Below are 62,035 nucleotides of genomic sequence, written 5' to 3'. Positions count from 1 at the left end.
ATAAACTAATACAGGTAAAAGGCTGTGCATGAACATAGGATACGCTAAGGTCCTGGGGCTGTGAAGAACTTGGCATGTTCAAAGAGCTGAAAGATTGGAATAACTGAAGGTAGTGATGGAAAGAAAGAGTTATCTGGAAGAGGGATTGGAGGCCGGGACCAGACCATCCAGGCAAGCCTGTAAATGATGATAAGGACTTTGTATTTTCTTCCAAGTGCAAATGGAAATGTTGAAGGGGTCTAAACATTGGACTGGCATGGTTAAGATTTCCATTGGTAGAGATAATCCAGGCTGTCTCATGGAGAATGAATTTAATGGGTGCAGCAGTAGATGAAGGGCACCGGGCAGGAGGTGGATCCACATTCAGATGAGCCTTGGTGGTGGTCTGGCATTCAGTGGTGGGTGACAAGGAAGTTGAAGAGAGATGAGTAGATTCAAGACATATTTTGGAGGTAGTCTGCTTTAGAGACAGGCTTGTTCATAGGTTGGCTGTAGGACTTCAACGAAAGGAGAAATCAAAGATCACTCCTAGGTTTCTGTTGTAACTGAGATGGAGATAACTGAGTGTGGGAATGGGCCGGTTGTGGAAGGATCAAGCATTCTACTTAGGATGTATTCAATTTCCAAGTTCAGAGACGGTCCACATTGGTAGCTACAAATGCATATCTGGAGTTTAAAGGAGGGTTCTGGGCCAGGAATAAAATGGTCAACTGATATGGCTTGGCTGTGGTTCTATCCAAATCTCACCTTGAATTGTAATAATATGTCAAGGGTGGGACCTGGTGGAGATAACAGAATCATGGGGACAGTTTCCCCCATGTATTCTTGTGGTAGTGAATAAGTCTCACGAGAGCTGATGGTTTTATAAATGGGAGGTCCCCTGCACAAGCTCTCTTGCCTGTTGCCATGTAAGATGTGCCTTTGCTCTTCCTTTGCCTTCTGCCATGATTGTGAGGCCTCCCTAGCCATGTGGAACTGTGAGTCCATTAAACCTCTTTCCTTTATAAATTACCCAGTCTTGGGTAAGTCTTTATTAGCAGCATGATCTAATACATCCACATACATCTGTTCAAGAAACAAATAGTGTTACCCAGCGAAACAGTATAAAGGAGAAGAGGATTCAAGGATGAGTTCTGAGGAACTTCAACTACAAGAAGTCACATGATGAGGAGCCAGTAACTGAAAGTAAGAAGAAAATGTCAGTGAGTCTGAGGAAAGCCCAGAGAGATTTGTTGCAGAATCCCTGGTATGTGCAAGTAAAGATGTGGGGGAGCAGTGGAGCGTGCCTAGTGCTGACTGACATTAGGACAGCAGAGTGCCCATGTCATCAGGAAACAGGCAAGGGTGTCACCGATGATGCTCAGAAGAAAGGTTTTGGTGGAGAAGTCAGATGTCAGAGGTCAGACTGGACAGTGCAGAATACTGAAGGACTAATCAGTAATCAGGTATGTGCAAATGAAAATAACAGTGAGAAATTATCTTTTATATCAGTGGTCCCTAAGGGACTGGTTTCATGGAGGACATTTTTTTTTCCATGGACTGGGGATGTGGGTGTTCTTAGAAGATCATCAGGCATTAGATTCTCATAAGGAGTGCACACACAAATCCCTTGCACATGCACTTCACAATAGGGTTCATGCTCCTCTGAGCATCTAATACCCCCGCTGATCTGAAAGGAGGCAGAGCTCAGGCAGCAATGCTCGCTCGCCTGACACTCACCTTCTGCTGCGCAGCCGGGTTCCTAACAGGCAATGGACTGTTAATGGTCCATGGGCCATGGCCTCGGGGTTGGAAACTTTATATGCTAGAATAACAATACTTAAAACTATTTTTTTTAAGTAAAAATTTTGGACAGAGAAGAATGAAAACACCATTGGAAGTATAAATTTAAAAAAATTTTTGGACCATGGCCTAGGGGTTGGAAACCCCTGCTTTATATGCTAGAACAACAATACTTTTTAAATTTTTAAAAAGTAAAAATGTATGGCAGGGAAGAATGAAAACACCACTGGAAGTGTAAGTTAGAAAAGCCACATCCAAGGGCAGATAGTATCTATGGAAAATAAAGAATGCACTTACTCCATGGTCAAGCAATAAATTTATCTATTTTTTTTCTCAGCTATCACTTATCTATTCCAAAGGCCGCAAAAGACTTCTTGCATGTCTGCACAGAAGGCATACACTAGAATGTTCACTGCCACATTGCTTGTAAAAAAAAAAAAGTAGCAAAGTGTGGGAACAACCTAACTCTCCATCCATGAAGGAATGCTTAAACAAAGGATGGTAAAACCTTTCTGTTGGGTGCTCTGCAGCACCTGTAAAGGAACGAGACAGCCATCCATGCCAGAGTAGACAGATATTTGAACACATTGTTCAGTGAAAAAGTGAGTTGGTCTGGGCACAGTAGCTCACACCTGTAATCCCAGCACTTTGGGAGGCTGAGGCAGGTGGATCACTTGAGGTCAGGGGTTCAAGACCAGCCTGGCCAAAATGGTGAAAGCCTGTCTCTAGTAGAAATATAAAAATTAGGCAGGCACCTGTAATCCCAGCTACTTGGGAGGCTGAGGCAGGATAATCACTTGAACCTGGGAGGCGGACTTTGTAGTAAGCTGAGATTGCACCCCTGTGCTCCAGCCTGGATGACAGAGTGAGACTGTCTCAAAAAAACAGTAAGTTGGAGAAAAATATGTATTTTGTTATTTCAGTTAGAGAAACATGCACGCACACGGACATGTACATACAGATGCACAGGGGCACACATAAAACAACATTGATTGCTTCCAGTGGAGCCTATGAGTATGTAAATGCATAAGAAATAGCCAGAGTGACACCAACATAAAACAGTGGTTACCATTGGGGTGGAGAAAGAGGAACTAGGATCTGGGGGGAAAGAATTTGGATTTATCTGGTATGTTTTAACTTTATTTCAAGATGAATGTATCGACGTATTAATAACTGAAAAATTAACATTTTTAAAAGTGAAAAGTGTGAACAGCGTGTGAAGAAAGTAGTTTTAGCAGCGGTTATGTTTCTCAAACGCTGTGGTCCCCATTACGTTCTGTATGCTTGAAAATTTTCTGATACAATAACTAGGTGTGGCGCTGAGCAAATCAATGGATGAAAGAGTGGATACCCAGGGTGGCTACTTGGTGGCTGCAGTAGGAGGCCTAGACTGTTACTATTCCATTGTAAGAAATAACTGACTGTCTTTTCCATGGCTATAATCCCTAACTTTTTGTTGCTGCATCTTTTGGGAGAAAAAGACTCATTGGGATCCTGTTACATAGTAATGGAAATACACGGTTCTGCCCATGGTAGATAAAGAGCAGCCCACATGGGAGCTAAAGGCAAATAGATGAAGAAAAATAATATACTATAAAAATAATATCACATAGACTTGATTACATGGGAAAAACTAGTTTAGTTTACCAGCGTAAGATTCTAGAAGTTTTAGGAAGAAATGTCTTTCAATTACTTTTAATCGTATGTGTTTCTTTTAAGTTATACATACTAAACAGAGCTTTTCTCTCTTCTCATGCTCTAGGGAATAATTGCATATTATGTAAATAATTTTGAATAATTCTGCTGTTTCTTTCACAGGACTTAACCCCTATACATCAAGAAAAGAAATAACAGACTGAGCTCTAGGAGCTTGTTGCTCTGTGGGAATTCAGGAGTAATACTGTCTGATCTTCCCATTTTTCATGAAAACCTTGACTTTACAATTTTTTAAAAGACACTTTAAGGACTGGACAAAACACATGTACGGGCTATGTAGTCCAAATTGACTTCTAAACAGACTCCGACCTTCTCTAGCTTTATAGGTATGATTTACCAACTCTTTAAAAATAGATAGTGTCCTTGTTTTACAAACTCTCCGGAACCCAATAAAAGAGAAAAAGTTTGCAGCTTATTCCATTTGTAGCATTTCCTTGATACCAAACCCACTCAAAGACTGAAGAGATGGGAATCTTCCTCCTCTTATTCCATGTCCTTCCTGGCATTCCTATGTTGGTCCACATGGATGGGAAGCCTTTGTCCTTCTTTGTAAGATGGTGATGTTGAAGGGAACTTTTTCACTTCTCTCTACCTGCAGGAGAGGAGAAGTATCTCCTAGGTTTAGCAAGATGTGGACATTTGCTAAACCACCAATTGAGTAGGGACTAAGAGGGCAGATTCTACACTGAGGCTGCATGGAGCAGCTTGGAGTTTGCCTTCCACTTAGCCTTACTCACTTGGTTCTGCTGAAGAGTGACGGATTATTACAGTGGCTGGAGAAAATGAAATTAGAGTTGGTGGGCATGGTTTTAGCCCCAAAAGTCTAGACTGAGGCCCCGAAAGACTAAGAGGCACCTATCACTTCCCTAACCCAGCTGTAGCAATAATAAAGACACTGCTACGATTTTGATTTTGGCATCAACATAGTTTCTAAATGTTTGAACGTGGATGGGGATTGGAAGGAGGGACTGTTACCTACAAACCTTCAAAGTTTAATGTCAGTTCCATGAGGATGGCCATATTTTCCCCTTTTTGTTTACTACTATGTCCCCAGCACTTAGAACAGCATAGGTGCTCAAAACATATTTGTTGAATAATTCAAATTATTGATCCTGACACTTCCTTTGAGATAAACACAAGCTTTGTTGTTTGGGGTTCAAACTACATGGTGAGTTCAAAGAAGCTTTTACTAGTGGATTTGGCCTTGGTCAGTTAGATGTGGCTTTTATTATGGCCATACTGCTATTATAGGAGTAGATAAAACTGATTTTAGAGAACTAGAGCTGTAATCTGCAAAATTTAACCTGCTAAACTGTACAAGCAATAGAGAACATCAGTGTATGGTTTTTGATCTTTTGGTGGTTGCTGTTAGATATTGTCAACTGCACAGTCTTTGTTAGTCTCTGTCTCCTTTTTAATTGCATCCTTAGTTAAGGAGAAATCCATTAACAGAATTACATTATGGGTTTCCATGTAGTTTACTCACTTATTTCTGGTGTTACTTCCCAACCATATGGCCTAGAGTTGAATTTGAAGTATTCTTTTTATAATCAGAAATCTACTTGTAAGCTACTCAAACTAATAAGGTAGTTAACTGATCTGTTCTTTAACTGCATATTTATCTCCCCTTCTTTCTTATTGACAACCCAAGTGTTGTTTTCTTGCCCCTAATTCACATTAGATCATCAACAACGTTAAAATAAACTTATTGACCTAAGTGAGAGACAAAGATTCTCAGTTGCAAGGTTATAGAGTTTTTTTACATTTTCTCTTCTGAAGAATAAAGGAAACTGAAGTTGAGGAAAGGGCAGGGCAGATATGCATGCTGATGGAAATTGAAGAGAAAGGATGGGTGGAAGTGTGTAAGGATCTCTGAAACGGACTTGCATTCAGGTTTCTGAATGGAAGAGATTCAGGGGACAAACTGTCTTTGAGTGTCACAATGGTAAACTCTCTACCACCCTGTGAAAAACCCACCATTCAGTAGTCCTGGGCCTGAGGACCATGACTGTTGCTTAAGAAAGCAACAAAAGCATCAACATCTCTTTGAATATTAGAATATCTCACAGGCTGGAAAAAAAAAGGTCATAGGAACTAGAGCTTCAGAGACTGGAACAGGGGGAATAACACTGCTCATGCTCTTTCTCCATTTATCGATATTCTATTTCGTGTGTGTGTGTGTGTGTGTGTTGGCCTTATTTTTTCCATACTACAGATAGACAAGGAATTAGCCTACCTCCTTGCAAGGTTTAGGAAACCCACATTGTTTGGGTAGTGCCTTCTAATACAGATTGAACAGAAATCTGTTGTCCCGTGCCTTCTCCTGTGGTTCTTAGATTTAAGCAAAGAACATCCTATCCCTGGATCCAGGAGAGCAAATAAAATATCTGAGGACACCTCTTGAGTCTTTCTGTGGTTTCTCCTCCTCTTCTTCCTCCTTCACCACCACAATGTTCTCACTCCTCTGGCAGAGGGCACAGGTGGTGCGATGTAAGGTGGGCTGGCTGTCTATCTCTTGCTCATGTTCAGTACCCCTGGGATAGCTGGGAAGCTGATATTTATAAGCACAGTCCAGGATCACATTGTGTTTTTCACCACCATCTTCCTATAGATTCTTTCTATACATTTAGCTATTTACAGAACTCACATTCTTTGCAGCCCTTCTCAGAAAATCTATGTACTGTGTATCCAAGTACATTGTTGCAAGTCTCTCATGGCCATCCTCGAGGCCATCTTGTGCTTAGTCCTGATCTTGTCAGAGAAAACATTTGCAATGGTGAATTTCCCTGGGCTCCTTCTCTTGTGCCCCTATGCTGTTGTGCTTATGCATAAATACATATGGGGAAAGGCTTGGACAAAGTGCAAACCCTCAGACTATGCACCGAGCCCTCCAAGAGGGAGGCACAGGATACTGGCTAGAAGCTCCTGGGGATACTCTCAGTTATGTTTCATTTCTGCAGCCATCTCCTCCCGAGTGGATGCCCTTGTATCATCGCATTCCCCTGGGGCCATATTGGCCTATGGGGAAAAGGAGGAAGAATTGAGACAGGGAAGTTTCTAAGCAGCCTTTCTATGTTTTTCCTCTCCATTTTCTTTGAGAAGCTTTCCAGTTCCTTGGACCCTTCTTGAAGTTGAGGGCTGCCCCGGCCATGATAATGCAGATTCTCCCTGACACACTTTGGTATTAATGGGAAGATGCTAATACATTAAATGAAAATTAATTTGCTTCAACAATATATTCTGAGAAACTGCTAAGAGGGAGGGAAGATTTGGTATATAAAGGGAGTTCATAAATGAAAGAGACAAATTTCTGCCTCTATGTACCTAGAATTTGGTTGAGGAGAAGACAGCAAATGGGCCAAGACAAGGAGAAGAAGCTATAGCACAAAGCCTAAGAAAATAAATGTTCCATGAGAAGGCAAAAATGCTACAGACCTCACAGAGGTCTGCAGTTGCCTTTGGTTGGGGAGATGAGGAGAGTCCCCTAAACAGCTGGAAGGGATTTAGGATGTTAGTAAGACATAGGCAGCAATGGAAGTGTTTGAGATGTGTGCAAAGGCGTGAGCAGGGACGTAGAGGGAAGAAATTCAACGTGTTGGAGGAGTAGAGAAGAGAAGTTGGTTTTGATAGAATCTGTCTTAGCCTGGGTTTATACCAGAAAGCAGAGCCTGAGACAAGGGTTTGCATGCAAGAGGATGACAAGTGACCCTAGGAAACATGAGAAGGGGCTGGGGAAACTGAAGCAGGGAAATAAGGGAAGTCAATTCAGGATGTGTTCTTGAACTTAGCCCTGCCATGGGTGATTATGTGTCAATACTGCTGGGAACCTCTGAGGAACCATGAAGAATGAATGCATCTCAGAACTGTCCACCTGTGGAACGGATAAGAGAAGTTGCTCCTCACCCACTCCCATTTCCCATTGGTCAAGGGTTCCCAGGCAGCAGCTCCCTCTCACATCCAGGTTTATGCATGTGTGAATTCCAACTAGGTTCCAGCAAGTGTCCTTCCCTACGTTATCTTGGGAGGCCTGAAGCTGGAAGAGAGAAATGTTCAATGTTGCTGAGATAATACACTACCATGTTACACCGTTTCAAAGTTGGTTGCATGGTAATGACTGGAGTAAAATGTCTGCTAACAGCATGTAAGGTGGGGTTCAAGGAGTATCCCAAACAGAATGAGGGGGCACTGAAGAAATGAGAGATAATGCCAGAAGCATAGGTTTGGGGACAAATTATGCCTAGCTGAGAAATTTGAATTTATCAATCGGTGCCCATTGCAAGACCCAATATGCCTGCTTGTCATGTGCAAAGAAGGACAAGGTCTCATGAGAGAAGAGAGCCTGTTATGCTCATGTTCATGCTCAGGATATTATGGTTTATTTATTGCAGTCTACATGTACTTCGTTAGTGAATTTGCAGATTATATTACAAACTTAAAATAACCCTCACAAAATGGACAACTGGCTTAAAAGTATCCCTATGAAAGAGCTATAGATTGAATGTATACAAACAAAATTCCAGAAAACATGAATAATAACAAGAAAGTGTCATAGCTGATGCTTCTTCCAGCTACTTTATAAAGTAAAAACAAAAACAAAATCCAGTTCTAGAAGTTGTCTGAAAGAAATTAAAACCAATATAAATGATTTTTAAAAATATGGATTGGTTTACATTCTCCATGGTTAGCAACTTATCTTAACCAAAGTACAGTTGACCCTTGAACAACATGGGAGTAGCAGTACAGTCAAAAATTCACGTGTAATTGCTGGCTTCCTAAAATCTTAACTAATAACCTACTGTTGACCAGAAGAAGCCTTGCCAATAATATAACAGTCAATTAACATGCTTTGTATGTTATATGTATTATATGACGTATTCTTACAACAAAGTAGGCTAGAGGAAAGAAAATGTTAATAAGAAACTCGTAAGGAAGAGAAAACATATTATTGTTATTCATTAAGTGGAAGTGAATCATCATAACAGCCTTTATCCTCATCATCTTCACATCGACTGAGGAGAAGAAACAGGAGGGATTGTTTTTGCTCTCAGGGATGGAGAGGCAGAAGAGGTGGAGGAGTTAGAGTGGGAGGCGGGAGAAGCAGGGACATTTGGTGTAACTTTTATTGAAAAAAATCAGTGTTTCAGTGGACCTGTGCAGTTCAAAATCGTGTTGCTCAAGGGTTAAGTGTATACACTGGTAAATTATTAACTAATGACATTAAGAATTCATTACGATTATGAAGACATGCAAACTCTTAATTTCACATTCATCCCATTCTTTCACTTTATTTTTGGGGTACATAGTAGAATGTTCATAATAAACACGTAAAAAATTAATGCATCCTATTCTTTTATTGAAAAAGTTGTATGAACAAAAATGTCACGAATCCACATCTCTACATCATGGGTTGGAAAAAGGAATAGGAAAGAAGGGTTGCATGAAGCAGCATTTGGGTGATTGACTAAACTGGGCATGGCAGCTGAGTGGATGGTGGGGTAAGATCAAGAAAGAATGGAAAATGATTCTTAGGTTTCAATCCAGGATAGTGAAATTCAAGTGAGGGTCTTGGTACAGAAATGGATGTTTGGAGGAGGAGGTGGCTTTTGGAAGGTAATAATGAGGTAAGCTATGGATGGACTGAAGTGCTGGTGAACTCAGTCACATGATGGTCTGTTAAGATGACTCTGACAGCTTGATTCTCTATCCACAGCCTAGGCTGGATTTATTCCACAGAATCTAAGTAGAAGTTAGTGTTATTAGTTATGCCCCTCTCCTGGGTGAGAAAGATGGGCTGTCCTGATGTGGAGGAGGTGGCTATGAACCAGCCAGGGTAAGAGACTGACTGAAAGACAGAACTGGAGCCTTCTTTATTGTGGAAAAAGAGAAAGGGCTTCTGTGCTTTCTTCTCCATGTACAGGTCCATGATATTTTTCTCCTGGGGGTGGAAAACAGGCTTGTTAGAGAGGAGGGTGGGAGGAGGAAGCTAAAGTAACTCAGCCCTGAGTGTACAACAGGAGAGGGACTGCTGCCCCTAAAGGAGGGACAGAGGCTAGGGACAAAGGCAGATGAAGCAGGGCATTAGACTCTTAAACCAGGGAACTGGCTGGGTTCCCACAGCCTGGCTCCACTCCAGGATCCTCTGACACAAGGTACTCTGACTCTTTGAAGCATCATTGTCTTCCCTGGAAAGAGGGAGGCTTAAATCTCTCTCTTGGTGCTTTGGGTATGCATTTGTCTGCTGGTTCCTGCCAGTCCTGCTGCATTCTCAGCCTCCAAGTGGGCTTGTGCATTACAACTTCCATCAATAGCAGAAGGATTAGCTTCATAACTACAATATTGCCTTGGTAAGATTTATGTGCTTATGATACCCAGACCATAAACATGTAATCTTCAAAATTCACATTCACAATCTCTTTTTGTCTCCTCTGCTGTGCATTGGCCTTTGCTTTAGTGAGAGCATCCCATCATCTTAGAGGATTTCCAGAAGGCAGTTAAGCAGGACTGAGAATGGAGAAACTACTGTTCTTTGGCTTTTCTGAAACATTCCTGTGAGTGTACTTGCTGTCTTTCAGAGGATCTATGCTCTGACATTAAAAGAAGTGTTATATCCATTCCAAAGGCAGCATTTGTAGATTCGGGGATCAGCCAGGTCAGAATTATTTCCTTACATTGAATAACCCAGGATTGCAAGAATATTAGTTTTATTCAGTAGCATACTAAATGAAATAAAAAGTCCATTTGACAGAACTTCTCTCATTAGCTGCACAATCACTCACCTTAAGCTGCAAAGTAGGCTTGCCCTGAATTTCTGCACAGAAGAGACAGAGATCTTTTCCCTTGATTCCCAGGTAAACCAGATTACCCTTTTTCTTATCACTGAATTCTGTGTCTCTGCAGGTTATTAAATGAAGAGTGACTGGAAACACAAAGGAAAATTGAGAAGATATTTCAATCTTTCTGGTCTGACACTCAATTACTCCTCCCAGGCAGGGAATAGTGACAGGCTCCTCCCATCAGCCATGTGGCAGAGACCCTCCATCACCCCCTCAAACATATTTTGTTTTTCCTCCTTAATAACAGAACCCCAGTTGTCACCAGGACACATCGCTTTCCAAAAAGAAAAGTAAAATTTCCTAACACCCTTGCAGCAAAATGTGGTCATACACTTAAGTTGTGGCCTGTGAGATAAAAGTGGGGAGCTTCTATCTCATGGGCCACAATATGAGATGAGATGGAGGCTACCCAAATAAAGTGAGAGGGGGATAGTGAGAATGTGATGGCAGTGGTCCCGGCAAGAGATGACGTTATCTTAGAAATCAGGCATGTTTTGCACGTAGACCTATCAATCTTTGCTAATAGATTGGATGGAGAGTGAGGGAAAGGTGGAATCAAGGATGTCTCCTGTATTTCTGGCTTGAGGAAATGGAGTGAACAGAAATGCCACTAACAGAGACCATTAGCGGTTTTGAGAAGACAGAGCCATTGTTCTACTTGGGATACATGAAGTTAGAGGTATCTGAGAGGACCTCAAGAGGACGTGAGTAAACCATTGAGAGAGGAGTTCTGTGTTGTAAATGTCAACGGCAGAGTGAATGAGCATAGCGGTGATTCATCATTCCAAAGGACCAGCTCGTTGCCCATTCACAGGGCTTGTAAATGATGACTGGCTGAGCCCTGAGGAACATCATCATTTGGAGATTTCAGAGACAAAGGAGAGTCATAAAGGAAAATGCAAAAGAGGAGCCAGCAAACCTCAGGAGAAGTAATGTTCTTATAGAAGGAGAAGATGGGCCAGGCGCGGTGGCTCACGCCTGTAATCCCAGCACTTTGGGAGACCGAGGTGGGCGGATCATGAGGTCAGGAGTTTGAGACCAGCCTGACCAATATGGTGAAACCCCATCTCTATTAAGAATACAAAAATTAGCCAGGCACAGTGGTGGGCACCTGTAATCCCAGCTACTCCGGAGGCTGAGGCAGGAGAATTGCTTGAAACCTGGGAGGTGGAGGTTGCAGTGAGCTGAGATCACGCCATTGCACTCTAGCCTGGGTGACAGAGCGAGACTCCATTTAAAAAATAAAAAGGGAGACGATGTAGAGTATTCAAGAAGGAAATGGTCCATTACACTAGTGAGCTGAGGGCCAAATAGCATGGGGACCAAGAAGTATCTTTTGGGTTTGAGTATTTGAAGGTCATAGGTGAAATAGGAGGTTGGGGGGAGTAGTCAGAGTAATCCAGATGTCAGAATGCAAACTATGCAGCCAGCTCTTGTGAAGTTTTGCTATGACTGGCGTAAGAAAAAGTGTTGGTAGGAGGAAAATGTGGGAATCAAGAGAAGGTTACAGCATGTCTGACAATGATAGAAAGGGTCCAGTAAACAAAGGTGGAATTTGCAGGGAAGTAAGGAATTAAACGTTGAAGTTCTGGATACACAGAAAGAAACTGAGATGGACTGACTTTTGATGGGAAGAAGGAATATTTCCCCATTATTAGAAAAGAGGATGCCAACTTAGACAGCTGTGTAGGTTTGGTGGTGGAAAGATGATGGAGTTTGAATCTGAGGACATAGGTAGCAATGGTTGGAACCTGAAGGAGAGAAACTCCAAGGAGAAGGCTAGCTGTTGTTTGAATGGATAAGCCCTTCTAATCTGAAGATATTTTCTTTTGGTAAGAGGAGCTGTCAACCCTTAACACCCTCATTTCTAGATATGGGATTTCCTTTGTGGAAGGGAATCGTAGTGCCCTTTCTCACTTGACCTTCCCTGTGGCCATTGGGCTGGTGCCTAGACGTGGGCGAGGTCCAGGGCCAGGCTTGTGCAAGTTCAGCCTCATTCCTGGTGAAGCTGGCATCACCTCAAGAAGCAACAGTGGGTTTGATTGTCACTCACCAGGCTTAACACTGTTGCTAAGAGGAGCTGCTATTAAAGAATTTCCACTCAGGACCCACACCATCTGTCGAGAATCACGAATAGCATAGGATTTGGGTGCTGCCTGCCCTGCCAGATGACAAAAATGGACAAAATACATGTGAGGTTATCAACTTCAGGACTCCAGTTGCATCCTGGTATTAATGGCTTTTGAGTTTCTGGAGAGAGTCTCATTGCTCTGAGAAGTAGTGGCTATAACGATAAATGGAGGGGAAATAGGGCAGGGGCCAGTTTGTGAATCAAAGCATCTGAAAGGATCTACGTGCAATCCCAGTCCCAAGATTCACCTTTTCCTAAGGCTATTAATGACTTGTCTTTTTCTGAATGATAAAATGTCTAGGTGGTAACAAAACCTCATAATATTTAAATCAGTTATCAGTATGTTGTTTTTAAAAATCCTCTTATCAAAATAAACAAGCAATTCTAAATACAGATTATAATAAAAGAGCTAGATGCCCTGAGATTTTCAAAGGCTGTTTTATGAACTGAGTGTTTTAGCAAGAGCAAATACATTGATAGCTTAGCAAATGATAGGGGTCCTTCCATCCTATTGTCTTTGGTGAGGTCAGGTGGAGATATTTCCAAGCTGATTTGCAATTCACCACTTACATTGTGGGTTCATGATGTCTTCAGAGCCTGTTGTGAAGAGAACCAGATAGATCAGATGGTGGTAAGGAGGTTGTTAACAGTTGGCCATGTGAGAGAAGGAGAGAAGAAAAATGTTATGCTTTTTTCTCCTCTCCCCCTAAAATTTTACTGTAAAAATTCTTTAGAGAGAGCTGCCCTGAGAGCCTCTGCCAGATGCATATTTGAGAATAAGGATGGGTACAGCATATTTCAAGGCCACAAAACCCTGAATGGAAGCTCCCCTCTGTGCTGTGGCTGGCATAGTCCTGCTTCTCCAGGCTGTGAAGGTCTTGGCTGCTTTCCATTCATTGCATCTGGGATTGTTAGGACGTTCCAACACATCACCACAGGCACCTTCTAGTGCTCTGAGTCTCTGGGTTGAGAGGAAGGAGGGAGGGAGTGTGTGTGTGTGTGTGTGTGTGTGTGTGTGTATTTCCATTTTAGCCCTCCACACAGCAGGTTAATCACCACTTTTCCTCACTTGAAGGTAGCTAATCTGCCTCACTGAGCCCATCTTCCTCCATTCCTCATCCAAAGAGACATCTGTAAGGATCCTGCACATGGCCACTGGTGGGCTCCACAAGGAGCTTTGACTATTAGGGGTCATCTGCCTCTGGTTTTCTAGTTAGGGCACCAGAACAGTCCCCAAGAATATCACAGACTCTCCACAATGAGAACCAGTTATTCACAACCCTCCTTCCCTCAGGATCCTTGATGTCTGATTCAATTGTTGTCCCTACACAGTGGGTAAGCAGATCACCAACCTGCACGCTTGTAAGCAGCCCTGGCTCCTTCAGTACTCTGTACCTTTGACAAGACTCCCAGAGGCACCTTAAGGCTAAACAGAGACATGAAAAAAGTTCCGCATACCTGGGTTCTGAGCAGTAGAAGTTACCTTTATCAAGAGATGCCCTTGTTCCTGGTTTCAAAGTCAAGGCTCTAGCTGCATGTAAGTGTTCTGAAAAGCTGGTCCAGGACTTCCAGTCCCCTTAATGACCAAGGAAAGAACATTCTCTCCTGCTCCTGGATGTGTTCATTTTGGCAAGAAAACTGATACGGCCCAAAGGTCTTGTGAGGCTCTGGATCAGTGACAGTGGAGCAACACAAGCATGACTGGTCTGTTTCCTGATTAATAAGAGCAGAGCCAATATCAGAAAACAGCAATGAGGAAATTGGGATTAGGCCAGTTGCTGAGTTGAGGAGAACGCCTTTACTGGTCTTCCTTGGAGGCAGAGGTGTGTCTCCCTTGGAGGCAGAGGTGTGGCTCTCTTGACCCACTAAACTGCATGAAGCCATTGCTGTGTTTTCATCTGATGTTAGGCCAATCACCGTACTCCTTGCAGGAGTTATACATACCCACTATGTCACATTTATATTGTACAAATATTGAGAGCTTATTCTGTTTCTGATAAAGTTGTAAGAGCTTTACCTGAGTAACCTTTTAATCTTCACACACAAGTCTTCTTCTTTTTTGGAGATGGAGTCTCGCTCTCGCTCTGTCACCAGCCTGGAGTGCAGTGGTGCGATCTCGGCTCACTGCAACTTCTGCCTCTCAGGTTCAAGTGATTCTCCTGCCTCAGCATCCTGAGTAGCTGGGACTACAGGCACCCATCTCCACGCTGGGCTAATTTTTTGTATTTTATATTTTAGTAGAGAAGAGATTTCACCATGTTGCCCAGGCTGGTCTTGAGCTCCTGAGCTCAGGCAATGCCCCTGCTTCAGCCTCCCAAAGTGCTAGGATTACAGGTGGGAGTCAATGTGCCCACACAACTATTTAGGGACCGTTAATTTTATTTCTCATGTAAGAAAACAGAGGCTCTGAGAGATGACAGAATGTGCCCAAAGTCACACAGCTACTAAGAAATCTAGCCAAGTTAGAAGCCAAGTCTCTCTATTCTTAACCATTATGTGACATGCCTCCCCTGGGTCATAGTCTCCTGCATGCTGCACTAGCCGGAACACAGTCTTGCATTCAGTTGTGGATACTGAAAAATCTATACTGTGTCCAGGAGAGGAAAGGAGAGGAGAGGAGAGGAGAGGAGAGGAGAGGAGAGGAGAGGAGAGGAGAGGAGAGGAGAGGGGAGGACTTGGAGGTCTCATGGTTTCCTAACTCTGAATTAGGAATCAGACTCGGCTTCAGTGTTGGCTAGGAAAGAAAATCATTACTCTTGAAACCAAATATTGTTGGTCAGTCCTAATCCCAATCACTCTTTGTGGTTCTGCTCTCTGAAATCCACCATTGACTCTCTCTTCTGGAGCGTTGTAATAGTCTCCTTGCTTCTGTTCTTACCTCCCTAGAGTCAGAGGAAATTTAAGAGGGCTTATTCAGACCGCACACCATGGCACCTTTTCTTTTTTCACTCTTGCGTAGAACCCTCTAATAGCTTTGCTTTACATCCCAAATAATAACCAAAGCACTCACCAAGCCCACATGATCTGGGTCCTCCTTATCTTTCTGCTGCCTTCTATCCCTGCCCCTCTGACTTCCCTGCTCCGGATGCACTAGGTTCTGCTGACTTTCTTGCCCTGCAAGCTTGTCCTTGCCTGCAGGGAGCCTTTCCTGTTCCTCTGAAGGAATAGGCTTCCCCAGGTCAACAAGTGGTCCACTCTCTCACTTCTTCCATGCATATGCAAAAAAGACAACTTCTCAAAAGATATTCCCCAGTCAGCCTATCTCCAAGAGTCCCTCCCCCATGTCCTAGCCCCTTATTTTGCTCAATTATTTTCTTCATAGAGTGTATGTTTCCATGGTTTTGGAAAATGTATGTATGCATGCATGTATTTATTTATTTATTTATTGTCTCCACTACCAAAATGCCAGTTCTGTGGGGCCAGGGAACCTGTTTTGTCATGAGACCAGAGAACTATGTGCTCAATGGCTAGCATGGTGCTGACCCCTTACAGGAACTAACGAATATCTTTTGATAAACAAATAAGTGTATGTAATATCTCATGAATAAGAGGAAGACAGGGAAGAGAGAAAGGGAGTGGGATGCTTTGTGGGAAAGGCATCCCTTGTGTTGAGAGGCGAGTTCTTGACCTCTTCATGGAGAAGGGCCAGGGGATGCTCTCTTATCCCATAACCAGGATGGAGCCTCCCAAGTGAATCACTCAAACAGGCAGTGGGACTGGGAGCTTTGCCACACCTAGAGACCCACAGGCTCACCTTGGCTCCTTGGCCAGGGCAGCGTGTGGTGAGGGAGTTCAGGGAGACCCTGATGTGATTTTACTGAAGTGTGGTGTACTCTAGAGATATGTGAAGACAAGGTTCTAACCTTCCCAGCACCAGCAGAACCTAAAGAAACTGTGTGGTCACCTTCCTTGGAAGAACTTGTCAGAAACTCCCACCCCAACTCAGAACTTTTAGACACTTAAAGTGTGGAAGACTGAAGACTCTCATGACTCCAGGCAAAAAAGCCAGTGCTTGGCAGAAGGGTTGGAACCATGAGATTTTCCCCAAGGGATCAATGTGTCAAGTGATGGGATGTCCAACCACGAAAAGAATTTGAATCTGGGAGCTATTCAGGTCCTGAGAGAGCTTCATGATGGAGATAGGCAGGGTGACACTGATGGTCAGTCACACTGTCCAAGAAACTACAACACACTGTGTACTGCAACCAAAGGAAATCAGACTGTACCAGAAAGTGTGGGAACCCCTCCCTCTGCAAACCCAAAGCCAGTGCTACCAGAACTCTGCCTTTCCTATCCTTTCCTATGCTTTTCCTTGGCCCCCAACATCTCAGCACTGGTAGGGGAACACGACCCATTCGCCTATGCCCACCATCTTGAGACGCTCTTCTGGGAAAAAAAAAAATAATAACAAGAAAGTTGTGAAGTTTGACTGGGATGTTGCTAGAGGACCTGATAGCCAGTGAGATAAAAAGCAAGTGAATATAGCAACATCGAAAGTAGAAATTAAAGAAGAAGAAAAGGAAAAAAGAGAGAAATATTTTACACCTACATGACTTGATGGTAAATAAATGGGTTAGATAAGTAAATGAGTCAGAAAGAGAAATAGACTAAGAAGAGGGCAATCCCAAGAGTCATGGAATAGTGGCTTCACCCAGGGAGGGGGTGTGAAGATTCCCAGGATGAAGCTGTGTCTCTGGCATAGACAATGCCTTTCCTGACTGGATCAGAGGATTGGGATAAAAGAAGGGAAGTGGTTGCCTCAGGAGAGTGGGATTTGGTGGGGAAGAAATGGGCAGGGCTCTGTTGTTTGTAATTTTGCACTTTTCAATTTTTTTTTGTTTTTCTTTTGCTCTGTCGCCCAGGCTGGAATGCAGTGATGTCATCTTGGCTCACAGAAACTGCCCCACCCAGGTTCAAGCGATTCTCCTGCCTCAGCCTCCCAAGTAGCTGGGATTACAGGCATGCGCCACCACACCTGGCTAATATTTTTTATTTTTTTGTAGATATGAGTTTTGCCATTTTGGGCAGCCTGGTCTTGAACTCCTGACCTCAAGTGATCTGCCTGCCTCCGCCTCCCAAAGTGCTGGAATTCAGGTGTGAGCCACCGCACCATGCCTGATTCTATACTATTTTTAAAGTAATATGCATGTGTTGTTATAAAAAAGATTAAAACTAATTAGTCACGTTCTGCGCCCTCATTTTATTTATCTGAAAACATCTTGCTTTTTTCTCATGAAGTGGGTGCTGAGTCTCCTTTAAGGAGATAAATATAGGAAATTTAGGAGGGCTTATTCAGACACACACCATGGCATCTTTTCTCTTTTCGCTTAGAGAGAAAAACCAAATATCTGATGAATGCAGCTGAGGGCACCCAACCCTTGATATGAAGTTCAGTTTTCATTTCCAGGTTGGAGATTCTGTCTTAGTCTCTGTCCTTCTTGGTGACAAAGTCAGTAATGAGCAGGAATTTCCTCTTCCTGCCCCCAGTAAGAACACATTTCTGTGGGTGCCAGAATAGCTCAATTCCTGGATAGGCCAAACTCAGGCTTTCAGAAGCCTATAAGCCATGGAATGAATAAGCATTTGATCCTGCCCAGAGTGCCTTATCCTGATTCCTTTTTTTTTTTTTTTTTTTTTTTTTTGAGACGGAGTCTCGCTCTGTCGCCCAGGCTGGAGTGCAGTGGCCAGATCTCAGCTCACTGCAAGCTCCGCCTCCCGGGTTTATGCCATTCTCCTGCCTCAGCCTCTGGAGTAGCTGGGACTACAGGCGCCCGCCACCTCGCCCGGCTAGTTTTTTTTTGTATTTTTAGTAGAGACGGGGTTTCACCGTGTTAGCCAGGATGGTCTCGATCTCCTGACCTCGTGATCCTCCCGTCTCGGCCTCCCACAGTGCTGGGATTACAGGCTTGAGAGTCCAGATATTCCTTTCCGGTGTGAAGGGAAATGGATGATGTCGGAGGCCCAGCCTTGGTGATTCAGCCAGTCAGAAGGGACTGCATCTGGGCCAGACAAAATCTAGGACGGCACTGCCCTGTGTAGCCTGCCTGTCTTGCCTGCATTTCACCTGCAGGGAATTTGCGCTGCTCCGATTCTCCAGTCTGGGTAACGTAATAGAGTCACAGTAACTGTGGCAGCACAAGTGCTAAGATCCAGAGGAAACTATGGAGCTAAGGGAAACTTGGCTCTGAATTTCCTTTGACTCTTAGGTGTGCTCAGAAGTGCTGAAGAACCAGGTGTCTGCTCCCTCTGTACCTCCCCATGATGAGCGTGAGCATCTGTGTGCATCAGCGACCACAGATGAAGGTACCTATGGCTCTCAACGTCCACGAGGCTGTGTGTCCACCTGTCCATGTCCTTCCCTGTCACAGGCCCCAGGGGTGTTCCCAGCATAAAGTCACTTTCCTGTTACTTGGAGTTCCCTGATACTCCTTTGTGGATTCTCTAGAACAGAGTAGAGAGTACAACCTTGTGGTTTTTTGTTTTTTTTTTTTTTTTTTTAGAAGAGCCAGCTCATTTAGAAAATCCAATTGAGGCTGGGCATGGTGGCTCCCACCTGTAATCCCAGAACTTTGGGAGACCAAGGCAGGTGGATCACCTGAGGTTGGGAGTTCGAGACCAGCCTGACCAACATGGAGAAACCCCATCTCTACTAAAAATACAAAATTAGCCCAGCGTGGTGGCATATGCCTGTAGTCCCAGCTAGTAGGGAGGCTGAGGCAGGAGAATTGCTTGAACCCAGGAGGCGGAGGTTGCGGTGAGCTGAGATCACACCATTGCACTCCAGCCTGGGCAACAAGAGCAAAACTCTATCTCAAAAAACAAAAAAAAAAAAAAAACAAAAAAAAAAAAAAAAAAAAAATCCAATTGGTCTATACTACTTTCTGATTTTGTAGAGTCTTTATATCATAATATGAATGATAGAGGAGTTTTCTATATCCTTATGATTGTCCTTTTATATTTTCTGTCATTTTGTACACACGTAAGTACTTTTTAGGCAATTGACCTGAACCACCAGATTCTATGCTGTAGAGGTAAATTATCATCAAATTATATACTACATTTTATGTGTTGATTTGAAATTAGGTCAGATTAATTTAAGAAATGGGTGGCTGATACTACTAAATTTGCATAGATAATTTATGTGTCTTTCTTTAGTTTAATTGATGCTTCACAATTAGGGCAGATCTGAATAACAGGAGTTTTTGACGAGCATTTGATGCTGACATTTGAAGAAGTCTGGTAGTACTGCTCCTCCTTAGGTTACATGATAGCTTCAGAGGTCCTTCCCTGGAATTTACAAAACCTTAAGTGGGACTGAGGTATTTCCAGAGAACAGATTGTACTGATAATTTGGGCCAGGAGGTAGTTTGGGATCTGGACTTTTCACTTTCCAGATAGGGATCATGCTTTTCTTCTTGCTACAAGTTGTTGAAAGAGAGGCCTTCTGAGAACAGGACCCCTAGACCAGATCCTCACTCCCAGTTCCAGAGTGCTCCTCACTGCTGACTAGGCTCGGATATCTGCCCAGTGCCTACTATGGTCATTCTGGACCAGACTTCATCCTGTACCACTTCTATTTCGGTGAAGATAGATGAGCCTTTATACTAGGAAGTCTGAAACAGTTCTAGGTTTTCCCATTTGCTTTCAGCAAATCTCTCCTTCGTGCTTCCTCTTTAGAAGGTCCAGTTCCGAAAAGTAAGTCATTTTCTGGTAGGAGATCTCAAGCACAGCTGCGATTGCTGGTTGCTCCACTGTGGTAGTTTGTGCAGAGTGAGATGTGTGGTTCCGGGTGACATCCCCAAGTCTCAGTCCAATTTGGCCACTCACTGAGGAGGTTGGTTAATGTAGGGGCAGATACAGAAGAGTAATGACTTCAAGCCTGAGGCTCAGATGGGAGCCTGTGGGGTTAGTTATTTTTGGAAGGTATAATCCCACAGAGCTGAGAGAAGATGTAAACTTCATGGTTCCAAGGACTAGTGGTAGGACAGTGAGACAAAGAGACAGAGATGAGGACAAAAGATTGAGCTGCAGAGCCAATTATTAATTCAGAGACATCCTGGAGACAGGCTGTCCTCTCATTGCCTTATCTCCATCAGGCACCCGCTTGTTGCAGGTGATGGATTCTACAATGAGAGTGACTCAGTGGGAGACTGTCAGTCGCAGACTGGATTAACCATGTTTTCCCATGTCCCCTTCTCACCAGAGTGAAGGCAAGTCGTCATGGGTTCTGTCCTTTACGTTTAAGGGATGAGAAGGAAGGGAAAGTAGGGTGGCCTTGGATTTCTGCGTCCAGCCTCCTCTCTCTAGATTGAGATATCAGCATAGTCCAGGTTGGCCCCTGGATATGAGACTCACTCTGGTCATCTTGAGAGTCCAAGGATGTAGTCGGTGTCTGCTGTGAGGGATGAGACAGGCACAGAGCATTTGAACCTGCTCTTGCTTGACCCCTCACTAAGATGATTATAAGATAAAAAGATCCCCAGTGTGTCCCAGTCACAAAACCCAGGGAACACCCAAAGAGGGAAAAACCAAATACTCCAGGAAGTGGCCACTATCCCACTCCTGCAACCACCCTCACCATGGCACAGTTCCCCGGCTTAGAGTACTGATGAACTTTGTGTTTAGTTAAGTCAACGAGAACTGATAAAATAGAATTTACAATATTACAATCTTAGGCTCACACAGATTTCTGATCTGAAGAGGCCTAGAAACAAATATACTAGCCATTATGTATCAAATTAATAGAGAGTATATAACTTACAAACTAGAAGGGAAGATGAACAAAGGAAAAACAAACAAAACCACCTTACTCAATCCAATTGAAGGCATAAAGGGAAGGAGAAGCAGGAACAGAAAAAGAGGTATCAGGAAATAAAGGAAAGAAAAAATGAAAGCATGGTAGGAATAAATCCACATGTTTCAGAAACCACAGTCTATTTAAATGAATTTAATTCTCCATTAAGAGACCTTCTTAAAACAGAAAGGCATGAGTTTCTTTTTGTGTCACTGAGTTGGCTTGTATTGGATCAGGACTTTCACATAAACACCTATAAGACCTGGATCAGACAGGGAAGCGGTGGGAAACTGCTGACATTGGTGAATAAGCACAAGACAAGGCATGCAGGCAGACCCTGGAGGGCGTAGTCACTTGGGGAAAATCATCTGCGTGGGTCAATTTCCCATTTTTGAAAGTTTCATAAGGTGGGCAGGCTGAAGTTGCACAATATAGAAAATCCAATAGTTTTTCTTGAAGAATAAGGGAACAGATGTGACTCTGCATCAAGAATAAAGATCGTCAATAAAGACCAATGCTGAAATTGCCCAGACAAGAATTGTAAAGCAGAACTATATTAATGGAATAAAGAAGAAATGCCACCTAAATCTTTTAATAGATAAAGTATTAGGCCAAAGGTAACATCTACTTAGGATACAAACTCCCAGCAAACTAGGAATAGTAGAAAACTTCAACATGATAAAAGAGCATCCACCAAAAAAAAAAAAAAAAAAAAAAAAAAAAAAAAAAAAAAAAGGTCTACAGCTCATACTTAATGGTGAAAGAATTGATTTTTTCTCTAAGATTCGTAACAAGTCAAAAATGTTTGCTTTCTCTACTTTTGTTCAACATTGTACTGGAAGTCCTAGTCATTTCGAGAAGTCTGCTAAAAATACACAAGAAATAAAAATCAGAAAATAAGTAAAACTGTCCTCAAATAATATGATTGTTTATATAGAAAATCCAAAGAAATCCATGTAACAACTACTAGAACTAATAAGTGCAAGGCTGGAGGATATACTGTTTTTTATAGAAAAGTTAATTGTATTTTCATATACTGGTAGCAGGCTGTTACAAAAAGAAAGAAAAAATCAAATCCATTTACATAGCATCAAAACCTTAAAATACTTAGGAATAAATTTAACCAAGTATATAAAAGACCTGTGCACCAAAAACTACAAAATGTTGCTGAGATTAAAGAATATCTAAATAATCGAAGGTATATATCATGTTTATGAATTAAAAGACTCAATAGTTTTAAGATGTCAGTTCTCCCCAAATTGGTCTATAGATTACATGAAATCTCTACCATAATAACACTAGGCTTTTTTTTTTTTGGTTAAAATTGCCAAGCTGGCCAGACATAGTGGCTCACACCTGTAATTCTAGCACTCTGGGAGGCCAAGGCAGGAGGATGGCTTGAGCTCAGGAGTTTGAGACCAGCCTGGGTGACTTGGCTACATCCTGTCTCTAAGAAAACACAAAGATTAGCGGGGCATGATGGCTTGCGCCTGCGGTCCCAGCTACTTGGGAGGCTGAAGCAGAAGGATGACTTGAGTCTGCAGAGGTTGACGCTGCAGCGAGCCAAGATTGAGCCACTGCACTTCAGCCTCGGTGACAGAGCAAGACACTGTCTCAAAAAAAAAAAAAAAAAAAAAAAAAAAAAAAAGAAGAAGAAGAAGAAGAAGAAGAAAGAAGAAAATACCAAAGAAGCTTGGAAAAAGATGATCCAAGAAATCACTAACTGTACCACAAAATGACAAAAATCAAGACAATGTCTTACTAACAGCATAAGGAGTGATAAATAAAACAATCAAATTGAATAGAAAACCTAGATGCCAGAGTGATCCAGTGGGAGAAAGAGATACCTTTGAAACAAACTGTGCCAGAACCATTAGATATCCATAAGAAAAAATGAATCTAAAACACTACCTCACACATAATACTGAAAATTTAATCGAGGTTAATTATAAACCTAAACATGAAAGCTAAAACGTTAGCGCTTTTAGAGAAAAAAGGCTAATATTTCTTAAACTTGAGGGTGAGCAAAGGTTTCTTAGGCAGATCTTAGAAAGATAGAACCATGAAAGAAAATAAAAGTTAAACTAAACATTGTTCAGATAAAAACTTACTTATTAGGCTCATCAAATGACACTGTTAAGGAAACAAGTAGCAAGTCACAGACATATATCCGATAAACAACTGATATTCAACATATATAAAGAACTGGTATAACTGACAGATAAAAAGTTAAACAATCTAATTATTTTAGAGACAGGGTCTCACCTACGTTGCCTAGGCTGGAGTGCAGTGGTTATTCACAGGTGCAATCATAGTGCAAGGCAGCCTTGAACTCCTGGGCTCAAGAGATCCTCCTGCCTCAGCCTCTCAAGTTAACAATCTAATTTTTAAAATGGGTTGACTTTCTGGGATGGTGGTGAAAAGGTCTCAGTACCTGGAAAGGGGGTGACTTTGCCCTCAAGGATGCTGGGAGGCTTCTTCCAGGGAGCTGACAGTGGTGATAAAGGACATCTGATGTAGAACATCAGGGGAAAGAGGGCAGGACTTCACCTCATAAGGACAACCACCAGGAGGTGCCTCTGTCACCAGCCATGCGTTTCAGCAGCTGAAGTGTTTTGAGGGCTGTATCTGAGGCACCTGTTCATTCACCTGGCACCCTGTGGTGTTGTATCCAGAATGGAACCTCTATTAGGGCAGGAGTCTTCTTGCCTTTCCAGGGCTTCTCACTATTCAGTGACACATAATAGGTCATTCCTAGAATGCCTAAGCTAGCTACATCCCTTAATCCTGCACTCCAGGGTTTGAAAAAAAATCAACTTTATTGAGGAATAATTAGCATACAATAAGTGGCACATATTTAAAATATACAATTTGATAAGTTTTGACATATGTCTATGCTTGTGAAACCATCAACACAATTAAAATCATGAACATATTCACCATCCCCCAAAGAGTCTTCATGTCTTCTGGAATCTGTCCTTCCTTCCCATCCCCCGTCTTACTCGCCGGGAATCTACAGATCTGCTTTCTGTCACTATAGGTTTGTTTTCATTTGTTTCGTAATTTTATATAAATGGGATCCCCCAGTATATAATTGATTTTCTATGGCTTCTTTCACTCAGCATACTTTCCTTGAGATCCATTCAAGTTGTTCCAGTAATCATTCCTTTTAATTGTTGTCCATTCAGTTTTTAGTAGAAACTTGATTTCTTCCACTATTTGGCTATTACAAATAGAGCTACTATGAATATTGATGTACAAGTCTTAGTATGGACATGTGCTTTCTTTTCTCTTAAATTAATACCTAGAAGTGGAATGCTGGATCATAGGGTTGGTATATGTCAACTTTAACAGAAACTATCTTTTATTTTTTTCATTTTACATTTTTATCACTATTATATGAGAGTTCTGGTTCTCTAATACTCTCACCAAGACTTGGTATAGCTAGTCTTTTAAATTTTAGCAATACTAACAGGTAAGCAATACTAATAGCTCATTGCTATTTTATTTGCAGTTTCCCAATGACTAATTATATTGAACATCTTTTTGTAGGCTTTTTTTGGGTCATCTGTATATATTATTTGACACAAATATCTGTTCTAAGTTTTTGCCCATTTTAAAAATTGTCTTTTTTGTTTTTGTTTGTTTTTGTTGTTGTTTGAAAATTTCTTTTTTTAATTATTATTATGCTTTAAGTTCTAGGGTACATGTGCACAACGTGCAGGTTTGTTACATATGTATACATGTGCCATGTTGGTTTGCTGCACCCATTAACTCGTCATTTACATTAGGTATATCTACTAATGCTATCCCTCCCCACTACCCCCTCACCACAATAGGACCCAGTGTGTGATGTTGCCCTTCCTGTGTCCAAGTGATCTCATTGTTCAATTCCCACCTATGAGTGAGAACATGCAGTATTTGGTTTTCTGTTCTTGGGATAGTTTGCTGAGAATGATGGTTTCCAGCTGCACCCATGTCCCTACAAAGGACACGAACTCATCCTTTTTTACAGCTGCATTGTATTCCATGGTGTATATGTGCCACATTTTCTTAACCCAGTCTGTCACTGATGGACATTTGGGTTGATTCTAAGTCTTTGTTATTGTGAATAGTGCCGCAATAAACATACGTGTGCATGTGTCTTTATAGCAGCATGACTTATAATCCTTTGGGTATATACCCAGTAATGGGATGGCTGGGTCAAATGGTATTTCTAGTTCTAGATCCTTGAGGAATCGCCACACTGTTTTCCACAATAGTTGAACTAGTTTACAGTCCCACCAAAGTGTAAAAGTGTTCCTATTTCTCCACATCCTCTCCAGCACCTGTTGTTTCCTGATTTTTTAATGATTGCCATTCTAACTGGTATGAGATGGTATCTCATTGTGGTTTTGATTTGCATTTCTCTGATGGCAAGTGATGATGAGCATTTTTTCATGTATCTGTTAGCTGTATGAATGTTTTCTTTTGAGAAATGTCTGTTCATATCCATTGCCCACTTTTTGATTGGGTTGTTTGTTTTTTTCTTGTAAATTTGATTGAGTTCTTTGTAGGTTCTGGATATTAGCCCTTTGTCAGATGAGTAGATTGCAAAAATTTTCTCCTATTCTATAGGTTGCCTGTTCACTCTGATGGTAGTTTCTTTTGCTGTGCAGAAGCTCTTTAGTTTAATTAGATCCCATTTGTCAATTTTGGCTTTTGTTGCCATTGCTTTTGGTGTTTTAGACATGAAGTCCTTGCTTTTTGTTTTCTTGTTATTAAGTTTTGAGAGTTCTTTATGTACTGTGGATACAAGTCCTTTCTCAGATGTATGCATTACAAGTATTTTTCCCAGTCAGTGATTTCTCTTTTCATTCTCTGAATAAAATCTTTCAAAAAGAAATTTTTATTTTTAATAAAGTCAAATTTAGCAATTTAAAAAATCATACGTACCATAATTTCTCACTGTATCTAAGAAATCTTTGCTTAATAGAATGAAAAAGGTTTTCTTCTATGTTTAATTATGAAGCATTGTAGGTTAGGTTTTCCATTTTGATTTATGATGACTTTTGAATTATTTTTCCATATGCTGCAAGAAATGGATCATAACTCACCTTTTTGTTGTCATTATATGAATATCTCCAACTTGCTTTTTATTGGTGTTAACATGGTATATCATTTTCCATCATGCTCCTTTTAGCATAATTGTGTCTATCTTTAAAGTGCACTTCCTGTTGGTAGCATCTAGTAAGGTTTTGCTTTTTAATTCAATCTGACAATCTTTTAATTGGAGTGTTTAGGCTATTTATATTTAATATTGCTATTGCTGTGGTTAAGTTTAAGTCTATCATATTGTTATTCGTTTTCCATATTTGTCATCTGTTCTTTGTTCCCCTTTTCCTTTTTTCTTGAGTCCTTTTGGATTACTTGAATATTTTCTGATTCAATTTTATCTCCTCTGTTAACTTACTAGTGATTACTAATTATTTTGTTGTTTGAGTAATTGATTTAGAATTACAGTATCCATCTTCAATTTGTCACAGTCTCCCATAGTAAAATAATATATTTTCATTTCTCCCCTCCTAAACCATATCCTATTTTTGTCATTCATTTTACTTATACATATGTTATAATCCTAATTACACCTTGTTATTGTTTTTTAAACAATTATCTTTTAAAGGGATTTAAATATTAAGTTAAAAATCTCACATATGTGTAAATATAGTTATCATTTCTGGAGCCTACTTTCTGTATTAAAATTCTTATTTCCGTACAGTATTATTTTCTTTCTGTGTGTGTCTGAAAAGACATTTATTTCACCTTAATTTTTAAAGATATTTTTGCTGGTTATAACTGCAAAAGCACAATTGACCACATTTTTTTCAGTAGTTCAAATATGTTGTTCTACTGCTTTCTTGCTTGTATTGTTTCTGACAAAAAAATCTGTTGTCATCTTTATTTTTATTTATTTGTATGCATTGTGTCCTTTTACTTCCAGGTGCTCTTAAGATTTTCTCAGTAACACTGGTTTTGAGCAATTTGATTATGATTTTGCTGCTGTAGTTTTCTTCGCATTTCATGTGCATGGGGTCATCGATCTTCTTGAACCTGCGTTTATGGTTTTCATCAAATTTAGAAAGTATTTGGCTAAGATTTGAAAAAAAAATTTTTGTTCCCACCATCCTCTTTTCCTTTAAGAATTCCATGTATTAGGGCCACTTGAAGTTGTTCCATATATCACTGATTCTCTGTTTTCATATGTGTCGTATATCCTTTTATTTTTATGTTTCACTTCGGAATTTATTTTGGACAGTTTCTATTTCTATGTCCTCAAATTCACTAATAATTTCTTCCATATGATAATTTCATGTAGTGTATATTTCATTCCAGACATTGTAGTTTTTCCATCTTGGAGTTTGACTTGAGTCTGTTTTAAAATCTTTCATGTCTCTATTTAAATGATTAAATATAAAGAATTTAGACATAACATTTTAATGTGTATTTGTTCATTTTAACATCTGTGTCAGTTCTGGTTTGGCTTTGATTAATTTTTCTCCTCATACTGTGTCTGAATTTCCTGTTTCTTTGCCTGTCTGGTAAGCTTTGGATGTCAGACACTGTAATTTTACTGTGTTAGCTGCTAGGTATTTTTTTAATGCATAATAATGTATTCAACTTTGGAAATATTTCAAATTTACAGAAAAAGTGCAAAGATTGTGTATTAACATTTTACATTAGTTTTGCATATGTGTAACAATGAATACACCAATATTGACACATTATTATTATGTAAAGTTTATATTCTGGTTTCTTCAGTTGTTTTTTTTTTTTTTTTGAGAGTGAGTCTCACTCTGTCGCCCAGGCCCGAGTGCAGTGGCGCTATCTTGGCTCACTGCAACCTCCACCTCCTGGGTTCACGCCATTCTCCTGCCTCAGCCTCCTGAGTAACTGGTACTACAGGCTCCCGCCACCACGCCCAGCTAATTTTTTATAGTTTTAGTAGAGACGGGGTTTCACCGTGTTAGCCAGGATGGTCTCAATCTGCTGACCTCGTGATCCGCCCACCTCGGCCTCCTAAAGTGCTGGGATTACAGGCATGAGCCACCGCACCCAGCCTCTTCAGTTTTTATCAAATATCCTTTTTTTGTTTCACCATTCCATCAAGGATAAGACACTTAGTCATCATGTCTCCTTAGACTCCTCTTTGCTATAAAAATTTCATAGGCTTTGTTTGTTCTTAATGATGGTTTAGAGGAGTACAGTAAATCGATTAGGATTTGTCTGATGTTTTCTTATGATTAGACTAGGGTTATGGGTTTGGGGGAGGGAGATCACAGAGATAAAGTACTATTTTTATTACATATCATATCAAAGGTACATACTATCAAGATAACTTATTACTGCTGATGTTAATTTTGATTACCTGGCTGAGATAGTGTTTATTAGGTTTCTCCACTGTAAAGTTACCCTTTCACCCCCATGTCCATACTATATTCAGTAGAGGAAAGTTACTATGTGTAGCCCACACTTAAAGCTGCAATTTCTTGAGAGTTGGATATCTAAATAAATTATTTGGAATTCTTTTGCATGTGAGATTAGTTATTATTTATTTATTTATTTAGTCAGTTGGTGCTCATGATACTTATTTTATATTTTAAATTACAATCCAATGCTACTTTATTTATTTTGCTACTTAAATTGTTCCAGCTTTGGCCACTGGAAGCACTTTTATTTAGCTCCTGTGTTTCTTTGACATACCAAACATCGTGGATTTTTTTTTTTAGTATTTCCTTACTTTTTGTTACAGCAACATGCTCTAGGCTGCTCTTGTGTATTTTCTGTGCCAGTCCCAAAGTCAGCCATTTTGCCAAGGGTGCTGGGTACTTTTGTATTACAGGTTGAGTATCCCTAATCCAAAAATTCAAAATTAGAAATGCTCCAATTAGCATTTCTTTTGAGCCTGACTTTTGAGTGTCATGTTGGTGCTCAAAAGGTTTTGAATTTGAACGATTTCAGATTTTGAATTTTGAGACTAGGCAGGCTCAACTTGTACTATGAATATTCTTGAGCTTAATTCCAGAGTGTAATTAAGGCACTTTGCAAGAATTTGATCCATTTGGGAATTGATTTTAGGAATTGATAGGTTGAACCAAGGAAGCATTTAGTTTAGGTCTAGTGATTTTTGCATTGCTTAAGCAAGGTCCTTCTGAATACTATAACCAATGCCTTGGGAATGATAAGGTTTTCCATGCCAGACAGTGAGAACAGTATTGTGACCTTTGAAATGTTTTTATTCCCAGCCTTCTGGATAATGACAATGATAATGCAATGTATAGGAAGAAAGAATTGGAAATACATTGTTGTAAGGTCCTTGTGGTAGACTTAAAGTGGTGTAAAAAAATTAAAGGTAAACTTTAATTAAGAACATGTATTGGAAGGCCTGGGCTAACCAATAGAAATATATAATGGTATAATTAATAAGTCAATAAAGGAGATAAAATGGAATAATAAAAAATGTTAACTCAAGAGAAGACAGAAGAAGAAAAATAAATGTAAAACAGATGGAACACACAGAAAACAGCAAGATGGTAGATATTAATCCAACCATATCCATACTCAAATTAAATGTAAATGATAAAAATGCACCAGGTAAATTGTCAGATTGAAATTGTCAGATTGTATAAAAATGCAAGACCTAAATATATGGTGTCTATAAGAAACCCTCTTGAAATATAAAGCTATAGATAGTTTAAAGGTAAGAAGGTGCAGAAAGATGTATCATGCAAATACCAACAACAAAAAAGTTGCAGTAGCTATAACAATATCAGACAAAGCAGATTTAATAAAAGGAAGAGTTTCAAGAATGAAAAGGAACATTCCATAATGATAAAGGGGTCAATTGCTTAATATTTAGAAATTAAGCAATACACCTCTAAGTAATCCATGGACCAAAAAGAAAGCCTTAAGGAAAGTTAAAATATTTTGAACTAAATGAAAATAAAAATACACCATATTGGCCAGTCATAGTGGTTCACACCTGTAATCCCAGCACTTTGGGAGCATCTATACCTGAAAGTATATGGGAAATTGGGAGGGTGAGGCAGGTCAGGAGTTCAAGACCAGCCTGGTCAACATGGTGAAACCCCATCTTTACTAAAAATACAACAATTAGCTGGGCATGGTGGCAGGCACCTGTAATCCCAGCTACTCAGGTGACTGAGGCAGGAGAATCGCTTGAACCTGAAGGGCAGAGGTTGGAGTGAGCTGAGATCACGCCACTGCACTCCAGCCTGGGTGACAAGAGTGAAACTCCATCTCAAAAAAAAAACCAAAAAACAAAAAACAAAAAAAAACAGGAATGTGGAGAGATTGGAACCCTCGTGCACTGTTGGTGGGAATGTAAAACAGTGCAACCACTGTGGAAAACGGTATGGTTGTTCTTCAAAAACTTAAACATAGAACTATCCATATGAACCAGCAATTCCACCTCTGGGTATATTCACAAAGAATTTAAAGCAGAGACTTGAAAAGTTATTTGAACACCCATGTTCATGGTAGCATTACTCACAATACCCAAAAGGTGATGGCAACCCAAGTGTCCATCGACAGATGAAGGAATAAAGAAAATGTGTACACACACGATACAGCCTTAAAAGGAATGAAATTCTAATACATGCTACAACATGGACGAACCTTGAAAATAAAGTAAATTAAGTGAAATAAATTTATAACAAAAAAAAAAGTACTATGCAATTCCACGTATATGAGGCGCCTAAAGCAGTCAAACTCATGGAGATGGAAAGTAAAATGGCGGCTGCCAGGGGCCGCTGGGGAGAGGGGAGTGAAGAGTTATTGTTTTGCAGGTACAGAGTTTCAATTTTGCAAAACAAGGAGAGTTCTGGAGATGGATGGTGGTGATGGTCGTACAACAATGTGAGTGTCTTTAATGCCACTGAACTGTACGCTTAAAAATGGTTAAAATGGTAATTTTTATATTATGTATATCTTACTACATTTAATAACAATATAAAGAAATATGAAAAGATGCAAATGTGCAGACATCTATCGAATAAATAAGTTATCAAAAACAGCAAAAAGGGACAGATAATAATTTTAAAAAATTAGTCTCTGTTTTTGAGGTGCCCATGAAAGCCACACATCACTGAGAAAGCCAAGGAGAGCTGGGGTTTTCTCAGGGGTAGCGCTTGTGCAGCTCCCTCGCCCCGTCTAGTCCTGCTTTAGATGCTCACTACCTGGGTGAGGGGCTGCAAATCCTTGTGGCGAGAGACAGAAAAAGATGAAGAGAGCTTGAATTGGAGGCCGGGCATCTCTGCGTGGTCTCCCGATCCAGCCTAGTGGAGAGCGCCCCCTGCCGGGAGATCTTAGCCTGGCACACTGAGAGTGACAGGCCCCGCCGGAGGGACCAGCGCAGGATAAGGGAGAATGGAGCTAGGCCAGTGCGTCTTTTGACCTGTTGGCTTTTTCGTTACACACTGGGTTTATTTCCAATTTCCTGCTGGAGAGCAATGGTCAAACTACACAATCCGGGGGAGGTGAGTCCGCAGGCTCTGAAGGCCTCTGAGGCACAGACGAGAAAAGCGCCTGAATGTGGATCTAGGGTACGGAAGTTGCCGGTGGCTCTGGCTCTGTTTTTGGGACTCAGTCAGCAGAAACTGTGGGTGTGACACACACCCGGAGCCTCACCCGCCCTGTGGACTGCCCACACGCTCTCTCAAATTCCGGCCTGTGCACCTAGCCCTTCCCCAGCTTCCCAGGCAGAGGGTGCCACGGAGCTGAGTGCAAGCAACAAAGCCACTGGCCTCTGACTCAGCACCCAGCTGCATCGCTGTGAACCCTGGCCTACAGCCTCCCCCTGACTTCACTGGCATCCAAGGTTTCTCGAAAGCGCTATGAGCCAAGTGGCACCCTTCCCCTCTGATGTGGCTGGGTTGGAGAGGGAGTCCTGGGTGCAGCTGAAGGTCCCCTTCTGCTCACAGCTCCCTGGAGGTTGTGTCTGTGCATGTACACCATCACTCCTACTCCAGGAAGGACTTTCACGGATGTCCTCAGCTACCAAAAGTCACTCCAGGGAGTGATAAATTCTGTCCAACCCAAAGTGTGCCACACTCTGCCATGGGGCAGCCCTTTGTCTCTGCACCAACTCTGTTGGTTTCTATTATCTTCTGTCTCTCTCTCCTTTTGTTTTGAGACAGAGACTTGCTCTGTTGCCCAGGATAAAGTGCAGTGGCATGATCTCAGCTCACTGCAACCTCCACCTCCTGGGGTTCAAGTGATTCTCCTGCCTCAGCCTCCCAAGTAGCTAGGATTACAGGTGTGCACCCCTACACCCGACTAGTTTTTGTATGTTTAGTAGAGACGGGGTTTCTTCCTTTTTGCCAGGCTGGTCTTGAACTCCTGGTCTCAAGTGATCTGTCCACCTCTGCCTCCCAAGGTGCTGGGATTACAGGTGTGAGCCACCACACCCGGCTGGTTTCTATTATCTTCTTAGAAAGCCTGTTGGTCCTTTGTGCATACTCCTTCATTCCCCCAGCCTCCAGCTCTGCCTTCTATTCCAAATGTGTGAATTTATAAGCATTACACAGGTTATTTTTTTTTCATATTGGGGAATGGGTGTGAATCAGTATGAAATCAAGCTGCAAGAATACCAACACCAGGTCCATCTCTTATTAGTTTTGTGACCTTAGGTGACTTAGCCTCTCTAATTTTCATTTTGTCTTATCAGTTAAATGGGAATACTCATAGCACTTATGTTAGAGGCCTGATGTGACAATGAGGTGACATAATAGCTATATTGCTTTGAACACTGTGCCTGACACAGTGAATGTGTAACAAATGTTAACCTTTCTTGTCAGCAAATTTAAAACCTCACAGCATATTCTGCACTCGTTAGGCTGGGCTGTTGGAGCTGAGTCCATGCCTTTTTCTCTCTGGGTTGGGAAAGCCATGCTAGCTTTTTAGGTCTTGAACCAGCCTTAGATTTAGGTCAATGTAAATTTGGCCTTTGCTGTATTCTTAATGTCTTCTTTACATACCTAGGAAAAGTGAAGGAGAAGTGAGAAAGACAGAGTGGGAAGAACCAGTGTCTGGGTTTGTGCTAGATGTCAACCTGGCTCTTCACATCCTCTGTCTCATCCATTCAAGCAGCCACATTGAGCCCCCCAGCATGTGAACAGCCTCCACAGACCAGGAGATTCTGGGTCTGAAATGAGGAGAGAGCTCCAGTCCCACCAGTGCCCCAGAGCATACCTCAGAATGTTCCTTTCTCCCTGTGGGATCCGTGGAGTGTGCCTGCTCTTCCAAGGATGCCTCAGCCTTTTAACTAAGGCCTAGGGAGGGGCCCTGAAACTACCAGGACCTGAGGAGAGGCAGGATTCTCAGCATGATTTCACACCACCCTAAGCTGCCAGGAATGCTTGCTGCTCATTATCTCTTTATTGGAGTCTCGTAGAACACATTGTGGGAAGTGCTATAGAATTCTAGGGACATAGTGGGCACCAAGTGAATATCAGTTATTTTAATTATTACTAAATTTATCTCCCTAAAAGGAATTTATGATCTTACCATAATAAACTCTGCTTACATACTCATATGGGTGAATACACCTGCCCTAAGTCCTCATCTCTACAGCAAGAGCAGAGCCCACGTCTACCTCCAGGGTTATTGCCATACTCAAAAAGGTGAGGATGGTCCCAAGTCACCGTGGGGAACATTACTTCTCTGTAGGCTGTGACACTTTCCAGGGCATATAAAGCCCATGAAGAACTGAGATATTTGCTTGGATGAGAGCATACCCACTGAAGACAGTGGAAAACAAAAAAACAACAGGGGTAGAAACTTGCCAATAGTGATGTCAAGGTGTATTAGTTACTAATTGCTGTGTAACAAACTATCAGCAAACCTAGCAGCCTAAAACAAACAAACAAAAATATTGTTTAACAAAGACAGAGTCAGGAACAAGAAAACTGGCTTGGCTGGAGAGTTCGGCTCAGGGTGTCTGATTAGGTTGCAGGAAAGATGTCAGCCAAGGTTTTAGTCATCTGAAGGCTTGACTGGGGCTGGAAGATCTGCTTCTAAGATTGCTCACTCAGACCGTTGGCAGGAAACCACAGTCTCTCAGCATGTGGGCCTCTCCACAGGGGTGCTTGAATATCTTTATCACATGGCAGCTGGCTTCATCCAAGTGAGTATTCTAAGAGCAAGAAGGAAACTGCAATGCCTTTTATGACCTGGTCTCAGAAGTGTTCACCATGTTACATACTCATTAGAAAAAAGTCACTAAGTCCAGTCCATACTCAAGAGAAGGGTAATTAAACTGCCTCTCTGTATCAGTCTGTTCTCACACTGCTAATAAAGACATACTTGAGACTGGGTATTTATAAAGGAAAAGATTGAATTGACTCACAGTTCCACATGGCTGAGGTGGCATCACAATCACGGTGGAAGATGAAGGAAGAGTCAAGTCACATATTACATGGCAGGAGGGAATAGAGCTTGTGCAGCGGAATGCCCCTTTATAAAACCATCAGATCTCGCGAGACTTATTCACTATAATGAGAATAGCACAGGAAAGACTTGCCCTCATGATTCAATTACCTGCCACTGGGTCCCTTCCATGACATATGGGAATTATGGGAGCAACAACTCAAGATGAGCTTTGGGTGGAGACACAGCCGAACTATATCATTCCACCCCTGGCTCCTTACAAATCACATGTCCTCACATTTCAAAACCAATCATGCCTTCCCAACAGTCCCCCAAAGTCTTAACTCATTTCAGCATTAACTCAAAAGTCCACAGTCCAAAGTGTCATCTGAGCCAAGGCAAGTCTCTTCTGCTTATGAACTGTAAAATCAAAAGCAAGTTAGTTACTTCCTAAATACAATGGGAGTACAGGCATTGGGTAAATACAGCTATTCCAAATGGGAGAAGTTGGCCAAAACAAAGGGGCTACAGGCCCCATGCAAGTTCAAAATCCAGCAGGGCAGTCAAATCTTAAAGCTTCAAAATTACCTCCTTTGAGTCCCTGTCTCACTTCCAGGTCATGCTTATGCAAGAAGTGGGTTCCCATAGTCTTTGGCAGCTCCACTCCTGTGACTTTGCAGGGTACAGCCCTCCTCCTGGCTGCTTTCATGGGCTGGCATTGAGTGTCTGTGGCTTTACCAGGCATACAGTGTAAGCTGTCGGTGGATCTACCATTCTGGGATCTCGATGACGGTGGCCCTCTTCTCACAGCTCCACTAGACAGCGCTCCAGTGGGGACATTGTGTGGGGGCTCCCACCCTACATTTCCCTTTTGTACTGCCCTAGCAGAGGTTCTCCATGAGGGCTCAGCCCGTGCAGCACACCTCTGCTTGGACATTTAGACATTTCCAAACATCCTATGGAATCTAGGCGGAGGCTCCAAACCTCAGTTGTTGACTTCTGTGCACCCACAGGCAACACCATGTGGAAGCTGCCAAGGGTTGGGATTTACACCCTCTAAAGCCATGACCCAAGCTGTAGCCTTGCCCTTTTTAACCAAGGCTGGAGTGGCTGGGATGCAAGTTACCCCAAGTCCTGAGACTGCCCAAAGAAGCAAGGCCCTGGGTCTGGCCCATGAAACCATGTTTTCCTCTTGGACCTCCAGGCCTGTGATATGCCCTGGAGACACTTTCCCCATTTTCTTGGTGAGTAACATTTGGCTCCTCTTTCCTTATGCAAATTTCTGCAGCCAGCTTCAATTTCTGTTCAGAAAATGGGTTTTTCTTTTCTATCTCATCTTCATGCTGCATATTTTCCAAACTTTTATGCTCTGCTTCCCTTTTAAACGTAAGTTCCAATTCCAAACCGTATATTTGCGAATACATAAAACTGAATGTTATCAGCACAAAAGTCACCTCTTGAATGATTTGCTGCTTAGAAATTTCTTCTGCCAGATGCCCTAAATCATCTCTTTCAAGTTCGAAGTTCCACAGGTCTCTAGGTCAGGGGCAAAATGCTGCCAGTCTCTTTGCTAAAGCATAACAAGGGTCACCTTTGCTTCAGTTCCAAACAAGTTCCTCATCTCCATCTGAGACCACCTCAGCCTGGACCTTGTTGTCCACATCACTATCAGCATTTTGGTCAAAGCCATTCAGTGAATCTCTAGTAAGTTCTGAACTTTCCCACATCCTCCTATCTTCTTCTGAGCCCTCCAAACTGTTCCAACCTCTGCCTTTTACCCAGTTCCAAATTGCTGGGTAACAGGCCAATTGTTAAAGTGCCAAAGTGCCGGTAGTGATGTCAAGGTGTATTAGTTACCAATTGCTGTGTAACAGAGTATCAGCAAAGTTAGCAGCTTAAAACAAGAAAAAAATTATTATTTAACAAAGGCTGAGAGTCAAGAATGAGAAAACTGGCTTGGCTGGAGGGTTTGGCTCAGGGTGTCTCATTAGGTTACAGGAAAGGTGTCAGCCAGGGTTTCAGTCATCTAAAGGCTTGACTGGGGCTGGAGCATCTGCATCTAAGATTGTGCATTCACAGACTGTTGGCAGGAAAAAACAGTTTCTCACCACGTGGGCCTCTCCATAGGGCTGCTTGAATGTCCTTATCACATAGCGGCTGGCTTTGTCCAGGTGAGTGATCTAAGAGCTAGGAGGAAACTGCAATGCCTTTATGATGCTGCCATGTTCATCATGTAACATAGCACCCCACTCCCAGTACCAATTTACTATATCAGTCTGTTCTCATGGCACTAATAAAAACACAACCAAGACTGGGTAATTTATAAAGGAAAGGGGTTGAATTGACTCAGAGTTCCACATGGCTGGGGAGGCCTCACAATCATGGTGGAAGATGATGAAGGAAAAGCAAAGTCGTGTCTTACATGATGGAAGGCAAGAGAACTTGGGTGGGGAAATTCCCCTTTATAAAACCATCAGATCTCATGAGACTTATTCACTATCATGAGACCAGCACAAGAAAGACCTGCCCCCATGATTCAATTACCTCCCACTGGGTTCCTTCCATGACACATGGGAATTATGGAAGCTGTAATTCAAGATGAAATTTGGGTGGGAACAGAGCCAAACCATATCACCTTCTTAAAGATGAAGTTTCCAAGAATGCATGGATATATTTTAAAACAGTCACACTTGGTGTGTGAATTGGTGGCATTGTCTTTAGTAGTGCAAGTTTATTTTTCAAAAGTTCAAAACTTGACTCTCATACAAACATATAGTGAGCATGTGTTGAAGATTTGCTATTTTTCATAAGTGAGGGAATCAGCAAGATGATAAAGCTAATTATCAAAAGATAGTTCAGGGAATGGAGGTTTATACCATCAGTCAATAAATAAAGGCTGAAATAGGTTGGCTAAGTTACGTTTTCAAAGACAACTTTATGACTTGTCAGGCAATAAAAGTGCACCCTTTGGAGTTATCTTTTCTATCAGACAGGAATAATGTGTAATTTATCAATGTTCTCTTAGTTCCCAGTTAATTTCACAGAGTCTGGGACTTAATTAGTAAGTCAAGCAAAGGGATAGGTCCAGAGAGAACTTATTGTTGGTGAGGACTGTTAGATAATGTTTTCATATGATATTGACAGTGTACACAGTCATCCTGTCATTTTATTTATTTATTTATTTATTTATTTATTTAGGCAGAGTCTTGCTCTGTCATCCAGGTTGGAGTACAGTGGCTTAATCTTGGCTCACTGCAACCTCCGCCTCCCAGGTTCAAGCAATTATCACACCTCAGCCTCCTGAGTAGCTTGGATTACAAATGTGCACCACCACCCCGGCTAATTTTTACGTTTTCAGTAGAGGTGGGGTTTCTCCATGTTGGCCAGGCTTGTCTCATTTCATCTTATTTCAACTGTCATTTCTATTTGGTCAATTTGTAATTTAATAATTTTGTACAAGGCACTTTCTACTTTAATTTTATTTTTTGAAAACTGTCTATCTTATTAGTGGCATTGTGAAAATCATAGATTATTTTCTGTCTTTTGAAAAACTTGATATTTTATTTATTCTCAATCACCTGTAGGACCTCTTGGCTCATATGTCTGAATACCATTTCTTTAAAATGTATGCTTTAACAATAAATTATTAATAAATACTTATCCGTGTTATTCAAGATATAATTAAATTGTTTTTTGTGCACTGACTCTTACTTTTATTTCAAATCCATCACACCCTCACAGAGAGTGCATGGAGGTATTTAAACTGTGTTAACTGTTTCACAATTACATATTATCTTATCAGTTAGGTATTCAGGAAAGATCACTTACAGAATTATAGATGGCATGGGCTAGATTTTACTTCCTAAGGAAATAATCAGATACATGAGCAAAGATGTTAATACAAAGATGTTTGTCACAACATGATTTTCAATAGCAAAGAAAAGAGAAAAATATATGAAAGACAAATAACAGTGGATAAATTTCAATAAATAATGTCACAGTGATACAATTAAATACTATACAGCTATTCAAGCATGTCATCATTCATATTTAGTATGGAAAGATATTTTGCTATTTTGCTACATGAAAAAATGAGGTTGGAAAAAGTACAGGTTTTGTGAATCTGTTGTATGAAAGCTGTCTATAGTTACATGTGTATGTGTGGGGAGGAAAAAGTGTTGTCATTGGTTTTCTGATGATGCACTCAGAAAAGACAAGTATTCACATTTTTCATTGTGGCTGATCTGGATTTTCAGGTTTTTCTACAATGAACATGTAGGTTGAACATTCCCTAAGCAGGAGAGTCCCACCTCCAGCATCTTCCGTAGGCCTGGCAATGGCAGGCAGGAAAGACAGAGGAAGGAAGGAGGGAGAAGGGAAGGAGTGAAGGAAGGAGTGAAAAAGGTAAGGAAGAAAGGGAATGAGGGAAGAAAGGAGGAAATGGGGAGGGAAAGAAGGAAAGGAAGGGAAGAGGGAGGGAGGGAGTGGATGAAAGATGGAGAGAACGAAGAAAGGGAGAGAGGCAGGGAGGAAAGGAAGTTGTGCCTTCCTTGAACTGCCATGGGCACTGACTCTTAGGGTCTGGAAGCTCCTGAGATGCAAAAGCTGAATGCTCACAAAGAGCTGGAAAGCCTCAAGGAAGTTCTTCGAAATTGCTGGAAGGAACTGTCTCCAGAAGCTTCCCTCCCCACGACAGATAATGAGGAACAAGTGTGTCTGGCGACTTAGGGTGGTGTGAAATCACGCTGGGAATCCTGCTCCTCCTCAGGTCCTGGCAGTTTCAGGGCCCCTCCCTAGGCCTTACTTAAAAGGCTGAGGCATCCTTGCAGGAACAAGCAGACTCCACAGTTCCTGCCGGGAGAAAGGAACATTCTGAGGTATGCTCTGGGGCACTGGTGGGGCCGGAGCTGTCTCCTTATCCCAGACCCAGAATCTGCTCTGTGGAAGCTGTTCACAGGCTGGGGGGCTCGGTGCGGCTGCTTGCTCCCCAGACCCCAGCCAGCTCAGCCTCTCTCTCCATGATTTTTTGTTGTTCATTCCAAAATAGGGGAGTCTACACCCTGTGGAGCTCAAGATGGTCCTGAGTGGGGCGCTGTGCTTCCGGTGAGTGTATGAGGCCCTGGTTCGGAGGTCCTCTGGGGGAAGTGAATTCTGGATAGACCCGTTGTCCAGTTCTGAGCAGGAGGGAAGAAGGGAGGGGCTGCCATTACAGCTGGGAAATGGTGACTAGCACCTCACTGCTCTTAGAGAAGTTTTCCCAGCCTTTTTCAAATAGGGCCAGGACTGGGGCAAGCCATCTCACAAGGGTTCCCTGATGCTGAGGGGGACAAGTGAACCACCCAGCCCAGAGCTGCAGCCAAGTCTATCCAAGGTGGGAAAGGGAGCCAGGATCCCAGCTCAGAGCTCTGCCATTCACCCCCAGCACAGCGAATTAATGTCAGCTCACCCACTCTTTGCCCCTACTGCCCCGCTGCTCTTTGGGGATAATAATAAAACAAAACCCATGACCATCGGTCAGTCTGTCCACCCACTGGCATGTACCAAGCCAGACACTCTGCCGAGCTCTGGGCTTTACAACAAATGATGAGAGTGGTCCTTTCTCTCAGTCTAATAAAGCACTTCCCACAATGTGTTCTATGGGACTCTATTAGAGGAGGCCCATAGAGGCATCCAGGAGATGCTTTACACAGTAGAGCTCTCTGATCAAGTAAGTGCAGGGAATTCTCCTTTCTACATCCTCTCATACGAGAACCACAGTACAGCTCAGCCTATGAGTGACTCTGAGACTTTCTGAAGTAAGGCAACTTGTTGAATCATATTTAGCCACGCATTGACCCAATTTTTATACTGCATCCTTTTCCCCCATATAACTTTTGGAGAAACCCGCTTTAGGATACCTCTTTCTCCTTGTAGGATGTCAGGAAATCGACTGAGTTCATAGATGAGAAACAACTTTGAAAAGTAAAATAAAATAAATTTAAATCTAAAGAAACTCCTCACTTAGTAAGGAATATACGGCCAGATAGAAATACATGTATCTTAAAGAACTGAAGAACTAGGCTTTAATCTGGAAGAAGCTTGGGTGTTATCCAACCCATCATCTTAGTGTAGCAATGGGGAGGCTCCGGCCCAGAGTGGGCGAGAGAGTTGTCTGCTGCGACTCAGCAGCACTGGAGGCAGAGCTGGGGCAAGAACCTAGGGCTCTGACTCACCGTGCAGCTGTTCTTCCAATAGGAGATGGGTTGGGGCAGAAAAGGTGGAATAGGGTGAAGAAGCAAACCACAGACCCCAGTGGGAGACTGTGGGGTCATCCTCCTGGTAGGGCATGAGCCCAGCAGGGCTGGGAGAGAAGGCTGTGCTGTTACTTCTGGCACAGTAGGAAGAAAGACAAAATGCCTGAGATAAGGGTGTTCTCTGGACATCCTGAACATCTGGAGCATGCTGGAGTGTACGCCCTTCCCCTAATGTAGTCCTCACCCCTTCCTGATGTTTCAGAATGAAGGACTCGGCATTGAAGGTTCTTTATCTGCATAATAACCAGCTTCTAGCTGGAGGGCTGCATGCAGGGAAGGTCATTAAAGGTTGGTGATGAAACATGACCCACTTTCCTTGGTCTCTATACACTCTGAGGGGAGGCGGCCTGAAGAGGGCTTAGAATAATCCTACAGGTGAGCACAGGCCTACAGAGCCCAGGCATTCAGGCAGCACAAACCAGCCTCTAAGCAAAGGCAAATAAAATACCACACCTCTCAGCAAAGTGAAGACACAGGCTCTGGGGCCACCTGAAGCTTCTATGCAGAAGTGGGAATGTTTTCCAAGAGGCTTGTCTTGTCATTCCCTTACAGGTGGATTTAGGTCAAGCATTGCATTCCCTGGGAGCCAGTACCAAGCAGAGAACTAAAGTAAACTCTCTACACCTTTTTTCCCATATGGGAGTCAGTGTCTGCCTCTCCACCCTGGGTCCCCTCTGCTCTCTGAAGATCCTCAGTCACTCAGAGTGGAGGGACCCAGAGAACAGGTGGTATTGTTGGACCTCCTGCTTGCTCACTCTGCCCCACGCACTGCAACACGTCCCTCTCTAAAATAGTTCACACTTGCCCACCTGGCGCACATTTGCTGAGCACAGATGCCAGGTAGATATTCAGCTAGGCCATATGTGTATGTGTGTGCTTACTGGTGTATGTACGTGTATATGCAGGCATATATGTGTAAGCATATGTGTGCATGAATGTATCTGTGCATAACCATGTATGTGTGAATGCAGGTATGAATGTGTGAGCATGTGTGTGTATATGTATATATGTGCATGCACGTATCTGTGTGTGTATTTGGGTGTGCATATATGTGTCTGATGTATGTGGGTGGTGAGGGAATGTACAGAGAGGAATGAGACCCTCTTTTGCTCTCAGCAGCCTCACAGGGTGTAGAAAGTTGTCCAAACAACTCCAAAGGGGGGCTCATCAAGACAGGCTTCAGAAAAAGGCCTGAGACCCAAGGGACCTTTTTAAAGGAGGGGGTTGCATCTATTTTGGAGTATAGAGGCTTGAAGATTTGACCCTGAACTAGAGGGTGGGGTGGAGGTGGTACAATGTGCTTCCATGCCTTGATGTCCGCTCTGGGCCAGTGGACAGGAGAGGCCATGTCATGACAGCTGCTGAGAGGCCTCCGTTCTGCCCAGCCTGGGGGCAGGCCGTCTCACGCAGTCCTGTGTCCCAGAGCCCAGGCCAGTGGCAGAAGGAGGGAAAGGCATCCAGGGCCCTGATCTGGCCTCCTTCCCACAGGTGAAGAGATCAGCGTGGTCCCCAATCGGTGGCTGGATGCCAGCCTGTCCCCCGTCATCCTGGGCGTCCAGGGTGGAAACCAGTGCCTGTCATGTGGGGCGGGGCAGGAGCCGACTCTAACACTAGAGGTAAGACTTGGGGCATCCTCACTGGGGACTGAGCCATGGATGCTGAGCCCACTGAAGCTGGGCAGCCCACAGCCCTGGTGCTGTGGGACAGCCTGGCGGGATTCTGTTGATGGCAGCTCTGCCTCCTCCCTAAGGACCCTGGCCAGCCCTCCCTCTGCCCCTGCTTCTGCCCTCACCTGCCCTGCCCTCCTCTGCCGGCAGCCAGTGAACATCATGGAACTCTATCTTGGTGCCAAGGAATCCAAGAGCTTCACCTTCTATCGGCGGGACATGGGGCTCACCTCAAGCTTCGAGTCGGCCGCCTACCCGGGCTGGTTCCTGTGCACGGTGCCTGAAGCTGATCAGCCTGTCAGACTCACCCAGCTTCCCGACAATGCCGGCTGGAATGCCCCCATCACAGACTTCTACTTCCAGCAGTGTGACTAGGGCAATATGCCCCCCAGAACTCCCTGGGCAGACCAGCTCGGGTGAGGGGTGAGTGGAGGAGACCCATGGCGGATGATCACTCTCTCTGCTTTCAGGACCCCCACCTCTGATTTACTGGGCACCTGGCCACCTTCTCTTCTGGTTCTCAGTGTGGGTAAATTCTGAGATTTGGAGCTCAGTCCATGGTCCTCCCCTGCTGGATGGTGCTACTGCTGTGGAACCTTGTAAAAACCATGTGGGGTAAACTGGGAATAACATGAAAATATTTCTATGGGGGTTGGGTGGGGGAGTGGTGGGAATCATTCCTGCTTAATGGTAACTGACAAGTGTTACCCTGAGCCCCACAGGCCAATCTGTCCCCAGTTGAGCCTTACAGGGTCAGTAGCTCTCCAAATGAAGTCCTGTCACTCACCATTGTGCAGGAGAGGGAGGTGGTCATAAGAGTTAGGGATCCATGGACCTCGGCCCAGCCCCACCCCCTTCCCTTTAATCCTGACACTGTCATATGCTACCTTTTCTATCTCTACCCTCATCCTCTTGCTGTGGGCATGAGGAGGTGGTGATATCAGAGGAAATGGCTCGAGCTCAGAAGATAAAAAATAAGCAGGGCATGCCGATCCTTTTTTAAAAACCCAAGATACAATCAAAATCCCAGATGCTGGTCTCTATTCCCATGCAAAAGTGCTCGTGACATACTGAGAAGAGCAACTTACAAAGTGGCATATATTGCAATTTATTTTAATTTAAAAAAATACCTATTTATATATTGCTTCATAGAAAAAAGGTCTGGAAGAGTTTACTTCAATTGTAGCAATGCCAGGGTGGTGGCAGTATAGGTGATTTTTCTTTTAATTCTTTTAATTTATCTGCATTTCTTAATTTTTCTACGATGAAGATCAACTGCTTGTATAATAACAAGAAAATAAATTAATCTTGAGGTAACCAGAGTAGACATCATCTCTGATTGCCCTCAGCCTCCACTTCCCCAGAGTTAAATTCAAACTGAATTGAGCTCTGCTGCTCTGGTTTGTTGTAGTAGTGATCAGGAAACAGAGCTCAGCAAAGCCACTGAGGAGAAGGCTGTGATGAGTTTGTGTGGCTGGAATCTCCTGGGTAAGGAACTTAAAGAACAAAAATCATCCGGTAATTCTTTCCTAGAAGGATCACAGACCCTGGGATTGCAAGGCTTGGGATCCAGTCTCTAAGAAGACTGCTGTACTGATTGAAGAGTGTCCCCTGCAAATTCACATCCTTCTTGGAATCTCAGTGTGTGAGCTTATTTGGAGATAAAGTCTCTGCAGATGCAGTTAGTTAAGACGAGGTCATGCTGGATGAAGGTAAACCTAAATTCAATATGACTGGTATCCTTGTATGAAAAGGAGAGGACACAGAGACACAGAGGAGATGCAGGGAAGAAGACTATGTAAAGACGAAGGCAGAGATCGGAGTGATGCGGCCACAAGCCAAGAAACACCAAGGATTGTGGCAACCATCAGAAGCTTGGAAGAGGCAAAGAAGAATTCTTCCTTAGAGCTTTTAGAGGGATCACGGCTCTGCTGAAACCTTAATCTCAGACTTCTAGCCTCCTGAATGAAGAAAGAATAAATTTCGACTGTTTTAAGCCACCAAGGATAATTGGTTTTGGCAGGTCTCGAAAATGAATACAGCTGCTAAAATGATCCCTGTCTCCTCGTGTTCACATTCTGTGTGTATCCCCTCCCACAATGTACCAGAGTTGTCTTCGTGACTAATAGAATATGGCAGAAGTGATGGCCTGCCACTTCCAAGATTAGGTTATAAAAGACACTGCAGCTTCTACTTGCGCTCTCTCTCTCTGCCACCCACTGCCCCCCAGTCTATCTTGGCTCACTCACTCTGGGGGAAGCTAGCTGCCGTGCTATGAGTAGGCCTATAAAGAGACTTATGTGGTAAAAAATGAATTCTCCTGCCCACAGCCACATGAGTGAACCTAGAAGCAGAGACTCTGTGAGATAATCAAAATTCGTTGTTTTAAGTTGCTCAGTTTTGGTCTAATGTGTTATGCAGCAATAGATAACTAATATGCAGAGAAAGAGAAACAAATGCATTCGTTTTATTATTGCAATTTTTTCCAATACTTTTTATTTTCTTTCTCACAATGAACAACTATCCTTCATTCACCCAAATATTCTATTTAAAAGCTAATAATACAACATTTGTTGAATCACCTGGTTCTGCAAGGTTGAGATCCTCTAGTCTTATGTGCCAGGAATTGACTCCAGTGTCCCCACCCAAACCCTGGGGAATGGGAGCAGAAGCCAGAGGAGGAGCCCATATCTGAGCCCCAGGTATTCCACCTGCACCTCGCCTGTCGGACCAGCTTGGTAGGTTGAGAGTCCACTGAGGCACTAGCAAGGAGGTGGCCGGGACAGACGGGGCTGCCTCTATGGGCCTCGCCAGCTCCAGCCCAGATTCAACTGAAGTCCTCAGGCAACAGGCAGCACAGCTGCTACCCCAGGCCTCTCAGGGCTGCCAAGAACATGAGTTCCGGATGCCAGGCTGTGTTTCAGACCCTGTTCACACTCTGTTTGTCCATGGGCCCAGAACTTGTGTTGTTCTGCTTTTGGGTCCTCCATCCATCCTCTCTGCCTAGATAAATCTCTCATCTTTCAATACCCTGCTAAGATGTCACCTCCAAGAAGCTTTTACTGAGTTGAGACTCCCCCCAGCTCTCTGATCTGGCAATGTTTTGTGCACACCGCCCTGTACTGTAGTACCTTAACTTGGAGTCTGTGGCCCCTGGGATGGCCTTAAGATTAGGGACATATAAGTTTGTCTCTCAGCACCTTGCATAATGCTTGGCACATAATGGAAATGAAATGAGTATATAATGTGGAAACTATTTCTCCACCCTGGAATATTCTCTCCCTCTCCTCCACCCATCTAAACAGGCCCACCCTTAAGGGAGCAGCTTAAATTTCACCTCATTCTTGAAGGTTTCTCCAGCCTGAATTTGTTGTTTCCTCATTTGTAGAATGACAGAATTCAGAAGAGCTTTAGCCAGGATGAGCCGACACAAGTCAGTAGTAAAAGGAGGAATATAAAATGCCTCCTTCAGGAATTTACAGGCTGGACATCATGACCATACAAGTGAAAAAGAGTTAGTGGCTTTGGATTTCTGCAATTTTGTTATAAATCACTGGTCTGGACCTGTATTTACAGAGATGCAATACTCACATCATGTGGGGTTTGTACAATTGCAGACACTGATGAGCAGAGAATGTTCCAAGGTCAGGCTGTAGGGAAGAGGCTACAATGTGGGAGGTATTATCCTGAAAAAAGCAATGCACAGGGAGCCCTCTTCAAGCACTTAAAGGCTTGCCAAGTAGAAGAATATGCTTGTTCTGTGTAATTCGAGAACACACAAGCAGAACGAATGGGTGCAAATTATGTGGAGGCTGTTTTTCCTATATGCCCCCCATATTTTAACCACAAAGACCACAAACATTGGTAGTGCTTCTTCAAGAGGTTGTGTGGTCCCTGACCCTGGAGGTGTTGAGGCAGAGCCTAATTAACCAATTTCTCAGGGATGCCATAGCACAGATTTCTCCAATTGGAGGGAGACTATGATTCCATGTCTATGAGATGGAGTTTCACTCTGTCGCCCAGGCTGGAGTACAGTGGTGCGATCTTGGCCCACTGCAACCTCTGCCTCCCAGGTTCAAGTGTTCTTCCTGCCTCAGCCTCCTGAGTAGCTGGGCCTGCAGGTGCATGCCACCATGTCTGGCTAATTTTTGCATTTTTAGTAGACACGAGGTTTCACCATGTTGGCCAGGCTGGTCTTGAACTCCTGACCTCAAGTGATCTGCCTGCCTTGGCCTCCCAAAGTGTTGGGATACAGGCATGAGCCACCACACCCAGCCTAAAGTCCTTTCAATTCTAAGATTTTTTTTTGCCCAAGGAGCTTCTCTGACACTACTGTTTCCAACATGCCCTTGGCCCACAGCTTAGAGAGTCTGGTCTTCTTAATTATCCTTTCAAGTATTTATGACTTAGTTCCTCAGCTAGACTGTAAAACTACTTAACAACAGGGACTGTGTATTGAATGTCTTTGTCACACAGCAGTGTAAATGCTGGGTAAACACTCATTACTTGCCTGACATAGTAACTCATGCTTTAATTCTTCCTATAGAAGGGTGAGAGATTGGGAGAGTGGAAGAAGAATGATCACTGGCCTCAGAAAGCAGAAATCTGGTCCCCTTTCAGCTCATCTTTTCTCATTTCTCATCCTGTAGGCATCTGAGTCTTAGACCCACCTATCCCACTTCCTCAAGAAGTCCTTGGTGGAACTTTGCAAATGACCAAAGAGGAAGAATTACAATAAGGTTGTTAGTTTCCAGAGAACATTACACCTAAGCTTCTCCACCCTTGCGATGGATGGATGGATGAATGGATGGATGGATGGATGGATGGATGGATGGACAGAAGGATAGAAGGGTGGATGGATGGATGAATGGATGGGCAAATGGGTGGATAGATGGATGGATGAATGATGGATGGATGGAAGAATGAACAGATGGGCAGATAGATGGACAGATGGGTGGCCGGGTGGGTAGATGGATGGATGAATTGAGTCAAGTAATGTCAATTAGAGACCTGAGTGTTCTTTCCTGTGTGCTCTGCTCACACTGTCATATTTCCCATGGCACATGATGACTGCTCAGTCTCAGGGTGAATCTGAGGTCACTATCTTTGCAGTTGGGTTTCCTCAGATGTTCTGTCCCATCAAGCCGGTACCAACTAATTAAACCCACTGAAAAGCAGAGACTCCCTTCTCATCTTTCCAAACAGAGCCACACTCACAGTGCTATCAGCCCCTTCTCTTACTCTGGCTGTCTGGCCGCAGCCTGGATTCAGGCATCAGAGTTCATTCTGTCCTTGGGTTTGCCAGACATTCTCTTGCATTCACCAGCTCTTCAAGCCTAGGATGGAGCCTCACGGGGCACCATAGATGTCTGACCCCAGCACTGTTTATCTGGCTGCAAACCCACTAATAACATAGTCAATGACAGTAGGTACAGAGCAGGGGCCCCATACCTTGTTTCTGCCAAGGCTTTATGGATGACTCTCTCCCCCTTCAATAAATGCTCATTAATATTCCCACCATCTTATTATTTATACTGTATCAAAGACGTTATGAAATCCCCAGGCTCTTCTTCCTTCATGTCCTGCAGCCAATTATAGAGATTGGTGCAGGCCTGACCCACCCTTACCAGAGAGTATAAACACAGTGCAATGCCCTGGAGAAGTCGGCTGGAGTCTCCAGGGATAAGGGTTCCAGGCACCCGGGATCGGCAGGTCAGTGACGGACAGGCAGTATTCTCGCTCTCTTTTCTTTCTTTTCTGCTCTCTCCTGTCAATATCTCTGATAGGCCCTCTATCCCTTCACTCCTCCTGGCAAGCTGTCTAGGTAACAAGATATTCCCCTCATAGAACATGGTGGGACATCAAAAACATTTAGGAGCACATAAAGGGATTTGAGGAGAAGGAATAAGTTAAGCCAAATCAAGATTTTTTAACTACTTAGAACTACTGACTTTAGAAAGTAATCTCAAAAGAAACCATCTGGGCCAGTGGTATTCAAACTGTGTTTGGTGGAAGCTTAACAGTTGTTTTCTTTACATTTTTTAAAAATTTTTATTTATTTATTTATTTATTTATTTATTTATTTATTTATTTATTTATTTTTTGCTCCTTTGGAGCCCCTCAGTGTCTTCTTTGTAGGCAAGAGAAATACTAGCAGGTCTCCATTGCTTCCTGTGTCAGCAAAGCAGGTGCCCTTTATCCTTTATACAATCGTTAGAATTCTGCATAAAATTGTATTGTGCAACTTAAAACAGTTTTGAAAGATAGCTTACTCAATCTTTCCATCCGATGATAATAAGTTGAAGGCGCAGGGATGAAAGGTGGCAAGATAAATTGGTAGCAGAGCTAGGTCTAGGACTCAGCCTTTCTAGTCAAAGTCTGCTGTGTGTGTTTCTATGTCCTGGCCATAAGGACCAGGGTATTTCAATTAGGGTGTTTGGAGAGAGCTTCAAGTGAGCTGTAAGCCATGCTTCATGACTTCAAGATCTTATTAACTTTTATAAGGGAAACAAATGTCTTTATGTACAACAATAAATAATACAGTAAAATTTAATAGGAGCTCAGAGTAGAGTTACAATAGTAAGGGAAAGATTCATTAAACTCTGACTCATGGAATTATAAATAGTTTGGCCTAGAAAGAACCTTCATAACCACATAATCTAATCTTATGAATTTATAGATGCTGAAACTGAGGGTTGGAGGTTAAAAGACATAACCCCGTATGTCTAAACTGTAACTCTGCACTGGTAATTAATTTGATAGAACTAGATACTGAACTCATCTATATTGATATCATCTCCAGTGATCTTAATATCAAAAGATCTGAATGGATGACAATGAGAGGGGGTGACTTTTGAGGCAGGGAGAACAGTGGGACACCTGTGAGTATCTCCACTGAGAAGATAAGAAAGGAATTATGTTGCCAGGAGGCGTGGTTTGGTGTCCATGGAGAAGTGAGACGCTATCACACAAAAAAATCAGCGTCAAATGGTAGCAAAATAGTCAATCACTGTAGATTCTAGAGCTGGGCAGGGATGTGGTGAAAAAAGCCCTTAGAACGTGGGTGCAGATTCCTCACATAGGTTGGAATGAATGAAAGGTAGAAAAACCAGGAATACAAGTACAGTAGTAATGGTGATTAAGAACACAAAGTTGTATTTTAAAGAAAGAACCTATAGGGACTTGATAAGTTAGACATTGAGTCAGGAGAAGTGGGAGATATTGTCAATGAGTCTCAGGTTTTGAATATCACTGGTGAGAAGAATATTATGACAATGAAACAGATGAAATTGGGAGGAATGTGTGGGCTGGGAGAAGATAATTAACTTAATCTTAAATATATTTGGTTGGATGTCAGCAGGATGTCCAAAGTGAGCCGTCCTGTAGGCTGCAGGAGGTAAAGTGGAATGTGCAGTCTGCATTTGGGAGGCATTAGCCCAAGATGATCATTGCAGCTGTAGAAGTCAATGAATTACAGCTTCATATGATGTGAAATAGAAGTGCTTAGGACCTTGTTAGCCTTAGGGGTGGTCCCAGAAGGAGGTGAAATCTACAATGGGAGAAAGAGGTGTGAAGGGAGTCATTCAATGTCAAGGGTTCCAAGGAGGCAATGACCAAATATCAAAGGAATCAAAAGAATCTTTGGATCTAGCTCCACAGAAGTTAATATTGGTCTTGGAGAGAACATCCCACATAGATACTGTGCAGGAGAATGAGGGGAGGATAGGACAGTATGCTGCGCAAAAGAACATGGGGAAAGCCCAAGTTTAGTTGATAGGGGTGCTTGAGCCAGGACAGGTGAATTCAGGAGGTCTGACAGCCAGATGCCATGTCCAGGGAGAAATGAGAGGAAGAAAAGAGGGATACAGACTGAAGTTCAGTGAAAAGTCATTTGAGGACAATAGGGAGGGGAAGCTTTGGGGATGAGGCATGTGGCACATTGGGAAGGACTTGGCACACAGCAGAGGCTCAGCACCAAGACCCAGGCTCTCTAATGGACCAGACACTAGCTTCCTACTCCTACTCACTTCATCACAATCTATCAGAACCCAGGCAGAGGGAGCTGAATAGGGGAGCCTTTAGGAGAGACACTGTACATTTTGACTGTGCCAGAATGGGAGGTTTCTAGGGCCCATGGGATCCAGCTGGACTGGACCAGCACTGAATTTCTTCCAGCTCTTTGAGTTGACACTGACCCAGAGTGGGAGTCATCAGCTTGCTGTCCAGCTTCACCCAGGGCCCTCCACTTAGTCTGTCCCACCTAGATCTGGGCACAGCTACCACACTGCCCACTGTCCTACTGCCACAACCAAAGAAGCCCCAGCAATTTGGCCAAGGGGAGCCCATCACCAAGTGGGCTTACATTGAGACCATGATGCTGTTGAGTTATCTGTACTGGGGGACTGTCTGGTCCTTTAGGACTCAAAGTGCTGGCCAGGAGGAACCAGCAGCATTTGACATCACCTGGTTGCATAGTTGAAATGTACATTCTCAGGCCCCAACCCAGGTCTGACAAATCAGAATCTGTATTTTAACAAGAAAGGCTGCAGGTGGTTTATATATGTATTAATGAGTGTGAAGAATGAAAGTACACCAGTTCCCAAGTAGCCTGGCTGATTGTGGGAATCACTCCAAGTCCTATTGAATTAGAGCCTTCAGCCCAGGAAATAGTCATTATACAGAGTCCCCCAGGTGATGTGGATGGGCAGGTACATTTAGGAGCAAATGACTTTAACTGAACACTTCATTTAAAACGTGTTGAAACTTACTTGATACTACAAAGGAAATTTATGTTCATTACAAGAAAATTGTTGATATGCTTAAAAAATTACTCATGAAGCCATAGGTAAGTGGTGCAACAACACAAGTAACGTTTCTATGTATGTGTCTCTCTCTATGTGTGGATTTAAATAGAATTAAATGTACACTGGATTTATAATCTGCATTTTTCACCTAATATATTTTGAAAAATTTTATGTGATAAAACAGGCTTCTACAATATTTTTAACAAACACATACATCCTTATTTATTGAATTTTATCATAATTTCTTAGCCGATTACCTATTACTGAAAATTTAGATTTTTCAACTTCTCACTACTGTAAAAAATTATGCAGTGAACATTTTTGTAAGTAAACATTTGGGCAATCCATTATTTTCCCTAAGAGTAAGGGAAACACATGCAATCACAAAGTATACAGAATGCTTTAAGACTTTGATTCACAGTGCCAACGTCCCTCCAGAATTTACACTTGTCAGTCCCTATTATCCTTCACTCTAAGTCTCAAAGTCATACCCCAAGACCTGGGGACAGAAAATGACTTGTCCAAAGTGACAGTGGCAGACCCAGTACTAAAAGCCACCTTGGCTATAGTCCTGTTTCTGGAACTCGAGTGCTGAGGTGGTTGGAAGTCGTGCCCTCAGCACCCACCTGTTCCTCCTCACCTGCCCCCGCAAGGTCCCCTAGCATTACTCTATTCCTCCCTGATCCCTATTACTTTCTTCCACCTGCCTTCTTCCTTTCTCTTCTCTCATTTTCTGCTTTCTTATATTTTTTCTTCTCTATTCCCTTCTTATTTGGTGAGAATCAGATCTACTCGGTAAACCTCAGCCCTAGTCATACTTGCGTTACTTTCCTGAGCTAATTTCCAGCTTCTGATTAGCTCCGGGTTTAATTCCGTGCTAAATTCTGTACTGGCCTTTCCAATGGGTGATCATTTTAGGGAAGAGCTCTAGGACAGGATAACCCATCGGGAAGGAGCAGAGTCATGTGAAGCTGTGTGGCCTGGCATTTACACAGGGCCACTATCTTCACTTTAGATTGTTTCGCCCTCAAAAACACAAGTGCCATTTTCCATCTGGAACAGAATGGGGGAGTTCGGACGGGCTGTTTTCAGCAGTCTTGGCCAAGCACTTCTAGTCGCTGGGAATGATGCTTTCCAACTCTCTGGGGGGACCCCACCAGCCTCACTGCCGCTGGAGACCCCTTCTAGTTGTGCTCTCTTCTTTCACTCTGGGCTCTAGTTATCTAACCCTTGACTAGTTATAGGGGCGGGGGTGTGTTGCCCCGTTGGCCCAAAGGGCAGTGGGACTGGGTTTGAGCTGGGCTTATCCTCCAACTGTGAGGGAGGCTACAGCACACTCCACCCCACTCTCAGGGCTGGGAAGTGTTGTGGTTCAGCTATCTGGGGAATCTGTTTTCTGGTTTCTCAGAACCAGCGCAAGCACACACGTTCCAGGCTCACATCCCTGGTGGCTGGACTTGCTCCCGGATAGCCTCAGTCAGGGAGAAGCAGAGCTGCCTGGAGCCTGCTGGGTTGGTGGAAGCCTTGGTGGATTCTGGCAGGCCAATTATAGATGAATGACCTGGGGGACCCGTGCAGCCTGTGGCTGAGTGGTTCTGAGCCCCAGCATGTCTGCCCCTGGCTTCACCCAGCCTCCTTTTGTAACTGCCCTTCTCTCCTCCCCATCAGTGAGGACCAGACACCACTGATTGCAGGAATGTGTTCTCTCCCCATGGCAAGATACTACATGTAAGTTGTCCTGGCATGTCCCTGCTTTCCCAACCAGGGGGTCTGGGGATCACGTGGGAAGAGGAAAGGAATGCTGAGTCAGAGGCTGAGGCTCCTTCTCACCTTAGAAATTGCAAGTGCCCCATAATTGAGCTTCATCATCACCACAGTAGCAACAGCTCTTTCCTGAATGTCTGCAAGATGCCAGCCAATCTACTGCCTCATCTCGGTCCCAAAAAGTCTATAAGGGGAGTGTTATTAACCCCATTTTACAGATCTGGAAGCTGAGGCTCAAAGAAGGTAAATAACTTCCCCCATGTCACACAGCTACCAAAAAGCAGAGCCAGGAATCAGACTGCATGTCCTCTGTGCCGCTCCATCAGCCTTTCTGAAATCTCAGAAACAGTTCTGAATCTCAATGACAGCGTCCTGATGGTGGTGCCTGTGGCCTTTACTCTCAGTTTGGGCTTCTAACACTTATTTACATTTCATCTCATTTGAGATTTGCGTCCTTCCTTATATTTTACTACTTTGTTGTCTGTGATTTTGTCATAAGCTCCTTTGAGGAAGGAGGTGAGGCATAAGAAAAACAAAGTAGGACTCTGGGATACATTTTCTCTGCTCCTCCCATGGACCCTGTAATGTCCAGGGCTGTATCCTGGACAAGGTGGGTGGGGAGCAGTCCTGGTCGCAAGGAGATGACAGCTTGGCTGCGAAGCAAGACACATACATAGGAAGCACACAAATGACAAAACAGATGTCAGCACTTCAGGACAACTAACCTGGGTTCTGGTCTCCAAACAGAATGCTGCTGGCATATGAGTTGTCACATCTGGGTTGTCAAGGTGGGAGGGGAAATGCCAGTTAGCAAGCCCAGGATCTTTTTGGAAGTTTATTTTTATTGTACAAGTGAACCTGCTTTAAACACGTACAGTCATTAGCTAAGGGTATTATCATGAGCTGCTATTGAGATAGAAAAATCTCCTGGAGGTGGTGGAATTGCTCCAGAGATTCCGCCCTAAAAGGTTAATGAGAGCTCTCCAGCCCTGACAGCGGCTGACAGGCATCTTTGAAATCAGCCAGGTGACTGAGTTAATAACCTGCATGACTTTAAAGTCTTTAAAATATCTGAAAAGCAACTCACACTTCAGTATACGCTCAATTAATCCCCGTACTAAAGAGAATAAACATTTATAAACTATTAGGGCAGGCCCAAAAAATTTAAGATAAGGTTCACCGTATCCTAAAGTCGTCTGAGCCGCACTAAGAAATTTCTCAGGAAGCCAGGAACATTTTCTCTACCCCTCTGTCAGAGGGCATTGGCTCTCCATTCTCCTCTGAAGGCCTCCCCAAACCATGACAAGGCAGGAAGCACAGCCTCTGAAAAGCACGAACACGGGAGACCTTCCTTGCTTTAAGGCTGGCCTGGCCTTTACCTGCTCTTGGGAGTGATCGTTCCCCTCTTACCACCTGTGAAGGAGAGAAAATCCCCCCAATGCTCAAGTTGGTGATTCAGAGCATGGAGGTGGTAGGGCTTGGGGGCCAGTGGTGCATAAAGGGAGTGGGCCATCAGCACTGTCATACTGTTTCAGAATTAAATATGCAGACCAGAAGGCTCTATACACGAGAGATGGCCAGCTCCTGGTGGGAGATCCTGTTGCAGACAACTGCTGTGCAGGTGAGTGAACTTCTGGGGCCTCCACCCCATGCTCCATCTGCCATAGGCCCTCCCTTCTCTTCTTCCCTTTCCTCTCTAGCAGACGGTCAACAGCTGCCCCCAGTGACAGTGAGAAGGGCCAGAGAGCAGCTGTGGCCTCTAATAGGAGGCATGACTCCTGCAGACGTCCTGGCTCCCCCTCCAGTCTGCATGCAGGGCCAGGCCAGGTGTGCCCACGCTCAGTTCCTTCCTGCCTGAGCCTTTACCTGCCAAGAGCCTGCAACTTGGGTCTCCCTTGTCCCTTGACTCTTCTCTCTCTTCCCTCCTAGAGAAGATCTGCATACTTCCTAACAGAGGCCTGGACCGCACCAAGGTCCCCATCTTCCTGGGGATCCAGGGAGGGAGCCGCTGCCTGGCATGTGTGGAGACAGGAGAGGGGCCTTCCCTACAGCTGGAGGTGAGAAGACGCTTCCCATTCTAGGGGACACTACAGACCCGGCCTGGCCCCTGGGATGCTCTGGCATCTTTGTGCCTATCTGTGGATTCCCAGCCAGGTCCACATGTCCTCCTCCCTCAGGTTTCCACCATCTCCCTCTGCACCTAGTGCCAAGAGTCTTGCCCTCTAGAATCTGCAGAAGGCAGTCCCTTGGGTAAAAACCAGCCCTGTCAGGTCCTTCTTTGGCCAAGCCCCAGAAGCCTCCAGGGCTAACACCTCCGTCAGCACCCTCATTCTGCAGCCATCCACCTTGCCCCCACAGGATGTGAACATTGAGGAACTGTACAAAGGTGGTGAAGAGGCCACACGCTTCACCTTCTTCCAGAGCAGCTCAGGCTCCGCCTTCAGGCTCGAGGCTGCTGCCCGGCCTGGCTGGTTCCTGTGTGGCCCAGCAGAGCCCCAGCAGCCAGTACAGCTCACCAAGGAGAGTGAGCCCTCGGCCCGTACTGAGTTCTACTTTGAACAGAGCCGGTAGGGAGACAGGAGGCTGTGTTTCAGCCTGGTGCCCCCAAATTGAGCTCATTCTGCTCAGGGTCTATGGTAGGCAGAATAATGTCCCCCCAAATATGTCCACATCCTAATCCTAAGATCTGTGCATATGTTACCATACATGGCCAAAGGGGTTTTGCAAATGTGATTATGTTAAGGATCTTGAGATGAGGAGACAATCCTGGGTTATCCTGGTGGTCTCACTATAATTGCAAGGGTGCTTGTGAGATGGAGTCAGGAAGGGAGAGTCAGAGAGAGACTGGAAGATACCATGTTTCTAATTTTGAAGATGGAGTCAGGGGCTTTGAGCCAACAAATGCGGGGGTTTTTAGAATGTGGGCAAGCCAAGGGAAAGGGTTCTCCTCTAGAGGCTTCAGAAGTAACACAGCTCTGCTGACACGCGGATTTCAGCTCAGCAACACCCATTTCAGACTTCTGACCTTGACAACTGTAAAATAATAAACTTGTGTTATTGTAAACCACTAAGGTTGTGGTAATTTGTTATAGCAGCCATAGAAAACTACTACAGAGCCTCGTTTGACCCTGTGTCCAGTGTTTGATGCAAGAGACTTGGTGAGTTCTGAGAAGGCTACCCGCAGCTTCTTCTCCAGTCCGTCTGCTACGGAGCCTCTAGAAACAACCAAGAAGCCCCAGGCAGAACTCAGTGTCCTCTGCGCAGGGATAAAGCCTTGGGCTGCTTACAATTTAAATTCTAGCTCAAGTCTTGTGATTTTCTACTAGATACTTCACAGTGAATCTATAATTCCGTTGTTGACTGTTGGTACTGTCCACTATCTGCCAGTTGCTTTGAGTGTGCAAAGCAAGGAGTAGCAAGGTCCAGGCAATGTGTGTGTCCTGGATGTGTTGAGTTGAAGGTTACAGTGGAGTCCCTAAATTGAGGTGACTTGATATAGCCGGGAGTACAGGGCTGGAATTCAGCTGAGAGTTTGCAATTGGAATTCATATCATCCTCAGAGCTTAAACACTTCTCTATGGAGAAGTGTTGAATATTCTCATGGAGAAATATTCTCATGGAGAATATTTGGTTGGGCTCAAGCTAGAGCAGAAAGTCCGTGGTATCAGGACTCAGAGAAGGCATGGGCTGCTGGCGCTCTCCCTCTGGTGTATAACTACTCAACATTCACCTAGCATGTTCTGAGTTCCGATCACAGGACAGCAATTTTAAGAACCATCTGTCGCCATCCTCAGAATGACTCTTCAAGGCAAGCATTTTCACCTGCATTTGACAGATGAGGAAACTGGACTAAGAGAAGTGAAATAACTTGCTGAAGGTCATAGGGACTATCCGTGTTGGAACTCAAGATAAAACTTGGTACAGCTGACCTCAATGCCATTTTGCAAATTTTTATTCCACTTAAGGAGCTCAGGATAGAATGGTGAATAGAACCAAACTTCCTTTAACTGATAATTGAATGGGAGAAACACTAAACAAGCAAATAAACAAACAAGAAAACAGAAAGGGCACTTTTCACGATCAGAAGGTGAGGGCAGCAGGTATTCAATGGAAACATTAGATAGGGGGGTCAGGAAAGGTTTGTTTGTTTGTTTACTTTTTTGAAGAGGTAACCTTTGCACTGAGGCTACAGACAGGAAGGAACTGTGACTAGAAATAATCAAGGCAAAGGAGTAGCAAATATGTTGATCCTGAGACAGAAAGGAGCTAGTGTGTTCAAGTAACAGTAGAAGGCTGGGATGGGGCCTGGAGCCTGAAGAGCAAGGGAGGAGTTTAGGCGGTGAGCAAGACCAGCAGGGTTGGGTCATGTGTGGCCTTGAAGGTAAAGTAGAAGCTTCCAAGTATTAAGTGTGAAGGGAGCTACACGACAGGCTCTGATATGTTTTGGTTCTTTCTCTGAGCTGCCTCTCCACAGCCCGTGTGTGCCCCGGGAACTTCATCAGCTGGCTAGCCCACTGTAACTGTGTGTTTACATGGTGGGACTCTGTGTTTTTTCAGCACATGTTTTGTTCAATTTTGTGGCAGCCATGGCCAGAACAGCTGCTGGTAAATGCAGAAGAGGCTGAGTAAATGCAAAAATCTTAAACAAGTTAATGGGTAATCATTCTTCTTCTTCCCCTTCCCCTTCCCCTTCCTCCTCTTCCTCCTCCTCCTCTTCTTCTTCTTCTTTTTCTTATTCTCCTTCTCCTTCTTCTTCTTCCTCTTCTCCTCCTCCTCCTTATTCTTCTTGTACCTCCTCTTTCTTCTTCTTGTTTTTCCCCTTTCTTCTTCTTCTTCTTCTTCTTCTTCTTCTTCTTCTTCTTCTTCTTCTTCTTCTTCTTCTTCTTCTTCTTCTTCTTCTTCCTCCTCCTCCTCCTCCTCTTCCTCCTCCTCCTCCTCTCCTCCTCCTCTCCTCCTCCTCTCCCTCCTCCTCCTCCTCCTCCTCCTCCTCCTCCTCCTCCTTCTTCTTCTTCTTCTTCTTCTTCTTCTTCTTCTTCTTCTTCTTCTTCTTCTTCTTCTTCTTCTTCTTCTTCTTCTTCTCCTCCTTCTCCTTCTCCTTCTCCTTCTCCTTCTCCTCCTCCTCCTCCTCCTCCTCCTCCTCCTCCTCCTTCTCCTCCTCCTTCTCCTTCTCTTTCTCTTTTTTCTTCTTCTCTTCCTCCTCCTCCTCCTTCTCAGGACAGTGTCTTGCTCTATCACCCAAGCTAAAGTACAATGGTGCAATCGTGGCTCACTGCAGCCTTGACATTCTGGGCTCAAGCCATTCTCTGCCTCAGCCTCTTGAGTAGCTGGGATCACAGGCATGCACCACAATGCCCAGCTAAGTTTTAAAAAATTTTTTGTAGAGACAGGCTCTCATCATGTTGCCCAGGCTGGCCTTGAACTCCTGGGCTCAGGTGATCTTCCCACCTCAGCCTCCCAAAGTGTTGGGATTACAGGTGTGAGCCGCCACATCTGGCCAATCACTTGGTTCTTGTTGGGCATTCATGATACCGTGTGAGAAGAGCTATGGTACCAGGTAGAGAGACACTATTGTAGCCTAGCGGTGGAGCTGGCAGGGAGGGCTGGGCAGGACTTCCCAGAAGAAAGAGCATTTAATCTGGGCCTCAAAGAAAAAGCAGATGTTTTCTAGGCAGAGAACATGGGGATGGGCATCCCAGGCAGAAAAAGCTACTCAGGAAGGTGTGATGATGGAGAAGAGCTCCCAGCACATCTGAGGTGAGTCATCAATGTGGCTGGGACCCAGGGCTTGGACTGAGGAGTTGCTTCAAATTCAGATGAGAAGATGGGTGGCTCCTGATTGCAAATTCCTTGTGAAAGAGATTTTTTCAGGGAGGCTCCAAGGAATCATCCAGGTATTTCAGGCAGGACCCAAATTTTTATCCTGGGTCCCCCAGATCAACATTGGGCCAACACAGATGCTACTGGGTCCTCAGCTCTTCTCAGCCACCCCCTCCCTCCCCTTGTCCCTCCCTGATTTCTGTTTAGCACAGCACCATGCTCTGGTTTCACAGTCAGCCTGACCCCTGCTTCATCTTCCCTGACCAGTTCATCTCCTTCATGCATGTGTTGAAAGACAAACTTTGGCATATTAAAATTTTAAGGAGTTTATTTGAGCAGAGAATGATTCATGAATCACAATGTGCCAAATTGCAAGCAACTCAGGGCTCCACCCAGGGGGCACCGGAAAAACTTTTATAAGTTGTTCAGGAAGCAAGAGGAAGAAAAAAATTAATTAGTTAAGTGGAAAGTCTCTAGTTACAGGATAGTCGGCGGTTCCTGATTGGCTAAGCGTAAGTTTCATTTTCTTAGTCAATGACCATTCACTCTGGGTTGGGTTTTAGTTTACTTAGGCAGGAACCCAACATGCTGGAGTCATCTCAGCCTAATACCTTCCCAATTAATTATTTTAACACATGGTAACTCATTTCTGCTGGCCCTTCCCTTGTGAACTGTGCCCACGGGCCACCCAGGCAAATGCAGGCTTCCTCCTACTTACTAGTGGTACTGTCCCAAGTTGAATCATGTTCTTATATAATTAAAAAAAAAATTCAGTATGTAAAATATGCCAATTCTGTATCAGGACACAGAAGAGGAAGAGGACTTAAAGACTTCGAAGACACGTCTCAATGACTGAAGGACACATAGTGCAGATGGGAAGACCAGACTTTGTGAATAAAAGCTCATATTTATTGACTGCAAGACACTCCAAATAGCACTTAGAATCAAATTCTGCAGGACTCTGGTAGAAACAGTGATGGGACTTTCTGGCACTAGAGATTTAAAAGTAAGGAATGGAGGCAACTTCTGACAGGTGCAGTTCAGAGATGCCAAGAGTTTTCTTCTCCCACGCCCCAAGGCTCATCCCTTAAATTCCTTCTCCTCCCTAGAAACCACACCAAAGTCTTCACTGCAAAATCTAACCAGGCTAGAGGGTGGTTATTATGTGAATTCTAGGGAGAGGTACACTTTAGGTCTTATCCACTATTTACATCTAAGTATGAACTGGTAGGTCCGGAGAGAGAGTAAACAGACAATTAGAACACAGTGTGGCCAGCTTTCGGTCAGGCAGCACCAGGGAGCAGGGTGGGTGGGGAGGGAGAATGTGTATGCCTGTATGTGCATGATGTGTCCATGTATGTGCATGTGTGTGCTGTGTGTGCATACATGTTTACAAGAGACTCCAGATGTAGGCAGCAGTTGATTCATAGAGGGCTTAGTCTTTGTTCCAAGAAGCTATGGAACAACTTCACACAAGAGGGCGATGAATCCAGGGTCTCCTATAACCTGTATGTCCTGAGTCATTCCACCAGGATTCAAAAATCTAGTCACTCTTCCCTTTGGCCCAAATTTTCATCTCGCAATCCTAGGCCTTCATCTCGCATCACAATGGCCCCTACAAACACCTGCTCAAAATGTTGTACAGAAAACTCCGCAGGACACACAATGCTTGTCAGTTTTAGGGAAATCTAAACTCAGATTTAGTGAAGAATAATGAAGACAACTTTAATGGATACTAACTTTACCTTGATATCATTCTCTAAAATATACAACTATTTCATAAATGAACTTGACAGAAACGAGTGTAATGAACATAAACAATAAAGTTAACATCTTGGACTGAAGCACTGGCATTCGGGTTACCTGACTTTATTTCTACTTGGATTTTACATTTGCATAACCAAAAGGGTTCACCAGAATTCTACCAAAACTGAGTCTATCTATCCCCAAAGCAAATTCCAATCTCCGCCCTCAAAGGCACAGACTCCAAGCTGTCTAGAGACGTGATCCCTGCGCCCATTTCTGAGGCTCGGAGCCTGCAGTGTGGCCTTTGGACTAAAGATGGCGACAGAGATCAATGTTGGCACTGCCTTTTTGGGGCTAGGTTCTGAATGAGCTCTAACATTTAATTCTTCAAGTTCTTAGCAGCTACTCTGTGTCAGCCCTTGTGCCTCAAATCACCACCTCACTTACAGTAGATGTATCCTTCCACGCAATGCGTGAGAGTAGAACTGGATCCTGTGAAGACTTCAGGAAGTCTGGGTGCCCATTCTTTTGGGTAACAATTTTGTTAGCTCCCTCTTGTCAAGAGGGACACAGCCCCTGCTCTCTAGGAGTTTAGAGCTTAGGAAGGAAGGCAGATATTAGACACATACGCACTTTGACGTTTTTCCCACCTGTGTGAAGGAGCCCCACACGAATGCTTGATCCCTTCTCCCCGTGACGGAGACATTGCTGTGAATCTGTCTCGGGTACGCTCATCCCCTCCAACTCCCTTGGAAGTCCTTGCCCAAGCTCTGGTCACAGAATTGGGTGACAAAGGATGCTGGGAGCCTTGAGTTCTAGCAGAAGCTCTTCCACACTGGAATATTTCTCATAGACATTTTCAGAAGGTTCATAGTCATAGGATCCATGACACAAAAAATAGCACTGGTTATGTAAGTTTGTCTGAATAAAGGACAGCAGACTTAGGTATCAGTTAGTTATGCATTTTGTAGACTGGTTCCACTGCACACATTCCAATGAGTGCTCATAAGCCTATGTGAGAAAATGTGTTAGTTTTGATACCCTCTTCCACATGCCTCTCCCTGTTCACACCCTCTGCTTCAGACCCTGGTCTCCTCACGGTTCTCCAAAGATACACTCCAGGCACGATGCTACTCCAGAGCTTCAGCAGTAGCTTTGTGTTTTGAACACTTGTTCCCCAATTACCTGCCCGGCTTGTTTCCTCAGTGTAGCCTACACTGGTTACCCCAATTAAAACTGCAATATGCACCCCAATATGCACCC

The 62,035-nt window shown here is 43.5% G+C and overlaps 3 protein-coding genes across 7 annotated transcripts; 2 read left to right on the top strand and 1 right to left on the bottom strand.

Annotated features, from left to right (window-relative positions):
- Positions 1–4,076: 4,076 nt before the first annotated feature.
- On the bottom strand, positions 4,077–13,045 carry IL36B (interleukin 36 beta). Of its 2 annotated transcripts, XM_008008421.2 has the most exons (5): positions 13,033–13,045; positions 12,385–12,492; positions 10,275–10,414; positions 7,402–7,531; positions 4,077–4,090 (listed from the first exon to the last, which is right to left on the bottom strand). In XM_008008421.2, the coding sequence occupies exons 1-5, from the start codon at positions 13,043–13,045 to the stop codon at positions 4,077–4,079; spliced, it is 405 nt and encodes a 134-aa protein (XP_008006612.2). The 2 variants fall into 2 exon arrangements, with proteins under 2 accessions (XP_008006612.2, XP_037850215.1); XM_037994287.2 differs by lacking the exons at positions 4,077–4,090; positions 7,402–7,531 and adding an exon at positions 9,221–9,433.
- Positions 13,046–38,934: 25,889 nt separating this feature from the next.
- Positions 38,935–45,094, top strand: IL36RN (interleukin 36 receptor antagonist). 3 transcript variants are annotated; one of them, XM_008008423.3, is made up of 5 exons: positions 38,935–39,085; positions 39,729–39,784; positions 41,177–41,262; positions 42,463–42,590; positions 42,792–45,094. In XM_008008423.3, exons 2-5 carry the CDS (start codon positions 39,756–39,758, stop codon positions 43,014–43,016), a joined length of 468 nt encoding a protein of 155 aa, XP_008006614.1. In that variant the 5' UTR covers positions 38,935–39,085; positions 39,729–39,755; the 3' UTR covers positions 43,017–45,094. The 3 variants fall into 3 exon arrangements, 2 of the variants coding, with proteins under 2 accessions (XP_008006614.1, XP_008006613.1); XM_008008422.3 differs by having other exon boundaries at positions 38,935–39,558; XR_012095520.1 differs by lacking the exons at positions 41,177–41,262; positions 42,792–45,094 and having other exon boundaries at positions 38,935–39,784; positions 42,463–42,551.
- Positions 45,095–48,309: 3,215 nt separating this feature from the next.
- IL1F10 (interleukin 1 family member 10) lies at positions 48,310–56,273 on the top strand. 2 transcript variants are annotated; one of them, XM_008008425.3, is made up of 5 exons: positions 48,310–48,353; positions 53,114–53,173; positions 54,745–54,830; positions 55,139–55,266; positions 55,568–56,273. In XM_008008425.3, exons 2-5 carry the CDS (start codon positions 53,142–53,144, stop codon positions 55,778–55,780), a joined length of 459 nt encoding a protein of 152 aa, XP_008006616.1. In that variant the 5' UTR covers positions 48,310–48,353; positions 53,114–53,141; the 3' UTR covers positions 55,781–56,273. The 2 variants fall into 2 exon arrangements, with proteins under 2 accessions (XP_008006616.1, XP_037850195.1); XM_037994267.2 differs by lacking the exon at positions 48,310–48,353 and having other exon boundaries at positions 52,722–53,173.
- The last annotated feature ends 5,762 nt before the right edge of the window (positions 56,274–62,035 follow it).

The sequence above is a fragment of the Chlorocebus sabaeus genome, chromosome 14 (assembly GCF_047675955.1).
Source record: "Chlorocebus sabaeus isolate Y175 chromosome 14, mChlSab1.0.hap1, whole genome shotgun sequence".
Lineage (NCBI taxonomy): Eukaryota > Metazoa > Chordata > Mammalia > Primates > Cercopithecidae > Chlorocebus > Chlorocebus sabaeus.
This window is presented reverse-complemented; position numbering and strand designations above follow the sequence as displayed.

Excerpts from the sequence above, each read along its gene's own strand:
- IL36B (XM_037994287.2), bottom strand. Across the intron at positions 10,415-12,384 it reads TAGCAACAGTGTTAAGCCTG|TCACTCTTCATTTAATAACC; the intron begins GTGAGTGACAAT and ends TTGTGTTTCCAG. Across the intron at positions 9,434-10,274 it reads AGCCTACTTTGCAGCTTAAG|GAGAAAAATATCATGGACCT; the intron begins GTGAGTGATTGT and ends TTCCACCCCCAG.
- IL36RN (XM_008008423.3), top strand. The coding sequence starts at position 39,756 with ATGGTCCTGAGTGGGGCGCTGTGCTTCCG. Across the intron at positions 41,263-42,462 it reads TGCAGGGAAGGTCATTAAAG|GTGAAGAGATCAGCGTGGTC; the intron begins GTTGGTGATGAA and ends TCCTTCCCACAG. Across the intron at positions 42,591-42,791 it reads AGCCGACTCTAACACTAGAG|CCAGTGAACATCATGGAACT; the intron begins GTAAGACTTGGG and ends CTCTGCCGGCAG.
- IL1F10 (XM_037994267.2), top strand. The coding sequence starts at position 52,998 with ATGAATGACCTGGGGGACCCGTGCAGCCTGTGGCTGAGTGGTTCTGAG. Across the intron at positions 53,174-54,744 it reads CCCATGGCAAGATACTACAT|AATTAAATATGCAGACCAGA; the intron begins GTAAGTTGTCCT and ends ATACTGTTTCAG. Across the intron at positions 54,831-55,138 it reads TGCAGACAACTGCTGTGCAG|AGAAGATCTGCATACTTCCT; the intron begins GTGAGTGAACTT and ends CTTCCCTCCTAG.